The sequence below is a fragment of the Scyliorhinus torazame genome, chromosome 11 (assembly GCF_047496885.1).
Source record: "Scyliorhinus torazame isolate Kashiwa2021f chromosome 11, sScyTor2.1, whole genome shotgun sequence".
NCBI classification, from domain to species: Eukaryota; Metazoa; Chordata; class Chondrichthyes; order Carcharhiniformes; family Scyliorhinidae; genus Scyliorhinus; species Scyliorhinus torazame.
The window spans coordinates 97,456,152-97,528,240 of NC_092717.1; positions in this window are offsets into that span (position 1 = coordinate 97,456,152).

Here is a 72,089-nt window from a genome sequence, read left to right on the forward strand (position 1 = left end):
GAATCACACCCACATGTTCTGGTCATGTCCGGCACTACAGGGGTTTTGGGTGGCGGTGACAAAGGTGCTTTCGAAGGTAGTGGGGGTCCAGGTCGAACCAAGCTGGGGGTTGGCTATATTTGGGGTTGCAGAAGAGCCGGGAGTGCAGGAGGCGAGAGAGGCTGATGTTTTGGCCTTTGCGTCCCTAGTAGCCCGGCGCAGGATACTGTTGATGTGGAAGGAAGCCAAGCCCCCGGGTGTGGAGACCTGGATAAATGACATGGCAGGGTTTATAAAGCTGGAACGGATTAAGTTCGTCCTAAGGGGATCGGCTCAAGGGTTCACCAGGCGGTGGCAACCGTTCGTCGAATACCTCACAGAAAGATAGAGGGAATGGAAAAGAAGAAGACAGCAGCAGCAGCCCAGGGGAGGGGGGGGGGGGGGGGGGAAGGGGTGGGGGGGGGTGGGGAGGAACCAGAGGGATTCTCAGGAATGTTAATATATAAGTATAATATGTATAGCTTGTTGTTATAGATAATTGTATATTGGACTGTTAAAACATATTTGTGGAGAATATTTATCTGGGACAAGGCAGTTGCCATTTAGTTTTGTTTTTGTTTTTGTTTATATATTATTTATTTCTTGTTTATAAAACTGGCCATTGTTATTTATATTGTTATATTACTGTGTAAAGGATACACAATGTACTGTGATGGTTGGCCAAAAATTTTCAATAAAATATTTTTTTAAAAAAGGATACAGCTATCATGCACGTTCGCTGGGACATATGCATCATCCGGAGCTGGTGGTCGCAAACGAGCTGAACATTTAGGGAGTGGAACCCTTTCCTGTGAATGAAGGGCACTCCCCGATGCCCTGGTCCATGCGAGCTGACATACGTGCCATCAGTTACTCTCGGGACCTGGGGCATCCCGGCGATAGCAGAGAATCCTGCAGCCCGGGTATCTTCATGGGCTTCATCCAGCTCAATTTTGTTATAGTCAGCGTCCCGGGCATTCAGGGCATCTGTGACCTCACGGATTAACTTGTGGGTTGTAGCTTGCCCAAAGTCTCCACTCGAGCCTTGGAATTAACAGGTGGCATAGATGTTCAGTGCTGTGGTGACCTTCACGGCCACTGGGAGTGTGCCCACCTCCTCCACAGGGTGCTAGGTCCGCAGGGACGTGGCACAAGTGCTGTGCTGCACTGTCTCTTTGTTGAGGTCCCCAGAGGCCCATGCTGTCCGTCATCTCTTTGAAAGGCCAACGACACCATGTCCCCCTCTGGGTTCTTCCTCGGCCTGATGGGCGGCTGGTTCTTCAGGGTGTGCGGTGGCCCCCCGCGCTTTGGCCACCACCTCCAGCCTGCGTCAATGTTGCTGTCTTCTCCGACGTCTGTCTGCCTGGGCTGCCACCAGTACTGGGAGGGCATCTTCTTCAGGACTGAAACCACAATCCATTTTGTGTTTTGTTGAGAATTGGAGAATGAGAGAGACCGACAATCAGTTAGAGCTTCCACCCCGGGATCCTCAAATCTCCCAAGCCTCCCCCACTCTACCTGTCCCGCCTTCTCTCAGAGTGCCATCCAATGAGCCTGTTATGCTGGAGAACCTCGCTCTGCACACTCACCCCAGCCACATCAGGAGCTCGCAGATCCCAAACCCCTGCCAGGAACATTGGGGAGACTATGCTTAGATACTCCCCCCTGGTCCACACAGTCTCCCTTAGGTGGCGAGGATATTCCCAGCTCTTGACTGTTTATTGGCTGCTGCCTCTATGGTGCTGATACTTCTAGAGTTCAGGAAAAGTAATCAGGCTTCAAAGTTTGATTGAAATGCGATGCAATAATCATCGTCTGAGACATGGCACGTGTACCCACGAGAAGCCACTTGAGAATATTTTATTCCACCAGGCGGAAGTGACGATGGTGAGGGTCGCTTGTGGTATATAAAAATGGGGACTGGGCACCAAAGTTGTCGAGGGAGGTGCAAATGTGCAATCGTGGGCTGACTGTGCGGCTAGCTGGGGTGCATCTGCAAGGGTCAGGGGTGTAGTGTGGGGTGCCCCGGAGAAGGGCCGTGGAGTTGGGGTGTCAGACTGCATACTCGAGTGACTGCCCACCGTGTCCAGTGAATGTGCAGAGCACCACTGGCCAAATAGGTGGCCCCCGACCCTCCATCAACGCGACATGCGTGGCCCAGCATAGCCAGTAGTCCACCAGGTGTTGGCACCCTCATTGTACCCATCCGTGGCACTGCCCCACTGAAGGGGATGCAGCGGGATTGGGGGGGTGCCAAGCACACCCCGAACAGCGGTCCCATGCACCGTGACCCTTGCTACTCCCCATGGCACAGGGTGCCCTACCAGTGGCACGACCAGTCAGCCATCCCGCAGGAACACGGGATCACCAAGTTCCACCTGCGCATTGCCCCCTTGCTCCCATCCACCTTCTGGGAGGTGGACCACACCCTCCAGACAAAGGGCAGCGGCAGTTGGCAATGTCGGTGCACAGGCGTTTATTTGTGATGGTGCTGTGCACAATGATTGTGCCCTAACCCCGAACGCTATCCTATGTGCTTCACTCGTGCCAACTTAACTGGTGTCTAACATTCTAGCTTTATGGTCCCGAATGCTCCATCAAGGTGTGTCTGGCCTCATCGGGAGGTGACCCTGCAAGACAATCAATAAGACGAATGGTTAGATCACGGGTGGGTGTGCTGTGGGGGGAAGGGGTGACTCACATAGGGGCATTGCAATGCAGTGGTGCTCAATTTCATGTCCCATGCTAACTTCTGCTTCGGCGACTGTCCACTCTCCCACCCTGCCGAGTGGGTCGAACATCCTCTGCTCTGCGACAGTGAGGGGGCTGCGAGGACCCCCCCCCCCCCACCCCCCTCCGCCCACACACCCCCTCCACCCCACCCTGGTCACTTCCCACTTCCTGTGGTTGTGGGATGCCTTCTCCTGGGGGGACAGATAATGCACAGTGTGAGATACTCAGACGCGGGCATCGCAGGAGGTCCGCAGCTAGTGGCATGTGTGTATAGAACAACCAGCCATGGCAGGCGGTATGGGTGTTGGAATATGGTGCATGTTGGGGTGAAAGGGGGCTGCCGGGGGGTGGGGTGCTGTCGCCCTCTGCGGAGGTTGCGAGTGCGCGGTGTCGGGCGGGCGTATTTGGGACGGGGCTGTTGCCAGGGGCACGGAGGTGGTGGATTAACACATCTGGCCTGGAAGTTGCCCATCCAGGGCCAGCACTGCCTACAGGTCTGCCTGCTGGGGGTCGCATGTGGGTGGGTGTGAGGGGTGTGGGGTGGCATGTGGGACAGGGGTGATGCCAGGGCCACGGAGGTGGTGGCTCACCCTGACTGCCTTGAGGAGTTTGTGCAACGTCTACCGGCACTGCTGGCCGGTCCTGGCGGTGCAGCCCACAGTGCCCAAGGCCTCTGCCATCTGCGCCCAGGCCTGGTTAACATCAACGGGTGGCAGCCTCCATCCCATCCCGGGGAGCAGGTTTTCCCACCTCTCCTCCATGGCATCCAGCAATGTCTCCAGCTCTGCATCTGTGAATCACGGGGCTGTTCTCCGTGGTGGCATCTTCTTGGCTGGAATGAGAGTGTGTGGGGAGTGGAGTGCTTACATGCAGATCCAGATGGTTAGGCTCTGCAGTGCCAATCCCAACAGCGGCGAATCTGACACCGGCGTCTGTTGGAATTACACTCGTTCCCCGTGTGCTGAACTGCTCCGTTAGTCGCGCCCCGGAGAAGCCCCGCGATTCAGTCCCAGCGTCAGCGCTTAGTCTCTTAAACGGAGAACCCAGCCCATTCTCTCTCTCTTTTCCACCTAGCGGAAGACTTTGCCTAGCGTGGTGATTATTGCACGTGCTAAAAAAAATAATAACTCCCCATAATATGTTGAGAATAATCCTGCCACTCATCTGCTGAACTTCAACAGAAAAACAGCTGACACCCCAGAAAAATGGAAAAAGATACTTTATCCCAGAGTTTCTTCAACTCTTCTATTAAAGTTAGGGCAGTGAGTGGGATTACATGATGCCATACAGCTATAATGTTGGGAATGTGTCCGGTGCAAAGGTGTAAGATCCACAGTATTAAGGAGCAAAGGAGACAATTGTGATGAATGGCCTATAATGTTATTTCATTATGAAATTATGGCAGCCGAGTGGGAGAATTCATGTCAAAATCCACCCCAACTCTGTTAACAGATGAGATTTTATCATTTGAAAAGTAAAAGAAAACCCCCCCCAGACAAACACCGGGAACTGGAAATTCAAATCAGCTTTTTTCTTATGCTTCCACCAGTCGTCTGTCGAAATTATGGTGGAGCGTTTGCGAGAACTGCTATGGAATTTCAGGGCCTGAACCTTTAAGGACCATGGGTGAAATTCTCCGTTATCGGCGGAAAGTCCGCCGATCGGCGCAAAAAACGGCGCAAATCCCACTTGCATCACGTCATAAAAATGGGCCGATAGTCTCCGGCCCGAAATGGGCTAGCAGCGACGTGACGGGATCCGCGCTTGCGCAATGGTTCACGCCGTGCAGCGTCATACGCGCTGCACGGCGTGACGGCTCATAAGGCCGCGGAGCTCCCCCCCACCCGACCGGAACACCCGACCGCAACACCCGACTGGATGGCTAGCCGTCGCTCAGCCCCGAGGTTCGAGTCACGCGATGTGGAGGCGCTCCTGGACGCGGTGGAGCAGAGGAGGGACGCCCTGTATCCCTGGCACGGCCGCAGAGTTGCCCCACGCCACAGCCGGCGTCTGTGGAGGGAAGTGGCAGAGGCCGTCACCGCTGTGGCCCTAACACCACGGACAGGCACCCAGTGCCACAAGAAGGTGAACAACCTCATCAGAGCAGGCAGGGTGAGCCTCCCCCATATCCCCCCACCCCCATATCCCCCCCTCCCCCATATCCCCCCTCCCCCATATCCCCCCTCCCCCATATCACCCCTCCCGCATATCCCCCCTCCCCCATATCCCCCATATCCCCCCTCCCCCATATCCCCCCCTCCCCCATATCCCCATATCCCCCCTCCCCCATATCCCCCTATCCCCCCTCCCCCATATCCCCCCTCCCCCATACCCCCCCTAACCCATATCCCCCCTCCCCATATCCCCCCCTCCCCCATATCCCCCCTCCCCCATACCCCCCCTCCCCCATATGCCCCCCTCCCCCATATACCCCCCTCGCCCATATCCCCCTTCCCCCATACCCCCCTCCCCCATATCCCCCATATACCCCCTCCCCCATATCCCCCCTCCCCCATATCCCCCCTCCCCCATACCCCCCTCCCCCATATCCCCCCTCCCCCATATCCCCCCTCCCCCATATCCCCCCTCCCCCATATCCCCCTCCACCATATCCCCCCTCCCCATATCCCCCCTCCCCCATATCCCCCATATCCCCCCTCCCCCATATCCCCCTCCCCATATCCCCCCTCCCCATATCCCCCCTCCCCATATCCCCCCTCCCCCATATCCCCCCTCCCCCATATCCCCCTCCCCCATATCCCCCCTCCCCCATATCCCCCCTCCCCCATATCCCCTTCCCCCATATCCCCCCTCCCCCATACCCCCCTCCCCCATATCCCCTCTCCCCCATATCCCCCCTCCCCCATATCCCCCTCCCCATATCCCCCCTCCCCATATACCCCCCTCCCCCATATCCCCCCTCCCCAATATCCCCCATACCCCCTCCCCCATGTCCCCCATATCCCCCCTCCCATATCCCCCCTCCCCATATCCCCCCTCCCCCATATCCCCCCCTCCCCATATCCCCCCTCCCCCATATCCCCCATATCCCCCCTCCCCCATATCCCCCCCTCCCCATATCCCCCATATCCCCAAGTGAATCCAGCCCGAACCTTAACCTCTGCAATGCACGCGCAACCGATGGCGTGCATTCATATACCTGCCTAACACTGTTGCCTTTTACCCCTGCCACCACCCCCCCCCCCACAGGAGAAGCGCGCACACAACAATAGGGAGCATGTGAGGACTGGAGGAGGGCCCGCTGATGAGAGGCCACTGACCGTACACGAGGAAAGGGCCCTGGAACTGGCTGGCGGACCTGAGGACCGGGAGGTTGCTGATGCAGAGGTCGGGGCCCCACGAGCAAGTGAGCCACCAACAGCCCGTCCCCATATCCCCCCTCCCCTATATCCCCCTCCCCCGTATCACCTGATCACTGCCTGATTTCTACCCATGCATGCTTCATTGTGTATCGCAGGACCAAACGTCCAGGCACCCATCCCCGCAGATGCACACCGCCCGCAGGATGCCCCTCGCACACCACGGGAGACGGAGAGACCCGCACCCTCCAGCATGCGACGCCCGCAGGATGCCCCTCGCAAACCACGGGAGACGGAGAGACCCGGACCTCCAGCATGCGACGCCCGCAGGATGCCCCTCGGAGACCACGGGAGACGGAGAGACCCGGACCCTCCAGCATGCGACACCCGCAGGATGCCCCTCGCACACCACGGGAGACGGAGAGACCCGGACCCTCCAGCATGCGACGCCTGCAGGATGCCCCTCGCACACCACGGGAGACGGAGAGACCTGGAGCAACAGGGAGATGACACCCCCGTCACGTGCGGGAGCGAACACCCAGCGATGAGGGGGGCAGCCACAGGCCCCCGTCACATCTGAGCCAGGACACCACTACCCAGGACACCACTATCCAGGACACCCCTACCCGGGACACCACTACCCAGGACACCCCTACCCGGGACAGCACTACCCGGGACAGCACTACCCGGGACAGCACTACCCGGGACAGCACAACCCAGGACACCCCTACCCGGGAAGACGAAATACCGGACAGTGACTCAGAGTGGATGGGTGGAGACGAACCCCCACCCCAAAGTGCCATGGACTCAGAGTGGGACGAAGAGCACGACACAACGCCACTGCTGTCACCAACACCCTCCACCATCGCAGAAACACTCACCACGGTTGGGCACTTTAGTGATGAGGCGTCTGGTACACTCACTGGTGCGCACAACACAGCCGTCCCGGTACAGCAGGTGGAGGTAGGAGCAGCAGAGGGACCGGGCGGTCGGAGGGCAGCCCAGGCCAAGCGAACATCTGCCGCCCAGATGGATCCCGGGTTCCTGGAGTTACCACACCCACACATAGATCCGATGCAACCACCGACACGGAGACGAGCGAATAGGGTGACGGGTGGCTTGCGGCGGCTGCGGTCGCAGGTGGAGGAGCTGGGAGTGGTCCCGGTCATGCGTGCCACCCAGGCTGACACCGCACGGGTGGCGTCCGCGGTGGAGGCAATGGGTGCGACGGTGTCAGACATGGGGAACGGTTTGCGAGGCCTGGGGCCTTCCGTGCAGGCGGCGTCTGTGGCCCAGGAAATGGCTGCCCTCTCACAGGAGGCCATGAGCCAGTGCCAGCGCCAGATGGCAGAGGCGCTCAACGCCATAGCCCAGTCTCAGCAGGCCATGGCCCAGTCTCAGCAGGCCATCGCTGAGGGCATCGGCGCCAGTGGCCATGTGCGAGCCGGCGTCGCACTGTCACAGACAGGGTTCGACAACCCCCTGGGCTCCATGGCTGCAAACTTGCAGACCCCTGTCGATACCAGCACGGGCCTCCAGGACTGGCAGCGCCAGATGTCGGGGGCGCGTTGGATGGCCAGTCCGTTCGCATCCCCCACCCATGTAGAGGCCTGGGGGCCATCGGGCACCCCAAGGGAGGAGGAGGTGGTGTGGTCCGTCCCGGCTCCCTCTGTAGGGAGGTCCCGGTACACCGCGACACCTCGGACTCCCCCCCTTCCGTCCCAGGTGCATCGGGTGGGCAACGGGCAGGACAGGCTGGCAGCTCGCCATCCCAGTCGCCCGGGACGCAGCCTGGCCCATCTAGGCCAGGACGCCCCAGTAAACGGCCGCCAAAGGGATCCAGTGTCAGAGAGCAGGAATCACAGGAGTCCACCTCCAGTTCTGCTGTACCGTCTGGGGAACCACGTAGACGTAGTCAAAGGGCCCGTAAGGCCAAACAATTAGACACTGAGTAAGTTGGCACGGGTGCAGGGCACAGATGAGTTTTAGGGGCTAGGGCATGTGCATGAACTCCTTTGGTTATTAAAGTCAATGTTACACCTACCGAAGCTGCCTTTTTGCTCTGTCCAAAGTGTGCGGGCGTGTCATGTACGTTGAGCGCAAGTGTGTGTGTGACGGGTGGTCTTACCTCAGCCCCAGGTGAGTCTGCCCCCTTCCCCCTGGGCCGCCATCAACATCCCCCGGGCAGAGGACGGGACCGTGCGCTGCAGTGTCACAACCGCATGCAGGGATGGTCCGGGTGGATGGTGGTACTGTGGCCATGGGTCAGACATAGTCCAACGATGTAGAGCCAGGAGCTCATCGGAGGCGGGTTGTCATCATCCTCCATGGCCTGCGATAGACACGCGTCCACCCGCAACTGGGTGAGCCCGGCCCGTTGTGCCGCCGGTGGATCGGCAATTGGGGGGGGGTGGTGTGCATGCGGGTGGGGTGTGTGGGGTTGGGGAGGGGGGTGAGGGTGCTGGGTGGGTGGATGGGTGGGGGGTGTGGGTGGTCGGCTGTTGTCATGGTGTGCGGTCTGTGGCCATACTACCCGATTCCCACGCCCATCTAGTCAGTGAAGCGGGCGTCTATCAGTCTGTCCCGTGCCTGCTGGGCCAGCCGGTAACGGTGGACAGCCACCCGCCTGTGTCTACCCCGTCTGCCCTGACCATTGCCCCCATCCCCCTCATCTGGGCAGGACTGGGCCTCTTCCTGCTCCTCCACTCCGCCCTCCTCTGCCTGCGGCACATCGCCCCTCTGCTGGGCTATGTTGTGCAGGACGCAGGACGCAGCACACCACAATGATGCGGCCGACCCTATCTGACCGATACTGGAGGGCGCCCCCAGAGAGGTCCAGGCACCTGAAACGCATCTTCAGCTCGCCAAAGCACCTCTCGATCACTCCCCTTGTCGCTACATGGGCATCATTGTAGCGGTTCTCCGCCTCATTGCGTGGCCTCCGTATAGGCGTCATCAGCCACGATCGCAATGGGTAGCCCCTGTCGCCCAGCAACCAGCCCCTCAGCCGGGGATGGCGTCCCTCGTACATGCCGGGGATGGATGACCGCGACAACACGAATGAGTCGTGTACACTGCCTGGGTGACGGGCGCAGACGTGCAGGATCATCATGCGGTGGTCGCAGACCACCTGTACGTTCATTGAATAGGTCCCCTTCCTATTAGTGAACACGGCCCTGTTATCTGCAGGTGGCCGCACGGCGATGTGCATCCCATCGATCGCGCCCTGGACCATGGGGAACCCGGCAACGGCAGAGAACCCCACGGCCCGGGCATCTTGGCTGGCCCGGTCCACGGGGAAGCGGATGTAGCGGTGCGCCATGGCATAAAGGGCATCTGTCACTGCCCGGATGCACCGATGCACCGATGTCTGCGATATGCCTGACAGGTCCCCACTCGGTGCCTGGAATGACCCCGTTGCATAAAAGTTCAGGGCCACCGTAACCTTGACGGACACGGGGAGAGGGTGTCCCCCGCCAGTGCCACGCGGTGACAGGTGCGCCAGCAGGTGGCAGATGTGTGCCACGGTTTCCCGGCTCATCCGGAGTCGCCTCCTGCATTCCCGGTCCGTGAGGTCCTGGTATGACTGCCGGGGCCGGTACACACGGGGCGCCCTCGGGTGCCTCCGTTGCCGTGGGGCCGCGACGTCCTCCTCCCCCTCCTCGTCCTGTCGGTCAGGTGTCCCTCCAGCCTGGGCGGCTGCCGCCTGCCCCTCTGCGGCAGCCTGCGCCGCCTCTCTGGCACGCTCCTCCTCCTCCTCCTCCTCCTCCTCCTCATCCAGGGCAACATAGACATGAGCGGCTGCCACCACAGCGGCCAACATCGCTGGATGGTCTGAAAACATGACGGCCTGGTGGGGGGGAGGGGAACGACGACATGTCATCATTGCCCATATCCCCCCCTCCCCCCAGCCAGGTGGCATGGACCGCATGGGTCCAACTGTTGGAGGCTGGCACCTGGCCAGGTGGACCAACTCATTTGCCCTCCCATCACCCACCCCAGCACGGACCCCCTCCCCAACCTCCACCCCAGCACGGACCTCCCCCCAACCTCCACCCCAGCACGGACCCCCCCCCAACCTCCACCCCAGCACGAACCCCCCCAACCCACAACCTCCACCCCAGCACGGACCCCCCCTCCCAACCTCCACCCCAGCACGGACCCCCCCCCAACCTCCACCCCAGCACGGACCACCCCCAACCCCCAACCTCCACCCCAGCATGGACCCCCCCTCCCAACCTCCACCCCAGCACGGACCCCCCCCAACCTCCACCCCAGCACGGCCCCCCCCAACCTCCACCCCGGCACGGACCCCCCCCCAACCTCCACCCCGGCACGGACCCCCCCCCAACCCCCAACCTCCACCCCAGCACGGACCCCCCCAACCCCCAACCTCCACCCCAGCACGGACCCCCCCTCCCAACCTCCACCCCAGCATGGACCCCCCCCCAACCTCCACCCCAGCACGGACCCCCCCAACCCCCAACCTCCACCCCAGCACGGACCCCCCCTCCCAACCTCCACCCCAGCACGGACCCCCCCCAACCTCCACCCCAGCACGGACCCCCCCCCAACCTCCACCCCGGCACGGACCCCCCCCCCCCCAACCTCCACCCCAGCACGGACCCCCCCCAACCCCCAACCTCCATCCCAGCACGGACCTCCCCCCCAACCTCCACCCCAGCACGGACCCCCCCCCAACCTCCACCCCGGCACGGACCCCCCCCCCAACCTCCACCCCGGCACGGACCCCCTCCCCAACCTCCACCCCAGCACGGACCCCCCCCCAACCCCCAACCTCCACCCCAGCACGGACCCCCCCCCAACCCCCAACCTCCACCCCGGCACGGACCCCCTCCCGGCACTCCCCCGGAGCCCAGCCTACTCTAACCCCCCCCCCCCCGCCGCGCACACACACGAGCCGAGACACACCTCTCCTCACGCAATCCGTCTGCGGCCACGCCATTTCCTGCCCAGAGCCAACCCCCCAGGCCGTCACTCACCTCCTCGCTGGTCGGCGTGAGCCTGGAGCACCGGGTCACGCCGATGAAAAGGAGGTTTGATTGACGTCGACGTGAACGGTCATCACGTCGACGGGACTTCGGCCCATCCGGAAGGGAGAATATCGGCAGGCCCAAAATCGGCTGCCTTGCGCAGACCCGTGACATTCTCCGCGGCAGCGGCGCCATTAACGCCCCGTCGACTTTTCTCCCTTCGGAGACTTCGGCGGGGGCGGGGGCGGGATTCACGGCGGCCAACGGCCATTCTCCGACCCGGCGGGGGGTCGGAGAATGACTTCCCATGTGTCACATTAACAAATTACATTTGAACTCACTCTGTTACAGGCTGGTGGGATGCGGATGCAATTATCCACATAAATGAAATGAAAATCACTTATTGTCACAAGTAGGCTTCAATGAAGTTACTGAGAAAAGCCCCTAGTCGCCACATTCCGGCGCCTGTTCGGGGAGACTGTTATGGGAATTGAACCGTGCTGCTGGCCTGCCTTGGTCTGCTTTCAAAGCCAGCGATTTAGCCCTGTGCTAAACAGCCCCATGATGAGTTCTTAATCATTGCCAGTAGCCAAACGAAGTGGCAAGCCACAATTGAAGGTCATCATTCCACACTTGGTGACGGCTAAGGTGTGTCAACATGTGTCTTTCTGGGGAAGATTATTTTATGGAACTGAGGGGACTAAGGACAGGGCAGAAGTGAAAATAACATAGACCGTTTAAAATAAATGTCCTGCGACATCTGAAAAGGAGTTTGATTATATTATATTAAAACCTGCCTCTTTCAACAGCTTTTGTTCAGCAGCTCTCATCTCTCCTTTTGTGGCTCATTGCCACATTATAGTTGATAATACTCCTGTGAAGAACCTTGGGATATTTGCCCACATTCAAAGCGCTACGTAAATGCAAGCTATAGTTGTTTATGGTATTAACTGAAAACACCCTGAAGGCATTGTATTCAATATTACATCTGAAGTTCATTCTTTAAAAAACTCTTTCAACACTACTTCACTTTGAAGGGTAATTGCTTACAATTTTGTTTTATGATTGAGATATGTTCTAAATTAAAGTTTATTTATTGATTTTGTTTATTTTAATTCACTGAGGGAACTTTGTCTCTTCCTGTTATCTTCCATAATCTGCTTCTCACTCCACACCTGAAATGGTAGCAGGAGTCAAATATTAAATTCACCAAACCATCTTGTCCCCAAAGGCTATTTTTTTCATTGGTATGCCTTGTCTGCACGAACTTGACAAACGCACATACATTTTTTAAAAATCAGCATGTGTCATAATTAAAGCAAAGCCTTTATTACCACCTCAGCTTCCATTGCTACCATAGACATACAAGGCCAAAATATATAACTACAATCATAAAGTGCCTCAATACAGGTAGAAGAAGAATCAAGTGTATTTTTAGTAGCTGAGTGTTTTATCTATTGGATAAATATTGAACGTAATGGGATAATGTGCAAACTGTGGAAATATGATTCTCCCAGATGACTAAAGTTTTATAAGTGGACTTACTTCTTTGATTCTGAAGCTTCCAAATCACTGGTTTGTTTATGAATTAAAAGTCCTCGATAGTATATAAGAACAGAAGAACATAAGAACTAGGAGCAGGAGTAGGCCATCTGGCCCCTCGAGCCTGCTCCACCATTCAATGAGGTCATGGCTGATCTTTTGTGGACTCAGCTCCACTTTCCGGCCCGAACACCATAACCCTTAATCCCTTTATTCTTCAAAAAACTATCTATCTTTATCTTAAAAACATTTAATGAAGGAGCCTCTACTGCTTCACTGGGCAAGGAATTCCATAGATTCACAACCCTTTGGGTGAAGAAGTTCCTCCTAAACTCAGTCCTAAATCTACTTCCCCTTATTTTGAGGCTATGCCCCCTAGTTCTGCTTTCACCCGCCAGTGGAAACAACCTGCCCGCATCTATCCTATCTATTCCCTTCATAATCTTATATGTTTCTATAAGATCCCCCCTCATCCTTCTAAATTCCAACGAGTACAGTCCCAGTCTACTCAACCTCTCCTCGTAATCCAACACCTTCAGCTCTGGGATTAACCTAGTGAATCTCCTCTGCACACCCTCCAGTGCCAGTACGTCCTTTCTCAAGTAAGGAGACCAAAACTGAACACAATACTCCAGGTGTGGTCTCACTAACACCTTACACAATTGCAGCAGAACCGCCCTAGTCTTAAACTCCATCCCTCTAGCAATGAAGGACAAAATTCCATTTGCCTTCTTAATCACCTGTTGCACCTGAAAACCAACTTTTTGCAACTCATGCACTAGCACACCCAGGTCTCTCTGCACAGCAGCATGTTTTAATATTTTATCATTTAAATAACAATCCCTTTTGCTGTTATTCCTACCAAAATGGATAACCTCACATTTGTCAACATTGTATTCCATCTGCCAGACCCTAGCCCATTCACTTAGCCTATCCAAATCCCTTTGCAGACTTCCAGTATCCTCTACACTTTTTGCTTTACCACTTATCTTAGTGTCGTCTGCAAACTTGGACACATTGCCCTTGGTTCCCAACTCCAAATCATCTATGTAAATTGTGAACAGTTGTGGGCCCAACACTGATCCCTGAGGGACACCACTAGCTACTGATTGCCAACCAGAGAAACACCCATTAATCCCCACTCTTTGCTTTCTATTAATTAACCAATCCTCTATCCATGCTACTACTTTCCCCTTAATGCCATGCATCTTTATCTCATGCAACAACCTTTTGTGTGGCACCTTGTCAAAGGCTTTCTGGAAATCCAGATATACCACATCCATTGGCTCCCCGTTATCTACCGCACTATTAATGTCCTCAAAAAATTCCACTAAATTAGTTAGGCACGACCTGCCCTTTATGAACCCATGCTGCGTCTGCCCAATGGGACAATTTCCATCCAGATGCCTCGCTATTTCTTCCTTGATGATAGATGCCAGCATCTTCCCTACTACCGAAGTTAAGCTCACTGGCCTATAATTACCCGCTTTCTGCCTACCTCCTTTTTTAAACAGTGGTGTCACGTTTGCTAATTTCCAATCCACCGGGACCACCCCAGAGTCTAGTGAATTTTGGTAAATTATCACTAGTGCATTTGCAATTTCCCTAGCCATCTCTTTTAGCACTCTGGGATGCATTCCATCAGGTCCAGGAGACTTGTCTACCTTTAGCACCATTAGCTTGCCCATCACTACCTCCTTGGTGATAACAATCCTCTCAAGGTCCTCACCTGTCATAGCCTCATTTCCATCAGTCACAGGCATGTTATTTGTGTCTTCCACTGTGAAGACCCACCCAAAAAACCTGTTCAGTTCCTCAGCCATTTCCTCATCTCCCATTATTAAATCTCCCTTCTCATCCTCTAAAGGACCAATATTTACCTTAGCCACTCTTTTTTGTTTTATGTATTTGTAGAAAATAGCTATCATGTCGCAAGTGTGTCTCACTCAAGAGAGTAGGGGGACATAATATTAAGCAGAAAAAGGAGACAAATGTATTGCAGGGCCCAGAGTATAAGGTTAAATGTATTATTTTAAGATTAGTACTTTGGAGGTTATGGCAGGTGGGTAGATGAATTCCTGCAAATACTCCCCTGCACTCTGTTTATACCTGGTGTGCTATCATTTGAACACCAAAAATAATATCCACTAAGGTTCAGAAAGTAATCAAATCTCTCCAGTGCAGAAGAAGGCCATTCGTCCCATTGGGTCTGCACCAGTCCACCAAAAGAGCACCCTAAGTAGAGCCACTCCCACACCCTATCACTGTAACCCCACCTAACCTACACATCTGTGGGAGGAAACAGGAGCACCCAGAGAAAACCAACGTAGACACGGGAGAACATGCAAACTCCACACAGATAGTCACCTAAGCCCGGAATCAAGCCGGTTGCCTGGCGCTCTGAGGCAGCAGTGCTAACTGCTGTGCCACCATGACACCAAGAGGATTCTCTCCACCATTGGTCAGTGGAGTTCAATTTTGATTTGATTTATTGTCACATGTACCGAAGTGCAGTAAAATGTATTTTTCTGCGGCCTGTTATGGGCCAGGGTTTAGAGAACCCCAAAGTGTATCATGGAGTTCACCTGACCCACAACGTTTACTAGATTGTGGTATGGGGAGCACGCAGCCCACTCTACAGGTGTGGTACAGCAGAAATGGAAAAGTATTTTTTAGAGCTAAACAATGTTTACTCTATGAACTCAAGTTAACCTTTTTAAAACATACAGTGAACATCTTAGCAACCATTAATTCAAATACAACCCCCAAAGAATACAACACTAAGTAATCCTTAATAACTTCCCAAACAACATCCAGAAGACAGAAGAAACACCTTTTAACAGAAGCACATCAGGTTTAAATTCGCTACTGAAAACAGTTATAATTCTGAATTCACCAAATGATCAAGAGATAGTCTTTTCACGGCAGAGAGAAGAGTAATACACCTGCTTTGTCTGGCTTCAGCTCCAACACTAAAACAAAACCAAAAAAACACAGACACACCCAAGCTTTCTCAAAGTGGAACAAAAAAGCAGAGCCAGAGCTCAGCTCCACCCACACTCTGACATCACTGCAGTAACATGAGCAGCCAAACATTTCTTAAAGTAACATTCTCATGACAGGCCGAGGAACGTACACAGTACGTACATAGTAGACACAAGAATAATCAACAGGGAACATTGACAAATGGTACATCGACAAAACAGTGATTGGTTACAGTGTGGAACAAGGGGCCAAACAAAGCAAACAAAGCAAATACATGAGCAAGAGCAGCATAGGGCGTCGTGAATAGTGTTCTTACAGGGAACAGATCAGTTCGAGGGGGAGTAGTTGAGGAGTCTTGTAGCTGTAGGGAAGAAGCTGTTCCGATGTCTGAATATGCGAGTCTTCAGGCTTCTGTACCTTCTGCCTGATGGAAGGGTCTGAAAGAAGGCAATGCCTGGGTGGGAGGGGTCTAACCTTACATTTAATTGCATTTTGGGGTTAATTCTGACTGAACTAAGCCTTCAGCCAGGATGGAAATAAATGATTCTGTAATTAATTTTGAAAATTATGTTAAGGAAGACTTACAAAGATGGGATAGTCTGCCCCTATGGTTTGCGGGCCGATTGCAAGTGAATGTTCTACCACGGTTTTTGTTTTTATTTCAGCATCTCCTGGTCTTTTTATCGAAAGCATTTTTTGCGGGGGTGGAACAATTGATCTCTTGCTGTGGTCCCTAGTATTAGTAAATCGCTGCTTCAGAGAGGGCGATAATTGGGCGGCCTAGTCTTACCGAATCTTAAGCACTATTACTATGCGGTGAATGCCGAGATGGTTCAGTGCTGGGTTAGGGAACTGGATATGGTGTGGGGGCAGATGGAGGAAGGGGCAAGTAAAGGGTCGGGGCTATGGGCGCTAGCTACAGCACCACTCCAGTTGACCCCGCGGAAATACTCGAAGAGTCCGGTTGTGGTGTCAACGCTGAAGATATGGAAGCAGTTTCTCAAACACTTTAAATTAGGGGCAGGGTTGAAACTGTGCCAGTCCAAGAAAGCCATCTGTTTGAGCCAGCAAAAATAGATCAGGTTACGAGACTGGGAGGGAAAAGGTGCGATCATGTTGAAAGACTTGTTTCTGGAAGGCCGTTTGGCAACATTTGAAGAATTGAGGGAGAAATACGAGCTCCCAAGGTGGGAAACCTTTAGATATACACAGATACGGGCTTTCATAAAGGAGATCTTCCATATGTTCCCCGTGTTATGCCCTTCTCCTTTGCTGGAAGAGGTGTTGATTGTGTTGGAAGTAGAGGCAGAGTTACCTCTGCTCTTTATGGAAAAATTGTGGAAGAGGATCAGAATCCCTGCATGAGGTGAAGGCCAAATGGGAGGAGGAATTGGGGGAGACATTGGAGGAAGGGCTGTGGTGCGAAATTTTAAGGAGGGTAAATGCATGGACCTCCTACACAAAGTTGACACTCATACAATTGAAGGTAGTTCACATTTGACGAGGTTGAGGTTCAAAAGTTTTTTTTTAAATTTAGAGTACCCAATTATCTTTTTCCAATCAAGGGGCAATTTAGCATGGCCAATCCACCTACTCTCCACATCTTTGGGTTATGGGGATGATGTGCAAACTCCACATGGACAGTGACCAGGGGCTGGGTCAAACCGGGGCCCTCAGCGCCGTGAGGCAGCAGTGCTAACTACTGCGTCACCGTGCCACTGTGTTCGAAGGGTTGAGGACATTTGGGAAGGTGCGAGTGGGGACTGGTTAATCATGTGCACATGTTTTGGTCGTGTCAAAAACTGAGGATGTTCTGGAGCACCTTCTTTAGCACCATGTCGACAGTGTTACAGTTGGGGGCCATATTCGGGGTATCGGACTTGCCAGAGCTTCAGGCAGATGTCTTAGCATTCGCCTCACTGGTGGCGAGGAGGCGGAAGCTCTTGGGTTGGAGGTCAGTTGCTCCACCCTGTGCCTCAGTATGGCTCGGAGATTTAATGGAGTTTCTGAGCCTAGAAAAGGTTAAATTTAGCTGACGAGGGAATGAGGAGGGGTTTCACACGAGATTGCACCTGTTCATATCTCACTTCAAGGAATTAGCCTCAGTCGGCAGCTAAAAAGGAGGGGGTAGTTAGTTAATTGATGAATTATTTTTAATAATAATAATCTTTATTGTCATAAGTAGGCTTACTTTAACACTGCAATGAAGTTACTGTGCAAATCCCACATTTCAGCCACATTCCAGCGCCTGTTTGGGTACACAGAGGGAGAATTCAGAATGTTCAAATTACCTAACAGCACGTCATTCGGGATTTGTGGGAGGAAACCGGAGCCTCTGGATGAAACCCACGCAGACACGGGGAGAATGTGCAGACTCCACACAGACAGTGACCCAAGCCGGGAATCGAACTTGGGACCCTGGAGCTGTGAAGCAACAGTGCTAACCACTGTGCCACCATGCCGCTGGGGAGGGATAGTTAAATGTGTGGAATGGAAATTATGTTAAAAAATTTGAAAAAGATGATAAAAATATTAATTTTTAAAATGAATATTATTGCAGACAATCTGAATATGGTTTGGCAGCATAAATTTATAGGAGTGTCCAAAACAAAATTACAACATGTTGCTGGACATCTATGTTTGCCAATTTAAAATCATTACAAATAGAGTTGATTTGGCTATCACTCAAATGATGACAGGGAAAGAAATTAATTCTAGTTTTATATTATACACAGTGTATGATAAATTTGGCTTGCTCTTTGTAAATAAATTAGTATTGTATTTGTTAATTTATGATTAACGGACTTGTCCTCTATTCACCTACATGTAGAGTATGTGAACAGTATCAATAAATAGTTGGGCTGCAGGAAGCTTGTTCAGTTCACTGAGTGCTGAAAAATCCATGGGATAAAAAAAAATTGGTTAAGGCCTGAACGTGAGCACGTGGACTGTGATGTGTGATTAACCCACGCCTGCTCTCAAACTTCATGCTGCCTGTTAATTTAAATGATAGCAGCATGTAACCCTGTGCTAAACCTACTGCTGAGCGGCTACATGCCTCAGCAGGGGCCCATGTTTACGTGCAAGACTAACACTATTTGAAACTTGCCTGGAACTCTTAAAGGGACACTACACTGTGGCTGCAGCTGGTGATGGAATCTGCTAAGGAAGATATTCTGAGCAGCAACAAGACTGAAATGGCTCCACAGGAAAGAGAGCATGCTCCAAGGCTCTCCAAAGCAGTACTCTGGAGGCCTTGGTGTAAAGAGAAGGATAGAAGTTGTGTCACCAAAGAGGGCGAGGATGCTCTCCGAACAGACACTGGTCAGGGAATGGGAGTCGACAGCCATCTATTACAAGGAGTCCAGCCCTGAGGACCTTGATGTAATACCAGGAGAAGTTCAATGACCTCACATGAGTGGTCAAGGTAAGAAATACATCGTTGATGCCAAATCGTTACAAAAAAACCACTAGTCTCACACACTGCTGCATTCACTATTTCCTCACTCCCCTACTAACATTCCCTATCAGGTATGACTTATTCCCAATATTTCTTGCCTTATTTCATCATCACACACTTAGCGCTGCTGATGATTCACATCCACAACTCATAATTCGCACACACTACGAGTTATTCAACCGTAGCAATTAAAAGTATTGCACCAGACTCACTGGCACACTTCCCTCCTCTGCAGGATAAGGTACATAACCACAAACTGTAACACTTAACAGGTGGGGGACAGGCACAGCCGCATATCACCATCCCCGATGGAGGAGATGATGCTGGTCAATGTTGGTGTGGCCTCACCCACCATCTCACACAGCATTCCTCCTCGTCCCACTATCTCTTCTAATCTACATTCTGCAGATGATGGAAGCAAGCATCCCTAGCCCAGCCCCCAACCCTGCTCCCCTCACCACAACCCCACTCTTGTGCATTTCTCCTTTTAGATACCCAAGAGCTTTCACCAGGCCAGGCAGTGGCGTGGGAGTATGAGGTTCAAGCGGAGTAAAAGATGATGAAGATGAAACGCTGTCACTTGCTCTATTCGTAGCAAACAGCTCAGACACCGACACTCCGTATTCTTTAGAGCGTAGGATAGAGATTAGACCTACAAATGGTAAGTCACTGGGTACAAGTAGCCTGCAGCCGAGAAAAAGAAAAAGAATCGCACAGATGTTAGTTACCCTGAGGATAAGGGCTCACATCAGTTCTGTTGCAGAGAACTCAGATGAGGACTTCAGTGAGGCCAGGTACTGAAAAAGGCTGATGGACATGAATTCATGTTTGGTGCACTTTCAGGTCCGCCTGAAGGCCCTCCACTGGCCTTTTCTGCTGTCATTGAGTGCACGCTGCACAGTGGCACTAGGACAGGCAAAGACACATAGAAGAGAGACACAAAGGAAAATGTGAAAAGCTGTTTATTTACATGAGAACAAAGAACAAAGAAAAGTACAGCACAGGAACAGGCCCTTCGGCCCGCCAAGCCTGTGTCAATCATGATGCCCTAGCTGAGAAAAAAACCTTCTGCTTTTACTCGGTCCGTATGTTTCGTCACTATTCATGTATCCATACAGATGCCTCTTAAATGTTGCTAATGTGCCTGCTTCCACCACAGCCTCTGGCAGCGCGTTCCAGGCACCCTCCACTCTCTGCATGAAACAGTTACCCCGCACATCTCCCTTAAACTTTCCCCCTCTCACCTTGAACCTGTACTCCCTCGTAATTGATACTTCCACCCTTAGAAACAGCCTCTGACTTTCCAGGCTGTCTATGCCTCTCATAATTTTGTAGCCCTCTATCAGGTCTCTCCTCAGCCTCCGTTTTCCCAGCGAAAACAATCCTAGTTCATTCAACCTCTCCTCATAGCCAACACCCTCGAGACCAGGCAACATCCTGGTGAACCTTCTTTGCACTCTCTCCAAAGCTTCCACATCCTTCTGACAATGCGGTGACCCGAACTGCACGCAATACTCCAACTGCGGCCAAACCAAGTTTTATAGAGCTGCAACATGATTTCCCAACTTCTGTACTCAATGTCCTGGCTGATGAAGACAAGCATGCCATATGCCTTCTTAATCACCTTGGCCGCCTGTGTTGCCACTTTTAGGGAACTGTGGACCTGCACGCCCAGATCCCTCTGTATCCTAAGGGCACTGCCATTTACATGGAGTAGCCCGGGGATATTGGGCACCCTGAGGGAGGAGGAGGCGCTGGGGCCCATGCCAGTGGCTCCTGCAGGGGAGGTGCCGGAACACCGCAACACCTTGGACCTCCCCCTCCTGTCCCTGGAGCATCTGGTGGGCAGCGGGCAGAACATGGTGGCACCATGCCACCTGGGACACCCGAGCAGCGGCCGGGACCATTCAGACTGGGTCGCCCCAGGAGATGTGTGCCAACGGGTACCCTTGTCGCAGGGCAGGAGTCACAGCAGGCCGCCTCCACTCTTGCTATACCGTCTGGAGAACCACCTAGGCATAGTGTTCGGGCCCGTAACGCCAGAAAGGTAGACACAAGTTAAGTTGGCACAGGTGCAGGGCACAGTTGTGTTATGGGGCTAGGGCGCAGACTGTACATATTTCTCCACAACACTGTTGAAATCTGCCTCGGTCTGATGGGTGTGGGGTGGGCCGGTCAGTGCTGGCCGGGGGGAATCGGGGGTGGGGGACCAGTGCAGGCCCCATGGGTGGACCGTCCTCCCCACCCTCCCTCCCACCCCCCACTGCCCCGACCGTCCCCAGCACCCCCACCGCAGGGATCCAACGGGACCATGTGATGGTCTGGTCAGCTCGCATGCAGGGATCACCCAGGTGAAAGGTGCTACTGTGGGCATGAGTCAGACATTGTCATACTATGTGGAGCATCAGAGCTCATCGCAGAGCGGGCTGTCATCATTCTCCATCCCAGGAACCAGACCCACTATCACTGCCAACCCAGGGCCCACAGCTCGTAGCACCGTAGGTATGTATCATGGAGAGGGTGTGCAGGCGAGCGGTTTGATGGTGTGAGAGGTGAGGAGATGTGGGTCTGGGATGTGGTGTCCATGCCCCTGGCCAGCAACACTCCCCCCCCCCCCCCAAACTAGTCGGTGAACCGTGTCACGATGAGGACGTTCCGTTCCTGCTGGTCCTGGCAATGGCGCTCTGCGGCCTCCCACGCCTGCCCAGACCCCATGTCCTGATCAACGTCCCCTTTCCCCGCATCCTCCTCCTCGGAAAAGGCCTGGCCTTGCTCCTCATCCTCCTCCTCCAGCATATCGCCCCTCTTCTGTGCTATATCACGGAGGATGCAACAGGCTACCACGATGCGGGCGACCCTCCTAGCCTCATACTGGAGGGTCCCTCCGAAATGGTCCAGGCACCTGAAGCGCATCTTGAGGATCTTTGAAGCACCTCTCGACTGTCATAATATACATCAGTATATCATGGTGCAGACACACACACACACTGATGGACACACAGTGGGACCAATCAACACACACAACACCGCAGCCAATCACCAGTTAGAGCACACGCACTATAAAGACAGGGGGCATCAGAGTTCCTGCTCATTCGAGCTGCAGCTTCCTAGTAGGACAAAGCTCACAGCCTGCAGCACAGACATTCACCATGTGCTGAGTGCATAGACTGGTTAGGACAAGGCATAGGTCTTTAGTTCAATCTAATATTGTGTTAACCCACAGTGAAAGTATGTTAAACAAATACTGACTTAATAAAATAGTGTTGCACTATTTTAAGTGTTGGTGGCCTGTATGTGTTCCATGGATCCAGAGTGCCCAACACAACATGATACCAGGAGTTGAGGGATATTAGCACTTCTTAGACCTACCTGCAAGTGATCTGCCTTCCGCCAACATACCGTCATCCTGCAACATGGACAACATCTGCCCGCCGCCGCTCCGCATCGCCGGCAACCTCGGGGCCAACTGGAAGATATTCAAACAACGCTTCCAGCTCTTCCTTGAGGCCACAGACAGGGAGGACGCCTCGGATACCAGGAAGATTGCTCTCTTCCTATCCACGGCCGGGGACCATGCCATCCACATTTTCAATTCTCTCATCTTTGCGGATGATGAAGATAAAACAAAGTTCAAGACGGTCCTCCTCAAGTTTGACACTCACTGCAGCGTAGAGGTGAATGAAAGTATTGAGCGCTACGTGTTCCAACAGCGTTTGCATGGTAAGGATGAACCTTTCCAGTCCTTTCTCACTCACCTCTGCATCCTTGAGCAGTCCTGTAGCTATGGGTCCACCTCCGACTCCATGATACGCGACCAGATAGTTTTCAGTGTTCAGTCGGAGCCCCTACGACAGCAGCTCCTCAAGGTAAAGCAGCTCACCCTAGCGACCGCCATCGAGACCTGCGTCCTACATGAAAACGCCATGAGTTGGTATTCACACATCCAAGCGGCTGAAACAGCGCGGCAAGGTCTCCATGAGGCGGAAAGGGTCCAAGCAATCGAGCAACTCCAGGGCCTCAGCCTGGATGAGGGCGGCCATTTTGTGCGCTTTTCGCGGACTCCCGCGCTTGTGCGCACCAAACGAGGGGAAAGCGGCGTCGACGAACGTAATGCGCAGGCGCGCACTACGTACGACCGCACCGCGCATGCGCGGTGGCTCAGCGAACGTGCTGACGCTACGACGTGCGGCAACTGTGGCTCCGCCCATTTAAAACGGCAATGCCCTGCCAAATCTTGCCAATGCCTGAGACGTGGCAAACTTGGCCACTGTGCTGCCTTATGCCGAACAGCTCAGCCTGCCAACTCATATCGCTTCAGCCAGCCTCGCAGGAATGTCCGGGCCATTCATCCCACGGTCACCGAGTCCGATGCGGACCTACCACACAACACTGACACCGAGCACCCGAAGGCGCCTTTTTGAGTCGGTATCGTGACAAAAAACAAGGTGTCCACGAAGCAAAGACTCCAGGCTCTGTCGGTATGCAGCATCGATCCAGACGATGAGTGGTGTGCCACCCTGACAGTCAACCGGTCCCAAATACAATTCCGCCTGGACACTGGTGCCTCCGCCAATCTCATTGCGCGGACTGACCTCCAAAGCCTTTGTGTCAAAGCAGCCATCCTTCCATCAGCCTGCCAGCTATTGGATTACAATGGCAATGCCATTGATGCCAGCGGCTCGTGCCAACTTCTGAAATCGTGGGCTCCTCGAAGGCCTCCCTGCTTGGCGCGCAGGCATGCAAGCTGTTGAACCTAGTTCAGAGAGTTCACTCTCTCTCTCCTGATGGCACATCTGCCTTTCAGGACACCGACATCAGGGCGCAACTCGACGCCATCATCAACCAGCACCACGACATCTTCGAGGGGATGGGCACGCTCCCATACACCAACAAGATCTTATAGAAACAGAATGCCACACCTGTGGTGCACGCACCTCGCAGGGTACCAGCACCCCTTAAGGACCATCTCAAGCAGCAACTGCAGGACCTCCAGGACCAAGGAGTGCTTTCCAGAGTCATGGGACCAACCGACTGGGTCAGTTCCATGGTATGTGTAAAAAAGCCTTCCGGCGAATTGAGAATTTGCATTGATCCCAAGGATCTAAATCGCAATATCATGAGGGAGCTGATGCAACCATCAATTCACTCGAAGACGCGTGGAGAAGTCAACCGTGGTTTTAATCAGCTTAGAACTGAGCCTGCCTGTGACCGGAACAACATTGAAGGCGGCCCTGCAGGTCAGCAGCTCTTATACTTCCTGTAAAGGGGGTGGAGCCATGGGCGGAGCCCGTACATGCCCCAACATATCCCCTGTGGGTGAAAGCCACACAATGGCCCATAGGTAGAGCCCACAGGATTAATAACATAATACAGTGCACTGGTGAATTATCAGTAATTATACATTCACCACATTCACCCCCTGTTTAAAAATGAAGTCCGGCGGGGGCGACGGGCTCATAGATTCAGTCGGTCCGATGCCCGGATCGTACGTTGCGACCGCCGAAGCACTGGTGTTGCAGCCGCTTCTGGTGGCTGTGGAAGTGGGTCTGGTGCGGGCACAGGCGTGGACTCTGGGAGCAGCTCTTCCGGAGCTTCATTCCTGTGGACTGGTGCGGCGGGTGGGAGGGAGCGCGGGAACCATATTGGGGAGGGGGCGCTGAACATGGGAGGTTGGACGGGACATAGTGTGGGGGATGCAGTAGTGGTAGTGGTGTTGGAGCCTGCGTGCGCCAGGTCCCAGAGGGAGACGGTATCTTGCCGGCCATCGGGGTGTTCAACGTACGCATAGTGTAGGTTGGAATGCAGGAGCTGGACCCTCTCTACCAGGGGGTCGGTCTTATGGCTCCGAACATGTTTTCGGAGGAGGACTGGACCCGGTGTCATCAGCCAGGGTGGAAGTGAGGCCCCTGAGGTAGCTCCCCTAGGGAAAAAAAACAAACGGTCATGAGGAGTCTGGTTTGTGGCCGTGCAAAGGAGGGACCTAATAGAATGGAGCGCATCGGGGAGGACCTCCTGCCAGTGAGAAACTGGGAGATTCCTGGACCGCAGGGTCAGTAGGACGGTCTTCCAGACCGTCGCGTTCTCCCTCTCTACCTGCCCGTTTCCCCTGGGGTTATCACTGGTAGTCCTGCTCGAGGCGATGCCCTTACTGAGCAGGTACTGACGCAGTTCGTCGCTCATGAACGACGAGCCCCTGTCACTGTGAACATAACTGGGGAAACCAAACAGGGTGAAGACATTATGCTGGGCTTTAATGACAGTGGGGGCAGTCATGTCGGGGCAGGGCATGGCAAACGGGAAGCGGGAGAACTCATCTATGATGTTAAGGAAGTACGTGTTGCGGTTATTGGAGGGGAGGGGCCCTTTGAAATCGATACTGAGGCGTTCAAAGGGCCGGGATGCCTTTACCAGGTGGGCCTTATCCGGTCGATAGAAGTGCGGTTTACACTCCGCACAGATTTGGCAGTCCCTGGTCATAGCTCTGACCTCCTCGGTGGAGTAGGGCAGGTTGCGGGCAAAGGTCATCGTGGATAGCCCATAGTCGGTCATCTTGCGCGCTCGCGCATGTGCTGTGGGACAGGGCATCTGGGGGCTCGTTGAGCTTCTCAGGACGATGTACTATATCGTAGTTATAGGTGGAGAGTTTGATTCTCCACCTCAAGATCTTATCATTCTTGATCTTGCCCCGCTGCGTATTGTCAAACATGAAGGCAACCGATCGTTGGTCGGTGACGAGGGTAAACCTCCTACCAGCGAGGTAGTGCCTCCAGTGCCACACGTCTTCCAGGATGGCTTGGGCTTCTCTTTCGAACGAGGAGTGTTGAATTTCGGAGGTGGTGAGGGTGCGTGAAAAAAACGCTACCGGTCTGCCTACTTGGTTGAGGGTGGCGGCGAGGGTGACCTCTGAGGCGTCGCTCTCCACCTGGAAGGGGACGGACTCGTCCACCATGCACATTGCAGCTTTGGCGATGTCCGCCTTGCTGCAGTTGAAGGCCTGGGGAGCCTCGGCTGCCAGTGGAAAGAAGATGGCCTTAAATAGTGGGCGGGCTTTGTCCGCATACTGGGAGACCCACTGGGCGCAATAGGATAAAAATCCAAGGCACCTCTTCAGGGCCTTGGCACAGTGAGGGAGAGGGAGTTGTAGGAGGGGGCGCATACGGTCAGGGTCGTGCCCTAGGACGCCGTTTTCCACGACGTAGCCGAGGATGGCTAGCCTGGTTGTGCGGAAAACGCATTTCTCCTTGTTGTAGGTGAGGTTGAGTTTTTGGGCGGTTTGGAGAAATTGGTGGAGGTTGGCGTCGTGGTCCTGCTGATCATGGCTGCAGATGGTGACAGTGTCCAAATACGGAAACGTGGCCCGCAGCCCGTACTGGTCCACCATTCGGTCCATCGCTCGTTGGAACACCGAAACCCCGTTTGTGACGCCAAAGGGGACCCGGAGGAAATGGAAAAGGCGGCCGTCTGCCTCAAATGGCGTGTAGTGGCGGTCCTCCGGGCGGATTGGGAGCTGGTGGTATGCAGACTTCAGATCCACTGTGGAGAACACGCGGTAGTGCGCGATCTGATTTACCAGGTCTGCAATCCGGGGAAGGGGGTACGCATCGAGTTGCGTAAACCGGTTAATGGTCTGGCTGTAATCACCCACCATCCGGAACTTTTCCCCGGTCTTGACGACCACCACCTGAGCTCTCCAGGGGCTATTGCTGTCCTCTATGACCCTCTCCCGCAAGAGACGCTGGACCTTGGACCTAATGAACGTCCTGTCCTGCATGCTATACCGCCTGCTTCTGGTGGCTACTGGCTTGCAATCGGCGGTGAGGTTTGCGAAGAGGGGGGGAGGTTCAATTTTTAGGGTCGCGAGGCTGCATATGGTGAGCGGGGGCAGGGGCCCTCGAACTTAAGAGTTAGGCTCCTGAGGTTGCACTGGAAGTCGAGTCCCAAAAGGAGAGGAGCACAGAGGTCTGGGAGCACATATAGTTGAAAATTAGTGTACTCAGCGCCCTGTATCGCTAGGGTTGCAGTAGTGCACCGTTGGATTTGCATGGGCGAGCGGCCGCGCGGCACAGGCCTGGGGTAGTCTCGGGTCGGGGGCCCACGAGGGGGTCGCGTGATCGGCTGGGAATGCAGTAAGGCTCTGAAAGCGGCCTTCAGAGAGGTAGCCAGTTTTACCGTGTCGTCCAGGTCCTCTTTTTCAAGCAGGCGCTGTCTCACAAAGTTTGATCGGACCCCAGCCACGTAAACGTCTCGGACGGCGAGCTCCATGTGCTGAGTGGCCGTAATGGCCTGGTAGTTACAGTTGCGCGCGAGGGCTTTGAGGTCACGTAGGTAATCATCTAGTGACTCCCCGGGGCGCTGGCGGTGAGTGGTGAAGACGTGTCGCACATTTACCTCGTTCACAGGCCACACATAGAGGCGTTCGAGTAGTGCGAGGGCCTCTGTATAGGAAGCGGCTTCGTCGAGCTGGACAAAAATGCGATGGCTCACCCGTGCGTGGAGGAGGCTCAGCTTCTGTTCATCAGTGATGGGTAGCGCAGACGACGCGGCGAGATAGGCCTTGAAGCATCGAAGCCAATGTGAAAACATTTTTTTCGCCTCCGTGGCCTGTGGATCGAGTTCCAGTCTGTCAGGTTTGAGGGCTGATTCCATAGTAGTACTTTAAGCTGATTAAATTGATGCGACATTCAATTCACTTGAAGACGCGTGGAGAAGTAAACAGTGGTTTTAATCAGCTTAGAACTATGCCTACCTGCGACCCAACAACACTGAAGGCGGCCCGCAGGTCAGCAGCTCTTATACTTTCTGTAAAGGGGGTGGAGCCAGGGGCGGAGCCCGTACATGCCCCAACGTATCCCCTGTGGGTGAAAGCCACACAATGGCCCATAGGTAGAGCCCACAGAGTTAATAACATAACACAGTGCACTGGTGAATTATCAGTAATTATACATTCACCACAGGAGCATTATCCAATTCCCAAGCGCGAAGAGCTCACATGCGAGATGGCTCGCGCCAAGCTCTTCACCAAACTCGACGCCTCAAAAGGATTCTGGCAAATCCAGCTCGACAAATCCAGCAGGAAACTTTGCACATTTAATACCCCCTTTGGCAGATATTGTTACAACAGGATGCCGTTTGGGATCATATCTGCTTCAGAAGTGTTCCATAGGATTATGGAACAAATGATGGAAGGCATTGAAGGTGTTCGCGTCTATGTCGACGACATAATCATTTGGTCCATGCAGGAGCATGTCAGTCGCCTCCAGCGCGTATTCAAACGTATACTTGAGCATGGCCTCCACTTCAACAGGGCCAAATGCTCTTTTGGTCAGACGGAACTCAAGTTCCTCGGGGACCACATCTCCCAGTTGGGTGTGCGGCCGGATGCGGACAAGGTAGCTGCCATCACAGCTATGAAAACGCCAGAGGACAAGAAGGCGGTCCTCCGATTTCTGGGCATGGTCAATTTTTTAGGGAAGTTCATCCCTAACCTCGTCTCTCATACTACGGCTCTCAGGAACCTGGTCAGGAAGACAACAGCCTTCCAATGGCTCCCTGCCCACGAGCGCGAATGGAGAGAACTCAAAACCAAACTCACCACGGCCCCGGTCTTAGCTTTCTTTGATCCAGCAAAAGAGACCAAAATTTCGACCGATGCCAGCCAATCCGGCATTGGGGCAGTGCTTCTTCAACGTGATGAGGCCTCATCATGGGCCTCCGTTGCATATGTGTCACGTGCCATGACCCCCACGGAGCAGCGCTACGCGCAGATAGAAAAGGAGTGCCTGGGCCTTCTGGCCGGTGTTAAGTTTCACGATTATGTGTACGAACTTCCTCAATTCACCATCGAGACCGACCATCGCCCGCTGGTCAATATAATACAGAAAGACTTGAACGACATGACGCCTCGCCTCCAGCATATTCTTCTCAAGCTCCGGCAATATGACTTCCAGCTGGTATATACCCCAGGCAAGGATCTCATCATTGCTGACGCTCTCTCCAGGGCAGTCAACACTCCATGTGACCCAGCGGGGTTTGTCTGCCAGGTTGACGCCCATGTGGCATTCGCGGTCCCCAATCTACCTGCCACGGATGAACATCTCGTCCAGATTCGCTGCGAGACGGCGGCTGACCCTTTACTAAAGCGTGTCATGCGCCACCTAACGGACGGGTGGCTCAAGGGCCAATGCCCTCAGTTCTATAATGTCAGAGATGATCTGGCGGTAGTAGACGGGGTTCTTCTAAAACTGGAACGCATTGTCAGCCCGCATAGCATGCGCCAGCTCGTCCTGGAACAGCTACACGAGGGCCACCTTGGCGTGGAAAAGTGCCGCCGTCAGGCCCGAGAGGCAGTGTACTGGCCCGGCATTAATGAAGACATAGACAACACAGTGCTCAACTGCCCCACTTGTCAGCGCTTCCAGCCGGCCCAACCACGTGAGAACCTGCAGCCCCATGAGTTGGTCACATCACCATGGACCAAGGTGGGCATCGACCTATTCCACGCGTTGGGTAGAGACTATGTCCTGATCATGGATTACTTTTCAAATTACCCGGAGGTGATATGGTTGCACGATATCACCTCGTCTGCAGTCATTCGTGCCTGTAAGGAAACCTTTGCTCATGGTTATGTCGGACAATGGCCCCTGCTTTGCCAGCCAGGAATGGTCCAACTTTGCCAGGTGGTACAATTTTGCCCATGTGACATCCAGTCCTCTGTACCCCCAATCCAACGGCAAAGCGGAGAAGGGGGTACATATAGTCAAACGGCTCGTCTGCAAGGCTGCCGATGTTGGGTCCGATGTCTACCTCGTCGTGCTGGCCTATTGCTCCGCCCCACTGTCCACTGGCCTGTCGCCAGCCCAGTTGCTCATGGGTCGTACACTGAGGACGACGGTGCCGTCCATTCATGTCCCAGACCTCGACCACGTTCCGGTCCTTCGCCGGATGCAGCTGTCTCGTGCACAGCACAAGGCAGCTCATGACTCACGTGCAGCTGATCCCCCTGCTTTGGCTCCAGACGACAACGTACGCATCCATCTTCCGGATGGTGGCTGGTCTGCAACCGCTGTTATCCTTCGGCAGGTTCCTGGTTCGTCTACCGGATGGCTCCATTCTGCGCCGCAATCGATGCGCCCTTCGTCTCGTTCCACGCTCGCTACGTGATCCTCCACTGTTGCCTCGCCCTCCTTCCGATCCTGCCATGGAGATCCCTGTCACTCTGCATCCCCCTGACTCTGACGCAGTCCAGCCCGTTCCTGAACTGGCGGCTCCCGACCCACCCTTGAGGCGGTCAACCAGAATTCGTCACCCACCTCAGAGACTTAATTTATGAACTTTGCGGACTTATAGACTTTCTGAATTGTTTCGTTGCTATGTTTGATCATTTACCTGGTTTGTATATAGTGTTCATCTCGTTATTCTTGTTGCATACTGTTTCTCTGCACCAGGCACCTTTCCATGTAAATAGCTTAGTTCTCATGTACATAGTCCTGTAAATATGTCTCTCGCACCCCACATGTCGTTAGGAACATTCTCACCATACACTATTTATTGCCGCACATATACATTCTTTTATAAAAGGGGGGATGTCATAATATACACCAGTATATCATGGTGCAGACACACACACTGATGGACACACAGCAAGACCAATCAACACACACAACACCGCAGCCAATAACCAGTTAGAGCAGATGCACTATAAAGACAGGGGGCATCAGAGTTCCCGCTCATTCGAGCTGCAGCTTCCTAGAAGGACGGAGCTCACAGCCTTCAGCACAGACATTCACCATGTGCTGAGTGCATAGACTGGTTAGGACAAGGCATAGGTCTTTAGTTGAATCTAATATCATGTTAACCCACAGTGAAAGTATGTTAAACAATTTCTGACTTAATAAAATAGTGTTGCACTATTTTAAGTGTTGGTGGCCTGTATGTGTTCCATGGATCCAGAGCACCCAACACAACATCGACCACACCCCTGGTCGCTGTAAGGACATCATTGTATCAGGTCTCCATGTCCGGATGGGGTGGGGGGTGGGGATGCCCCTCAAACATGTTGGGGATCACTGAGTGTGCCAAGATGAAGGAGTTGAGCACACTGCCGGGGTATCGGGCACAGATGTGCATGATGTGTATCTGTCGATCGCAGACCAGCTGTATGTTCATGGAGTGAAACCCCTTTCTGTTGGTGAACAGTGGCCTGTTATCCGCAGGTGCCCGTAGGGTGACATGCATCGCGTCGATAACCCCCTGGACCTGGGGCATCCTGGCGATGGCAGCGAACCCCGCTGCCCAGGCATCCTGGTGGGCGCGGTCCACATGGAACTGGAAGTATGGTCTGCCTGGGCGTATAGGGTGGGAATGATGGCACGGATGCACCTATTCACCGATGTCTGCGAGATTCCAGACAGGTCCCCACTCGCGCCTGGAATGGCCCCGTCGCATAATGTTCAAGGCGACTATCCCCTGACAGTGACCGGGAGCGGGTGCCCTCCCCATACCCCAGGGGTGCCAGATGTTCCATCATCTGACAGATGAGTCGGACAGTCCCTCTGCTCATCCGCAGCCTCCGTCTGCATGCCCGGTCCGACAGGTCCTCGAACGACATGTGGTGCTGGCACACGCGGAGCCTCATGCGGTGCCTCCAGCGCACCTCCGCCTCCTCGGCCTGTTGGGCGGCCGGCCCTCCGACGTCTGTGGCCGCCACCTGCCCCTCTGCAGCCCATCCTCTGATGCTGCTTACCCCTCCTCTCTGAGCGATCCCCGTACATGTGGCCGCATGGCTGTGGCCATCACCACAGCAGCCAGCATCGTGGGTTTGTGTCCGAATATCATTGTCTGCAGGGCGAGAAAGGCCAACATGTTAGCATGGCACATACTCCTGTGCCCATCCAGGTACCATGGACTACATGGTGGCCCCGGTTTGCACTGCGGGCCCAGCCCACGCATATCCACCCACTCCCACCCCTACACCATCGGTATCTGGCCCAGTCGGTGCCCCCGGTCCTGGCACCCGTCCCTGCTGCCAGGGGCACTATTGGCTGGCACTGCCCTCACTGGGGGCTACCTTGGGTGTGGCCCTGGGTGGTCCCCCGGTGGGTGGCTGCCGGTTGGATGGGGTGTTTGGGGCCAGGGGGGGCTGCACTTTGGCGGGGGGTGAGGTGCGGGGGTGGCCGCACCCATATGGTCGGTGCCACTGGGTAGAACCAGGGCCCAGGGTGGGTGTTCAGCAAGATGGCAGTCAGTGCCTGGGCACCACCCCAGTCCCATGGGGGGGCACCCCAGCTGCTCGGCCCGCCCGCCCCCTCCACCCCAATCCCCGTCCCCTCTCCTGGCCCTGGCAGGGCTCTTCCCTGCTGCAGCTAGCATGGCCAGTGGCCGAGCCGGCAGCCCGCAGTCACTCCACGCCATTTCCTACCTCCTCTCTGTTGCCCAGCAGCCAGGATGCCAGGTTCACGATTTTTAAAACCACAAGTGAATAACGCCATCGGGAAATTGGCCCATCGGCGGTGATAAATCGCGGAGGCCCTGGAGCATAGGGTGTCAGGTCTGCCTACTCTACTTTCATCCCACGCATTTGTGACATTTTCAGGGTGCCGAAAGACCGGCGCCAATCCCGATTTTGGCGTTGGAAGGTATTCTCCTCCTAATCGCGTTTCGCGATTTCGGCATCGGCAAACGGAGAATCCCTCCCATTATTTCTCACTGAGTTTCTGGTCGGAAAAGCACCAATGTCTCAAGAAGTGGTCATTGCTGAAGTGCTGTTGAGAGGATTACTTCTGGAACAACCACTGTGGATATGGCCTCCAGCTGAGAATGTTTCTCCCTCCTCAACCACACCCCTCCAACTCCACCTTCTAGCAGTTTGTCCTGCCCTGTTGGCCTCTGTTTATTCTCCCGGTCATTCTGTCTTCCAAGCTGAATGTCTACTAGTACATTGTCTGTGAATAAATTGCTTGTGCAGATACCTTGAACCAGCTAAATGTCCTCTAGCACCTTCCACACCACTTACTGGAGACCTTTGAAACATGAAAGGACCATGCAAAGGACCAAACACATGTAGAATCCTAGCAAAAGTCAGAAGAAATCAACCAGTAACTAATCTGAAAGTAGTTGTTGCTTCCTTTAAATAGCACAGGTTGCATAGTGATTGAAATCATTATTTGATTTGACTGTCACAAGTACTGAGGTACGGTGAAAAGTATTGTTCTGCATACAGTCCAAACAGATTATTCCATACATTAAGAAACATAGGACATACATAAATGCACAATGTAAATACATAGGCACAGGCATCGGGTGAGCATACGGAATGTAGTAATACCCAGTAGAGAAGATATGTAAAGAGATCAGTTCAGTCCATAAGGGGGTCATTCAAGAGTCTGGTAACAGCGGGGAAGAAGCTGCTTTTGAACCTGTTTGTGCGTGTTCTCAGACTTTTGTATCTCCTGCCCGATGGGAGAGGTTGGAAGAGAGAAGAACCCGGGTGGGAGGGGTCTTTGATTATGCTTCCTGCTTTCCCAAGGCAGCGGGAGGTGTAGACAGAGTCAATGGACGGGAGACAGTTTTGTGTGATGGACTGGACTGTGTTCACGGCTCTCTGTGTAGTTTCCTATGGTCTTGGGCCGAGCAGTTGTCATACCAGGCTGCAATGCACACAGATAGGGGGCGGGATTCTCTGATCCTGAGGCTAAGTGTTGACGCCATCGTAAACGCCGTCGAGAATGGCCTCAGGAGCAGCGATTCTGACCCCTACAGAGGGCCAGCACGGCACTGGAGCGACCTACGCCACTCCAGCTGCCGATCTCGGCATCAGATGGGCTCCGCGGGTCTGCGTATGCGCAGTGGGACTGGCGCCAATGCGCGGGACCGGCGCGATTGCGCGCATGCGCGGTGGCTCCCTTCTCCGCGCTGGCCCCGACGCAACATGGCATCGGGCTACAAGGGCTGGTGCGGAACAAAAGAGGCCCCCAGCCCGAGAGGCTGGCCCGCCGATCGCGGGTCAGGCCACAGCGGAGGCCCTCCCCAGGGTCGGACCTCCCTCCCCCCCCCCACCAGGTCGCCCCCAGACGGATGCACACTGAGGTCCCGCCGCGTAAGAGCACACATGGACGGCACATGGACGTGTAGAGCAGCCCCCGACCGTCGCTGTGCCAACCACTCCGGCGCGAATGGCGCCGATTCTCCGCTCTCCGGAGAATCGGCGGATCGGCGTGGGGGCGGCGTTGCGCGCCTTGCGCCCGTCCTGGCGATTCTCCGGCCCGGCCTGGGCCGACAGAACCCCGCCCAGGATGTTTTCTGTGGCGCATCTGTAAAAATTGGGAAGAGTCAATGTGGACATGTCGAATTTCCTTAGTTTCCTGAGGAAGTATAGGTGCTGTTGTGCTTTCTTGGTGGTAGCGTCGACGTGGGTGGACCAGGACTGATTGTTGGTGATGTGCACACATAGGAGTTTGAAGCTGTCAACCATGTCCACCTCAGCACCATTGATGCAGACAGGGGTGTGTGTGATACTTTGCTTCCTGAAGTCAATGACCAGCTCCTTAGTTTTGTTGTTGTTACACCACAGCACTAGGTTCTCGATCTCCCTCCTGTACTCTGACGCATCGCTGTTCGAAATCTGACAACTACAGCCGTGTCATTCGCAAACTTGTAGATGAAGTTGGAACCAAATTTTACCACACAATCGTGTGTTTATAGGGAATATAGTAGGCGGCTAAGTATGCAACCTTGAGGGGCCCCGGTATCGAGGATTATCATCGAGGAGGTGTTGTTGGTTTATCCTTATTGATTGTGGTCTATGGGTCAGGAAGTCTCTCTGCTCTACATACTTCATCTTGATGTTGGCTGCATATGTATTCATTCCCTCACCAAACAGTCACCCAGTACAATTCGCAGATGAAATGTGCGTGCACATACATGGATCACCATTTTGGTTCTCGAATGGTATCTGTAGCACTCAAGCAATGATGCTACCGAGCACAATTTTAGATCCATAAATATTTTCACATGCAGCCTTTACTGAATATTTGTAGAAATGCTCCTGATGAAAACATTATTTGTATGTGCGCAGATTCACCAATAGGTGCTTTCGGTCTCTGTGGAATAAGATTAGCATGGCACTAGATACAAAACATTTTATTAGTACATGTGGCATGGTTTCCTTTGAGGGTTAGATGAGTAATAACCAGGGATTCATCAAAGTCTATTGCAAAGGGGTACACTTGCTGGGCTGTAGCTGGCTAAATTAAAAATCCACTTTAACCTCCTACAGCTCACCAGTGTTCCTCCTTCCACCAATCACCAGAATGGCTTCATTGTGCCAATAGGATGTGAATGTTTGTACAATAGAAATAGTTCTGTTCATTTCTCTCCCTCGTAATTGTTGTGAAATGCTCAATCTCACAGATTGGCTTCGAGATAGTGAAACCCCCGTGCTGAGGGAAGCATGACAGATTGACTGGTGTTTGAGCATAAGCCTCCTAGCAATGAGACTCGCAGCACACTGCCACCAGAGCTATGGGACGTCCATTTCCCCTAATTCATAATGCAAACAAAACATTTTATCGGTGAATGTGTCACTCTGCGATGACTTTACATTTCCAAAAATCTTTTTCTCTTCTGCAGATAAGATGACTAATATCCACAGTTGGTCTAGTGATACTTATAGGGGATCCACCATTTCTAGCTTTCCCCCTCCGGGACCTGGGATCTCTGGCCTTCCTTCCTCCCCCCTCCCCCACCCCCACACTGAGATTTCCCCCCTCCTGACCCCCCCCCCCCCCCCGCAAGGGCATCCCCTACTCTCTCCCATAACTGGGACCCCTGGTACGTATCTGAAGTGCGGTCCCAAGACATAGGCTCAGGCATTGCTTTGCAATATCTCTTCTGCCGTGCCCACTCGAGGGTCTGGATTAGCTGATTAGCTGACAGCTCTTCACGGTAGGAATTCTGTCCAAGGGTGGAAGGAAGACCTGCCTCCTGTCAATCAATGTGCAATTGAGCGTAAAATGGCTGTGGACCTGTCATTCCCCACCGACTCGCAGGATGGCAGGCGCTGGTCGCTCGTCTTCCTGAAAATGCAGGCCACAGCAAAGTTTATTTGTTTTTTATTCAAAACCTATGGAATCATAGAATCTCTACAGTGCATAAGGAGGCCATTCAGCCCATCGGGCCTGCACCGATCCTCCGAAAGAGCACCCTACCTAGGCCCAAACCCCGCCCTATCCCCGTGACCCCATCTAACTTCTGAACACTAAGAGGCAATTTATCATGGCCAATCCACCTAACCTACACATCCTTCGACTGTGGGAGGAAACCAGAGCCCCCGGAGGAAACTCACGCAGACACGGGGAGCACGTGCAGACTCCACACAGACAGTGACCCAAGGCTGGAATTGAACCCGGGTCCTGATGCTGTGAGGCAGCAGTGCTCACCACTCTGCCACCGTGCTGCCCCATTAAGCAGGCTGCTAAGATGGCTGTCAAGGTGACTTTTGCATTGCCTATCTTGAGCCTCTGGAAAATTCTTTATTGAATAACCATGGGGCGGAAGTGGGGGGCATGGTAGGAGGGGACTTCCACCTTGAATGGGCATTCCAAAGTGAAACCTATCTGTGGGATTTATACCTGCTACTGTTTGTGTTTGACCTGAAAATCAAAATCTGTAGACTCCTAGGCCCACTGACTCTAAGTTCAATATTTAACAAAAGAGAGCAGCAAATAGGTGTGAGTGGCCAGCACCTATCTCCCTTTATCGAGCACCAGCTTAGGACTTCCAAATTATTCAAGGTGGACAACAGCAGTTGACCGTGTGAGAATAACAGACTTCTGGGGCGAGATTCTCTGACCCCCCGCCGGGTCGGAGAATTGCCGGGGGCTGGCATGAATCCTGCCCCCGCCGGTTGCGGAATTCTCCGGCACCGGAGATTCGGCGGGGGCGGGAATCGCGCCGCGCCAGTTGCCGGGCCCCCCCGCTCGATTCTCCGGCCCGAATGGGCCGAAGTCCCGCAGCTAGAATGCCTGTCCCACCGGCGTGGATTAAACCACCTCTCTTACCGGCGGGACAAGGCAGCGTGGGCGGGCTCCGGGGTCCTGGGGTGACGCGGGGCGATCTGACCCCGGGGGGTGCCCCCACGGTGGCCTGGCCCGCGAACGGGGCCCAACAATCCGCGGGCGGGTCTGTGCCGTGGGGGCACTCTTTTCCTTCCGCCTTCGCCACGGTCTCCACCATGGCGGAGGCGGAAGAGACTCCCTCCACAGCGCATGCGTGGGGATGCCATGAGCGGCCGCTAACGCTCCCGCGCATACGCCGCCCGGCAATGTCATTTCCGCGCCAGCTGGCGGGGCACCAAAGGCCTTTCCCGCCAGCTGGCGGGGCGGAAATCAGTCCGGCGCGGGCCTAGCCCCTCAAGGTTAGGGCTCGGCCCCCCAAGATGCGGAGGATTACGCACCTTTGGGGCGGTGCGATGCCGGACTGATTTGCGCCGTTTTTGGCGCCGGTCGGCGGACATTGCGCCGACACCGGAGAATTTCGCCCCAGATCACAAACTCTTTTATCCCAAGAATCAGATAGAAACTGGTCAACCTGCAAAAAACACAGCAAGAGACAGCAGCTGAAGACAAAGGCAGTAAGATCTATGCCTTTTAAAAGAATGTGGAGACTGTAATCTCATTAGAAGTCCACCAGTACAGAAAGCTGATCTCTTGGTAAGAAAATCTACCAATGAAAAATTCTCAAACTGCTGAACATCCAGCTCTTCGACAGAATCCTGAAATAATCCTGATTTATGACTCCAGCTGTTTTAATTACCTAGAATACCCTTAAGGAGTGGAAATACCTTGTTCAACAGGCCCATAATAACTGCTTTTCCTACGATGAACCAAAAATATGAATAATGGACTATTATTTTGCTTTTAACTTGTAAAAGTGCACTCTTACCTTGAAATGTATCTTCTTGAGTGTGTGTGTGAGTGACGTAGTATTTGGACTTCTGGGGTGAATGTGTGAATAAATAATCCTCTTTATTTAAACATACAAAAGCTTGCTGCTGACTCAGCAGCCGAGAAACATACACTTTACTTTCCAAGATAAAACTGATTATGGACAGTAAGTAGCACAAAGCTTTCAGTTCTCTCCATAAAAGAATTGGGAGCCACATTTTGGGTCTCAACTAATAGGATTAAAATTAGATGAATGTGACATTGAAAGCGGAAATTGGAAAGAAAAAGGAAAGGTGAATAGCTGAAATTGTCTGTTTATTAATAAAAAAGGACTGCAGTAGCTGGCTTCAAATATAAAATAAGGGGTGGAATTCTCTGGTGTTGGGATTCTCTTTTCCCATCTGTAGTGAACCCCTCCCACAGGTTTCTCAGCGGCGAGGCGTGGCTCCGATGGGAAATCCCACTGACAGGCAGTGGGAGTGGGGAATTCCGCCGCCAGCGAGCGGTGCGCCGCTGAAAATTACACGGCTGGGGAGTGGGAGAATTCGCCCCCAAGGTGTCTTATTTTAATCATTCATAGAATAGGATTAAACTTGGCAAAAATTAACCATTGAACCGCTCAGAGCAATAACTGACCAGGTGGAAGGTACTAGAACATAGAACATACAGTGCAGAAGGAGGCCATTCGGCCATCGGGTCTGACCCTACCCACTCAAGCCCTCACTTCTATCCTATCCCCGTAACCCAATAACCCCTCCTAACCTTTTTGGTCACGAAGGGCAATTTATCACGGCCAATTACACCTAAATTGCACATCTTTGGACTGTGGGAAGAAACCGGAGCACCCGGAGGAAACCCACGCAGACATGGGGAGAACGTGCAGACTCCGCACAGACAGTGACCCAGCGGGGAATCGAACCTGGAACCCTGGTGCTGTGAAGCCACAGTGCTATCCACTTGTACAACAGTGCTTCCCTAATGTGAGAACATGGCACGAAGATGGTGCTAAATATTCTGGCTGAGCAAAGAGCTGGGAAGACCAAGATGCTGATGAGGAGGGGCCAAATCCATGAAGACATTTAGTGTGACCAAACATCTACGGAAGATCCAATTGGCATATGGAGATGAGCGAAAGACTGTGACATAGACGCCTTTGCTTGTCTAGGGATGTGGCAGCTCATGTTTGCCACATTCTCCGTGGGGAACAGATGCCACATAGACTTTGAGGGCATCCGATGCCCGTTAATCTGTAGGTTACCCTGTTGCACTGAACTTTATTTGCTTACAAACCCTTCCAGGGCTCTGCTGGGTACCTTTGTGGTATCTCACAATTAATGACACATAAATGCATAAAGGAGGTAACAGATGCCCTTTTTAATAACGTTCACCATTATGTGCAGTTCTGCATGGATGAACCAAGCATGGCTGCCAGAGTTGTGGGATTCGTTGCATTCTTAGGTTATCTGCAACTGAAGGGCGCCACTGACTGCAGACATGTGACGTTGAGAACTTCCCGGCAGCAGACTGCGAGATTATTGAAAAGGATTTCACCCTCTGAATGTCCAGCTAATTTGTTATCACAAAAAGCAGATTGTGCATGTTTGTGCTAAGTACTCAGGGAGTTCATATGACTTGTACCCCCTGAAGACATGGCTGATGACAGCCATTCATTATCCACAGACCGTGTCTGAGGAGAGATGCATTGCTGCACATTCAGTGCCAAGGTCCTTAATAGAGCAGATAATTGGCCTCTTATAGATGATTTTCAGATGTTTGGACCAATCATGCTTGGATCTCCAATCCTCACCACAGAATGTCCTGCATCATCATTGTTTTATGCACCCAGCACGTATTGCTAATTTCCACTGCAAAGGGAGATGTTTTGCCAGTAAGACATGGAGGAGCTAGACATCTCCTCAGATGTAGAGAACGTTAAAGGGGTTTAATCTGAAGAGGACCAGGATGCAGACAAGCCACAGGAGATGTCATTGCATGGGCACAATGCAGCAGGAATGCCTGCGACAACCTCTTAGCTACAAGATTCCAGGAAGAATAAGGTGAAAACCAGTTGCTATGAACGCAGTTCTCTTCATTTTGATGCAGAGGACACAACAACACCTTCACTTTCATATTCAATATGTCGTGAAATGTCAACAATCTCACAATGTTCACTGAGGAATCATAAGTCACCGTCAACCCTAATCATGTGGTCATCCTTGCAAAGTGCAATAGCCAAGGGACCGTGTGGCCACCTGTGGAATATGCTTAACACTCCACAAGCACACATCCTTTCAACATGGCACCAACAAATCAGTGACCAAGGCATCCTATGTGTGTAATGCTATTACACACATAGATGCACTCATGCCTACATGACAGAAGCTTAACAATGTGGGTCCAAGAGGAAAAACATTTTTTGATAGTTAGCACTGGACTGTTTCAAGAGGGAGTCACATCTGGACAGCATCATTTCTTCAAATGCAGGCTCTCAAGTACAATTAATGCAGAGGCTGCATCTTGAAACCGGGCATCAAGATGCCATCGGACATCAGGACGCATTGTTCTGTTACACAATATCATGTACCCAAAGTGAGGAGTTAAGTTAGCATTGTCCACATAGAGAGTGATTCAGCAGGACCATCGTGTGCTAAACACTCATAACCCTGCTTTTGTTGGAAGCCTGCCACTTTTACGTCCTGCATTCCCTTGGCACTTGGTTCAGCCAGTTTTCACACAGTAGTCAATGATAACTTATTCCCTTCCTCAATGCTGCTGAGCAAACAGGAGATGTGCCGGAGCATCATTTTCATACATTTCAGATCTCCAAATTGTCCATCGCACGAAGGCCAATCATATCTAGGAGCACTAAGTCAATAAATGCATGGTTATGCCATGAATTACATGTCGATTTGTGTTCTGTGATCTCAGAGGGATTCTGTGAAGCGCCACTCGGCAGCCACCAAGGAGCAAACTATAATCTTCACAACTAGGTGGCCTGGTTCATCAAGATGAGCACACAATTCTGACAGCCGCACACTCATCCCCTTCTAATGCAGACTTTCAAATGTCATTGAGTGGAACCAACTGTCATGGCTCAGTATCACACAGGGGGAGAGGGTCCTGGGCATCTCCTGCTCTGGGTGCACTCTCCTCAGCATGACTTACTGGAGTTAATGGGGTCACAGGCATCGGGGATTTGGAGTGGCAGGTCACCTTTGGAGTGTCCTGGATGGATGCCCCCATGGTGTCTGGCTGGTTCTCTTCCTCCCTTTGGATGCCTGAGGGCTCCTCCCTGACTCCTTGAAGAGAAGCTGCACATGGAGGGAGGTTGTGGTGCCCTAGCTACTGCTGGAACACACGCATGGCTAGAGCAGTGGTGTAAAGGTCTGAGTGAAAGTTCGGCAGAAACTACTGGACCTGGATCTCCAAGGCAGCTGCCACGCTTCACATGGGGACTTTGAAGCACTTGGATGCTGGAGACAGAACGTGGATAGACTTAAGAAGCTTGACGCCATTCAGAACAATGCGGCCACTTGATTGATATCCCATCCACAAATACTCACACGCTCCACCACCAACGCACAATTGCAGCAGTGTGTACCATCTGCTAGCTGCATTGCAGGAACTCACCAAGGCTCCCTGGATAGCATCTTCCAAACCCATGACCACTGACATTTAGAAGGACAAGGACAGTAGATACATGGGAACACCACAACCTGGAAGTTCCCCTTCAAGCCACTCACCATCCTGAATAGGAAATATATCGCTGTTCCTTATCTGTTGCTGGGTCAAAATCCTGGAACTCCCTCCCTAACAACACTATGGGTATACCTACACCAGATGACTGCAACGGTTCAAAAAGACAGCTCACCACCACATTCTCCGAGGCAATTAGGGGTGGGTAATGAATGCTGGCCAACCAGCAATGCCCACATCCCATGAATATGTATTTTTAAACTCTTCCAACTTTCATCCCATGGTAACAGCTTCTGATAACCTAGCCTGATGGTCGTCTGTCTATCTTTGCATCTCCAACATTTCTCTCAGGGACGATTGCAAAGGCTCACCATCTGACTTGGACTCTGCAAGGACCAGGCCTCCAGCAGTCCTCTGTGGGTCAGAGAACCTGCTGTCACTGCCTCCAATAGCTGTGCACCTGTGTCTGTGAGGTGATCACCAGATTGTGACCCTGAGCCTAAACTAGAACCAGGACCCACCGAGGAGTATGCATCTGTGCTGGTGGAGGGTGCAGGTAAATGCCATGATGGGTCTTCTTCAGATGCTTTCCTCTGCCTCCTTATCTGAGGTTCTCTAGGGGCTGGGGCTGAGGAGGATGTTGGAACTCCTCCTCCACCATTTTTGCTTGTGGCTGGATTTAAGGGAAGATATAATTAGTGATTGACTAGGCAGTCACTTACAGTATAGGTCGCTCACAGTCAGTGTCCACATTTGGCCACATGGAGCCTCACTAGCTTGTTGGGGGAGGCTGATCTCATCTTCCATGCAGAAGCGATCCTTATCCTCTCCAGCGAGCTCTGCTGCTTGCTCCTTATGGGCGGAGAGTGTCCTGAGTTCTGGGAAGTCCTGACCGCTCCATTCTTAGCTCTCTCCCATTGACTGTGAACAATCTTTTCCTGCATAATGACATTTGGATCATCTGTGAGCACTATGGATGAAAGAGCATTTCAGAAGCATGCATGCCTGTTATGTCTGCTGAGCCCTCCCCAGCAAGAGATTAGATGTTATTCTAACATAAAATGGTGATCTTAAAGTGGCTGGCGGACTTCCAGTGCTGTTGAGCCATCTGGTCATGTGTGACATTTCTGTGGGTTCCAAACATCAGGGCTGGGGTTCTCCGAGCCCGCGCCGGGTCGGAGGGTTGGAGAATCGCCGGGGGCGACGTGAGAATCCCGCCACGACGCTCCAACGCCGGCCGCCGATTTTCCGGCAACCGGAGAATCGGCGCCAATCGGCACAAATCGTGCCCGTGCGGTCGCCAATTCTCCGCACTCGATGGGCCGAGTCCCACCGGCGTGGTTTACATATGGTCCCACCCGACGGGATCTCGGCGTTCTGGCTGCGGCGGCGGGGAGGGGGGGAATCCGACTCCGGGAGGGGCCTCCATGGTGGCCAGGCCCGCGATCGGGGGCTACCGATCGGCGGACTTGCTCATTCCGCGGGGGGGGCCTATGTTCCTCCGCGCCGGGCCCCTGTAGGGCTGCGCCATGTTGCCCGGGGGCCGGTGCGGAGACGGCAACCACATGCATGCGCTGGTGCGGAGACAGCCGTGGCGTGCATGCGCGAACCCGTGCCTGCCGTGTAGGGCCGGCTTTCGGTGCCGGAGCAGCGCACTCCGGCGGCATTCTAGCCCCCGAGGAAGAGGAGAAAGACTGGGCCTGGAGGCCCTTTGACGCCGGCATCGTTCGCGCCGGTTTTGACGCCGGCGTCAACACTTGGCCGGGATTTCGGAGAATCCCGGCCCAGATTACCTGATACCCTTATGAGAGGTTGAGTTTGGAGTGAGTAAATTTTTACTTACTCCGAACAAGGGCATCCAATCATTCATTCATTTCCTGCACTGCATGGATGTCAGTTTTTGGGTGCCGTGGGTACTGACCGACCTGGCAATTTTCTCCCTGGCTGGCAACCAGGGAAGAGAACCTCACACTTTCCTTGAGCCAAGTCTCTGTTATAGCCACAACATCACATGTCAATTTGCACCTGTAACTCACCAATCTTATTAACCACACTCCATGTTTCATACATTTGCACAGTAACCCTGATTTAGACTTTATTTCTTTCTTCCTTACTCTGACCCCACTTATTAACTTACTCGCTATTCTAATGCTATCTCTCAGCATGTTGTGCACCTTGGCATTCCTCTCTGATACTACCACTTGGTTCTTTAGTTTAAATCCTCCCCAATAGTACTGGCATATCCACCCCACAAGGAATTCAGTCCTGGCTCTATTTATGTGCAATCCACCTGGCCTCTGCAGGTCTCATCTACCCAGAGCCAGACCCAGTGCCCCAATAATCTAATGCCCTCCCTCCTGCAGCATCTTTCAAGCCATCCCTTCATCTGCTTAATATTCCTATTTCGATATTGGAGCTTCCTAAAGTTCTCACATAGCAGGGGATAAATACTCTCAAGGTTAGAGCAGCCCTGCCATCTCTTTATTTTTAGTAACTGATAATCTTGTTACTGCTCATACGATTTACTACTAGTAAAAAACTTTACAAATACTAATATTATCTAGTGCCAGGTTGGGCAATAGTCACTGTAATGGACTTGTTCACTCAATTCCCACAGGACATCCCCCTCACGAAAATCACAACCAAAGCAGTGATTGAGCCAGTTTTGTACCCACTATGACTAGCCAAAACAGATCCACTCAGATCAGGGAATGTAGTTTATATCTTGGGTGTCTCAGGAGGTTGTCCACAGCCTGGGTATAGTATAGATGAAGTTCTCAGCTTACCACCCACAGACACAGGGAGCATTAGAGTGGCATCATCAGACCCTCAAAACCATGATCTGAACATACAAATATCCTCAGGATTGCAATAAGGAATTAGATTCCTGTTGTTTTCCATGAGTGATTTACCTCCTGAGTCCACAGGCTTCAACCTGTTTGAATTAATTTATGGACATGAGGTGCCAGGCCCCGAAAGTTATTAAATACAACTTTCCAAAACCAAAGGAGGAGATCTCACTATTGGAATAATCAACCACATTCTGGGAACCTATCTTTAACTCCTCTGCTGTGGTCAAAGGGCACTTAGAAAATCATGAAAAAGCAGGCCGACAGGCACACTGAGGTTCAAACTCTCCAGCCAGAAGATCAGGACTTAGTCCAGTTGCCATTACCAAGTGATCCCTATAGACCATATTAAGTGGCCCATACAGTGTGACCAAAAGGATCACGAGGTAAATTATCCGATTCACAACCCTGACTGGAGAAACATCAGTCATGCCACCTTAACATGTTAAGATATTAAAGCTGAGAGCTCAACCAACCAGTGTTTGCCGGAAGGTACAGATAGAAGAGGACAGCAGTTTTAACAAGGAAGAGATAGATGAGGAAGCGGAACTGGAAAACTCACAGTGCGGATCTCTGACTGTAAGACTGTCAAGCACTGAGATTGGAGGACTTAAATACTATGCCGACCCATCTAACGGCCATCCCGCACCCGCCCTCCCCCACCCCCCTCCCCACAGACATTGTGCCAATTCCAAAACCAAATGGCTCTAAGAGTGTTTGCATTGACTATCGGAAAGTGAACGCAGTGACCTGAAACTGACATATGTCCAATCCCTCGCAATGTGGATTGCCTTGACCGGGTAACTCTGGCTATACCAGCAAAATTACCTTTTAAAAGGGTAGTGGCAAGTTCCTATAAAAATAACAGATTATTGTCACAAGTAAGCTTCAATGAAGTTACTGTGAAAAGTCCCTAGTCGCCACATTCTGGCACCTGTTCGGGAGGCCAGTATGGGAATTGAACCTGTGCTGCTGCCTTGTTTTGCATTACAAGTCAGCTGTTTAGCCCACTGTGCTAAACCAACCCCTGATCCCAGATTGAGAGACAGCTCAGTTTCCATTGCCCCGGATGGCTTATACCAGTACAACGTAATGCCATTTGGTCTCAAAGCAATGTCTAGCAACCTTCTAAAGACTGAACAATCAGTTGGTAGCTGGATTAAACAACTGTGCAGTGTACCAGGATGCCCTGCTGGCTTACAGTGACACTCCTGGGAAGACCACTTAGACCCACTGGAGACAATGTTCAAAGGCCTACGGAGAGCTAACCTAGTAATGAACATAGCCAAGAGTGAATTTGCCAAAGCCAAAGTCACTTATTTAGGGCATGTGACTGGTCAGGATTGAGTTTTACCCAGGGTATGCGCCCTAGTCGGCCTCCCCATTCCCAAAATAAAGAAGGAGATGATGAGATTTCTGGGAATGTGCAGGTTCTATCGGAAATTTGTCTAAAACTCCAGCACTCTAGCCACTCCGTTAAGCGAGTTGCTTCAAAAAACTATTAAGGTAGCGTTGACAGGGATGTGCCAAAATGCTTTTTGAAACATTAAAGGCCAGTCTGACCAATGAACCTTCGTTGGTCTGCCCTTTACCATTGGAGCTAGCTGTTGACGAGAATGAATGACATGGAAGCAGGAACCATTTTACTCCAGGTCAGTTCAGGAATTGAATGCGCAATTGGCTATTTTACAAAAAAAACTAAACAGGCATCAGAAATAGTAGTTTGGAATCGTGTAAACGGCACTCCTTTTAAAAGATATTAGTTGGAACAAATTTTATATTGCATATTCAATTTTAATACCAGTCTAATTTTAGCAGAGATTCTTCAGTCCACCAGCTGTGTGTTTTTCGGTGGTGAGTCGTTCGCTAGCGGCAATATTCTATATTCCCACCGCTTGTTAATTGGATCTCTCATTGAAGCCACCCCACGATGCCAGGAAACCCGTGAGCAGGGGCTCGCTGCCAGCGGGAAAAGTGATTTGCAACAGCCGGAGAGTTTCAGCCAGTATGTGTGATAATAATAATAATCTTTATTAGTGTCACAAGTAGCTTACATTAACACTGCAATGAAGTTACTGTGAAAATCCACTGGTCACCACATTCCGGTGCCTGTTCGGGTACACAGAGGGAGAATTCAAAATGTCCAATTCACTTAACAGCTCGTCTTTCGGGACTTCTGGGAGAATGTAACACAGCTAATCTGCAGTCTGATTTAAAACTCTCCTGATTTTGATTTCCAGTTATCTTAATTTTCTATTCGCTGTGACCTGTGTACAAAGTCAAAAATTATTTCGAAGAATGTAGAGTTAAACTAGCTTGCTCCCGACAATTATCATAGAATTTACAGTGCAGAAGGAGGCCATTCGGCCCATCGAGTCTGCACCGGCTCTTGGAAAGAGCACCCTACCCAAGGTCAACACCTCCACCCTATCCCCATAACCCAGTAACCCCACCCAACACTAAGGGCAATTTTGGACACTAAGGGCAATTTATCATGGCCAATCCACCTAACCTGCACGTCTTTGGGCTGTGGGAGGAAACCGGAGCACCCGGAGGAAACCCACGCACACACGGGGAGGGTGTGCAGACTCCACACAGACAGTGACCCAAGCCAGAATTGAACCTGGGACCCTGGAGCTGTGAAGCAATTGTGCTATCCACAATGCTACCGTGCTGCCCTCTGACAAGCCCCTATCAGACAAAGCAAAGCTCTTCCCATTCCAGCCTAAAAGTACTCACACAGCTTTCCTCAACAGCCTGTCATTTACTTTAATAATATTAAAACTTTGACATTGAACTTTAATGTTGTTTCGTGGATTGCTTAAAAAGTTTCAAAATCAAACTTTTCAGCAATTGCATAGACTTCAGCTGGAGCATAACCAAAAGCAGGCGAGACTCCTCCCCACCCATCACCACCTCCCGCCTCCTCCATAAATCCTCACTTACCCCAACCAATCCCGGGCAGTTTTTCCACAAATTCCATTTGGTCCTCATTCAGAATGAGAAAAGCGGAGTTAAATTTTGCTTCAAGAATTGCTTCTTGCAATTTCGCATCAATCTGAGATGAAGAGTGTAAATGCTTCTTGGGGGGAAAAAAATTGCTTTGAGTTTAATTTTTGCTCTGTTGGTAGGCTAGCTCAGTTGGTAGCACTCTCAGCGCTGAATGAGAAAACAATGGTTTCAGCCTCACTCCAGAGTTCGAGTATATTGGGAAGAATTTTTACATGTTGGGAATGGGTATGGGTGCAGGATTAAGCCTTGGAAAAATGTGAGAGCATTGAGAAGCCTGCTCCAACTTGCCAACTCCCACATTTAACTCCTTTAGGCTGAATGTGTGCAACCCCTTCCTGAAAGACAGTTGTCAATTTTAATATCTTAATCAGTCATTTATAGTAATATTAACGTAGGTTTTCCAATTTAAATGTGGCTTCATTGGTTTCCTGGCCTTCCTGGAAACTCAGCAATGAAAGCAAGACGAGAACACAGTGGCAATTGAGGCATGACAGGGAACTATGCCAATAAGAGCTGAAAGCTCACAGCTGATTGCTTGTAAACGTGTGTAGAAGGAAGCAGCAGCAACACGATCAAAAGCAGGACCAACCCCAGCACCATCTGGAACAGCAACAGGCTGCAAATCACAGATCTGAAACTTCACAGGAGAGAGAGGATGAACAGAGAGGGTGAGGCGGCAGGAGGCCATACCTGGCACACAGGGTCTATGGGTTGAGGATGAGTGTCTTCAACATGTCAGAGCAGCAGTCAGTCAGGAGGCTTCTGGTGTCGTGTCAGGTGGTGGCAGATACGTGCAACCTGCTGGGACAAGACCTCCTGCCAAGTAGATCTGGGTGGCCACGCTTTACCAGTGGTTGTCAAAGTAACCACTGCCCCTCAATATTTATCCTCTTGATCTTCCAGGGATTTGCTGAAGACACTTAAAGGATCTCTTAGTCAGAGACCCACAAATGCATTAAACAGGTGACTGGTGTCTGTTTGTCAGGAGCAGTAATTATGTCAACTTTGCCACCGATGCTGCCAGTCAGAATGTGCAGGCATTTGGGTTGATAATTTTAACCCGCTCCCCACAGATATAGGGCATTTTCCACTGCACACATGTGGCAATTAGGGCACTTATATATCATCCAGCAGTATTCATCAAGCTTCCACTCCATCAATGTGCAGCTGCTGTGCAACTACAGAAAGCTCTTTATGCAGCACTGTGTAAGATTCCCAAGCTGCTGACAAGATGCTTTTGCACTGCAGCAGTTCACCCTCCCTGATCTCTTCACAACTTGAAGCAGAGTTAGGGGCGGGCTGCTCGGAGATGAGAGATACTCACTTAAAATATGGCCAATGACAGCTGTGAGGAACCCAACCAATGAGGCCCAGCAATTGATAGGGTGACACAGTGGCACAGTGCTTTGCACTGCAGCTTCACAGCGCCAGGGACCCAGGTTCGATTCTGGCCTTGGGTGACTGTCTGTGTGGAGTTTGCACATTCTCCCCGTGTCTGCGTGGGTTTTCTGCAGGTGCTTTGGTTTCCTCCAACAGCCCAACAATGTGCAGGTTAGGTGAATTGCCATGCCAAATTGTTCCTTAGCATTGAAGGATGTACAGGTTATGGAGTTAGGGGCATAGAGTGGGGGCATGGGCCTCGGTATGGTGCTCTTTTGGAGTGTCAGTGCAGACTCGATTGCCCGAATGATCTCGTTCTGCACTGTAGGAATCCCATGATATGACAATCAAATAATGTGTCGCTGAGTAAGTGGTTGACATGTTGAAGATCTGCTTCAGATACCTGGACAGATCTGGAGACACCCTTCAGTATCCCCAACCAGTCTCTCCAGAATGGTCATAGTGAGTTGCACAACATTACACAGCAAAAGGTCATCCTCCTGTAGGAGGAACAAGGCACAGAGTCTTTTCACACAACTTAACCAGACTTGCATGGGTCACCCGTGCCTCCTGAAAGCTGCCCACAAACCCTGTTGGTTTGGTAGTGGCCTACCAGGGAGGACCCTCGTTGACAGGTCCTGATGCTCTTATTGAGCAACCTGGCATTGGGAAGGCTGGTGGGGGGAGGGTGCGGGCCAATGTAACCTGCTGAAAGACAACATTCTCTGGATTTCAAAGTCCATTGGGGCCTTGCCAAAGATTACCCCACTATTACCTGTGCAGGGGCAGAGTACTATCAGGCCACACGGCAGCATGTGGGATATCCATTGGAGTGGATGAGAGAACTTGGGTGAGAAGGGAAAGCATATTCTCACTTTCATGTCTCTTTTCACCACTATGCCTCTCATGATCCAGCCACATTTCTCTGCTAGCAATGCACTGGAGTTTATTTAAGGTGGCATTCTTAATATGTAAGCCATCGTTGAGGGCGTGCATGCACTTGCTAGATTACTGCGTTTGATGGTTCAAGCAGGTAGCCTCTCTTTCCATTGACAAATGCTTCAACACTAAAGGCAGCGCCACTCTGGAGACACCCAACAACACCACTCATTCTTGAGGTGGACTCCATCTCTCTGAAAGCCTGTAAAGTGCAGATGAAACACCTGCCAGTGCACCACACTTTCTCTGCTGCTGCTTCTGAAGGATCCGATTCATCAATGGTCCCTCAGGTACATCACATCCCACCAGCTGACCAGAGCTTGGAGCGTCCTGTGGTCTCCACTGTCGACTCTCCATTGCTTATCTTGTCTTCACGATTTGCACTTTATCTCCTGTGGTGTAGGAGTCTTCAGTGAAAACCCAAGTATCTTCCTTACCGGACCCCTGGAGGTGAGCTGATCTGAATGAGTCTTGTGATGCTGCACCCTCAGAGGAAGTGACCTCCTCTGAGGTGGCATTGTCATCCTCCTGGACTATCTCCTGTTGAACGAATGATGGTTCTGTGTGAAATTAAAATATGAATTAGTCCTGTTAAGGTAAGAATATTTTAAGTGATAATTATGATCACATTTCACTTACTGCTTTCATCAAGTCAACATGAGTGAGTGTTGACTGTCAATACGAGGACGACAGGCAGGAAAGTAAGTGCAACTCGTTAATGAGCACATTGAAGGCTCCCCCAAAGTCTGGCCCTCGGACTGGCAGCTTTCTAGCACCTCCCACTCCCCTCCATCCCCTTACACCTAAATACATTGTAGGGCCCTCCTAACCTGGCCTTGTCAAAATTTCTCCCCAGCTTAGTTTCCATCTCCGTTTGGCTCCAGCGAAGATTTCTGTCGTGAACTGGTTGTAGTCCCTGAAGTGGCCACTGCTCCAGAGGTGCTGCTGGGATCAGAGAATTGTTGGCCATCTGTTTGGTTGGCAGCACATGGGGACAGAGGTCTCCCCCGGAGTCACTTAATGCTCCTCTGAGCGGGGCTGGATTTTTCAGTATAAAATACTGCCCAGAGAGTGGCTGGGTTAAAAGGCCACTGACTGACATGCTTCTGGGTTTCCAGGGCACTACAGGACCCTCCTCCCCAGCCCCCCACCAGACCATCAACCCCCCCCCCCCACACACACACACCTCCCCCCCCCCCCCCCCCCCCGCCACACACACACACACACTTGTTTCAGGTTGATAAAACATCCCATGGCATTATTTGAAGAGAAGTAGGGTTTTTTTTTGTTTCACTTTTTATCAATACCAATGACAAAAATATTAAATAGCCATTTATCGCATTTGCTGTTTTGGGGACCTTACTGTGTGCAATTTAGCTGCTACATCTGCTTACATAACAACAGTGAAACATTGACTACACTTCAAAAACAGTCATTCACTGGATGTGAAATGCTTTGAAATGTTGAAATGTCCTGAGGATATGATAAGATGCTAAAAATGGAAATGCTTTCTTTCAATTAGCCTATTTTACAAGGTTACATAATCTGATGTTGATTATTATTCTGTTATTCAATCTAAAGCATTCATTATATTTTTCACAGACTGCTAATTCATTAGTACCATGCAGTCATAATGTATTATTAAAATTTTCGACCATCAAACTCCAAGAAACTAAGCAGTCATCAAGTTTGACTTAAATTATATCACAAAGTTGAAGAAGTTTGTTAAGTTTAATTAAATCACTTCCCAGTGCTTGAAACCATGTAATCCCCCACCACCACCTGTCATATGGGAGGCTAAGTGATGAATTCACTTAATTATTCACCAGTCAAATTCAACATGGTTGCATTAAACACTTGGTGATGAAGACATACACAGCAGCAGATTTAACTTTTTCTGCAGGTATTTAAAATTTGTTTACTTATAATCGCAATTCACAGAATAGACAAAATAATTTGCAATCAACAGGAATCACGGTGCATATTTGACATTCTTGAACCACATGGCCAGTGACTAGAGAAAGATAGTCTTGTTGGTTCATCGCACCACAACATTTCTGTTCATCCAACATTGGAAGATGGACAACAAAATTATGCCAAATCAGAGACAGTGAAGTGATACAAATAGGTTAGATTGGCCATTTGGACATTGCCCTTTTCAAAATAACCAACAAAGGATTTTCCTCACAATGCATTTCAATGCATTACAATTTCAAAGCAAAGACCTCCAAAGTTTTACTGAGCTTTTTGAACTTTCATTCAGTTGAACAATACTTCCAGTTATGGAGGATGGTTGATCTACATAATAGTAGATACCTGAATATGTAACTCTTGTGCACTGTAGAATATCCAAATCATATAAGATGTGAAAAAAAGAGGAAACAGGGGAAAGATCATGGGCGGGATTCTCCATCCTTCCGCACGAGAATCCCGACAGTACAGAATCCAGCCCCATATTATTTATTGGCTCCATGCCTTGATCTTTAATTTTAACTGTTTTTTAAAGTACGATAATGCTGATTGCTAAAGTATAGATTTGTGAGCAATGGCAGTCAGATTTTGCACGGACGTAGTGATGACACATACAAAGTCCTAATGGTGTCCATGGAAAAAAATAGCACTGACAAAAATGAAATAACCTGCCACGCACCTTCACATTTGGTATCAATGATAGTAAAGGTGATGAAAGTATTGTGCACATTTCACTTGCTATAAGATGATTAACTTGTTCAGTTGAAACAAAGAATACTGCTGCATATATGTACATAAAACATATGAACTGTCTGTGTGGAGTTTGCAGATTCTCCCCGTGTCTGCGTGGGTTTCCTCCGGGTGCTTTGGTTTCCTCCCACAGCCCAAAGATGTGCAGGTTAGGTGGATTGGCCATGCTTGGGGTTACGGGGATAGGGCGGGGGAGTGGACCTGGATGGAGTGCTCTTTCGGAGGGTCAGTGCAGACTCAATGTGTCTCCTTTGCACAGTATTCTAAGAATAGAGTAAGTTTAACTGTGTCCAGAATAATCTGAGTTTATAATTAAAAACACAAGTCCTAACTTTTTTTTGGTCTTTCTTGCTCTCCATTTTTCAGGATGTTAATATTGCGAATAATTCCCCTTTTAAAGCCAAAGCCATACTGTCAACCACAGCCTTAATCTACTTTTGAAGATTTCACCAGTTTCCATCTTGTTACGGACGCCTGATCAGCCCTCAATAATGGCCAAGATACTGAACCAGATGTGTAACGTTTTTAAGTTTTAAGCCTGTGCAGAAAGATTGATTTGTTGCAGGAGAGATAATATAAGAAATAGAGCTTGGTTACTTTATAAACAAACTTTATTCAAACAAAACAAAATTAAACAATATTTAAACGTTTACTTCAGCTCCAACATTAACAGGTTACATGCAGTTTCTTAACCTTAACACTTCCGTTCCCATTACACGTCACTTAATATAAACATGCAGCTCTAATTCCACTTTACACAAACAGGCAAAGGCAATACTTGCATTTACAAAACACTTTTCTTCTGTTAGGGGCTTTTGTTCAGAATCTTTTTCCAAAGTCGGCCTTGGTGGCAAGTTTCATGACCTCCCTGGTCAATTTCCGCAGCCTTCTGCCTGTAACTGTTCAAAATAACATTTCATGTCTCTCACTCTCTGAGCTCCGCCCAGCCCCTCAACCAAAGGTTCTCCCCTGAGATGGCTAGACTTGAATCCATTATTGTTATCTTGGCTGAGTACCCACTCCCATTTATACAAAAGAACTGAGCTATGCCATTCATATGCAACTAACCTTCCATTGATGGGCAAATAGGTCATCAGACTCTGTGATGGGCTGATGCCTGGTCAAACAAGGTTGTCCTGAATGACAATAGATCTTGAGTGGATCATCCTGGCTGAACCGGGGCATCCTGTGTATTTCCACGAACAAGGTTAAGTCTGAATGGGACAAGGTAACTCAAGTTGTGGGTGTATTCCTCTGATGCTACTGCTAATAGTCTCTTCCTTTAGTTTGTTTAACCCTTAAATTGCCTGCTACATCTTGGACCTCATTTCTGGATCCAAGTTCCGAATATCCCCTTATCATGACAATCTTAATTAGTGTTAGGAAGCCATAAGGCAGATGGGATTTGATGCAGTTTGCATCTGGAAATTGTGGGTCACCATGATTCACAAACAGATTAGATACAGTGCAAAATCCAAGTCAGCACTGAGCAGAAATCCCACAATCCCATTTGAAACAATCATTTGACATACTGTTTGCAACTTTTACCTGCTTGCATCGTTCTTGGTCAGTCAGAAGCATCTTGCTTCATTTAATTCTACTTTGCTGTTTCAGGAATGGGGAACCATCTTATAATTTACTGTCCATATGCTACATTTTTGATTTAAGAGATAATTTGTTACTTTTCTACATGATTGTCTTCTTTGTTCTATTTTAATAAAAAGTTGGGATTTATTTTTTTCTTAGTAGTCAAAAGATGAAATTGCATATAAATTGCGATACACAACAATTACATCGATTCCTTGTCAATCAGCTCTGAAACTAATTTTCAAATGCGTTAATGCAGAATCGGAGCAAAACAATTTTTTGGGTGTCAAATATAGCTGTTAATCTTTGCTGAATTTAGTTTTAGATTAAGGGCAAAATTTGAGGCTGATATAGATGATCAGAAACATCACTATTCTGAATGAGACATAGAGCATGGCATCAGTCCTTTCTTTTTCCCTGCAATGGACAATGGTGATTCAACATCTTAAAACCTAATCACTGGTGCCTATTAAATTTCATATATTGCTGGAGGTAGAACTGATTATCATAGTGAATGAAATACTTGTTTGCCTCAATCCCAAGGGGTAAAAAGTCATTCTTCAAGGTGATACATCTCATTTGAGGAATACATTAACAATTGAAGGGAGTTAAAAATACATGTGAACTCCCAGTGAGGCAGAACCAAGTTTGCCCATGTACATTTACAATAACAGGGACTGACTCTTGCCTTATCTATGTAACGTAAACACTGCAATGGATGACTGCTTTTTGCAATGCATGAACCTTCATTTACAACTCTGATGTGGCAGGTAGATCATAGCTGCTTAGCAAGTATTTAGGATTCAGTGCACTAGATAGGATTTTACTGCGATTGTGTCGTGCCATGGTGAAGAGGAGCATGGAAGAAAGATAAGCTTTGCTACACTAAAGGTCAAGTTTGCAATTAAAATTAACTTCTCGCTTCAATATCTAATCATTGGCAAAAAAGTTGGATAAATATTTAGAGACACAGCCACATTTGAGGAGAGTGAAACGTATAATGTGATGAAAGGCAGTTTGGTAAGTGTGCATCAGTACTATAAACACAAGTACACAATGAAATGATTATCTTATCAGAAGATACATTGAAAAGACAGAGTATGCAAAACAATCTGTTTTCATATCATTGCCAGTCTACATAGAACTGTCCCACAAATATTACTGGGCTATTATTCCCATATCAGACTAACAACATTTTCTGCTGTATTAAGATTATTCCATGCATTAATCTTCATTTCATATCATTGCAAAACTTAGCAAAATTGCTGAATGTCCATATGAGACTGAACCTGACTTCACTGTAAATATGTTGAAAATAAGCATGCGTTCCCTGTACACCGTCCTTGTGCAGTTTGAGTATTTATATAGATTATGAGTTAACTTGATGAAATTCAACATTTGGATGAAATAAGTAAAATAGTCTCTTTTTTTTCCTGTGATTTTTTTGAAGTGCAATAAGAAAATAAGAAAATATATAATATATATAATATGATATAAGAAAATTGATTTTTGTTTTTAGAAATACCATAGCCAGAACTCCGAATTATCTACAAAGCAAATGCTCACTAGTTTGAGAAGCACAAGCAATGTTTTACCATGATAGCCAGTGAGATTTTATCTATCACAGCATATTTTTTCTATTCTTCCCTTTTCAGGTGTAAACCATTCCAAGGTGAGATTAAATTTAAATAGGAATCCATTTTGAATGTGGTTTCAAGCAGATTGTCCATCATGGAAAGGGGAGCTTAAGCTTTGCTGTTGTCGTATAGCAGGAAGAAGATGGCTACTTGACTGTTAAAAGTTATGTTTGGTCAGCATTAAGGTCAGTTTGTGAATTTTGACAATGTTTAATACAGAAGTAAATGCTTGGTGCTGGTTGTGAAAACACCAGTTCTGCCAATTCTTGGGACGGACTCCATAAATAGGAGAGCATGCTGTGGAAAGTGAAATTCTAAGTTGTATTTGAACTAATCATTAGCCTCTACTGGAAAAGTTAAAAGTTAGTATAATTGAAATGACATTATAAAATCATTTGGAATGTATATCAGTGAGAAGAAGTATGCATATTGTTTTAATGCATGTGGAAGCTTGATGAATCAATACCATGCTATCTGCTGCAATAGGTGGAACAAACACTCTTCGCATGAAATCACTTTGGTTCAAAATGACTGATGGCACACATTGGGCAGAATCTTCCAGGTACTGCAGAGGCTGGTTTAAAGGTGGGGTCAGGATATCAGGTTGGCAGACTGACTTGTTCCCACCAATGGGCAACCATGACAGAGGTGGGAGCGTGATAAAAGTGATTATCCATTTGGCAGTTTTGGGTAGGCATTATTTAGCAATCAAAAGGCTAATGAAGGGTATAGGGAGGACTCTGCTACGATCTTCTCAGCTCCAGGCCCCAATGATAGGGCTACAAGCAGGAAAGGTCATGCCTGCACCCAAAACAATTCCAATGGAGAGGTTTCTCGATTCTGTGGGGCCTACTGGCTTTGGCCCTCATTATTCTTGAAATTCTGCACACCTCCAACGACACCTCCATGTTGAGGTATCCTTCCACTCTCTTTGCTGCCTGGGCAACACCCATCTATCTCAGAGGGGCTGCCAGTCTTCCAAAGCTGCATGCCTCCTGATTGAGATTGCCGCCTCAGGAACCCACCGGCCATCCTTAATTGGTCAGGGCTCACACAGACAGTCTCTTAATTGGCTGCGCTACGAAGATTGTGCAAGTGGGTGGGACTCACAGACCATTGGGTATGAGACCCATATTTGTCCTGGGTGGAATATTTTCAAATGCAGTAAGATTCTGCTCATTATTCGCGAATAAAAGCAAAATATATGCTGTTAGAAAAGAAGCAGCCAGGTTAAACTATGTCAACAGGATCTATAGGTTGAAAATATTTCATGTGATTAGCTTTTGAGGAAGAGGCACAGCCATGAGGAAGAACAGCCAAAATACTGCAGAGTCAACTATTAATTAGGATCAAAAGATTGGCATTGAGGAAAAGAAGAACTCTGAAGAAAAAAATAGAAAATATCTTTTAGGATTCAGAAAAGTATTGCAGTTAATGCCTTATATTTTAAAATTAATATGTCAAGAATTATTTTTATCTCCACTACAATCTGAGGCAATAACTTTAATTGACTGGATTATAAATATGAAACAAATTGTGTAATATCTACAATATGACAGTCATTCTGAACAATATAAGTTCAATAGATGCAAATATGAACAGTGGAGGAAATGCAGCAATATTGCCATGTCAATGTCCATTATAGATCTGCACAATCATTTTATTAAACATGTTTCTATTTCTATTTTCAGATTTGTGAACAATTAGCTACTGAGCGTTAGGAAAGTCAACCCATTGGAGGATGCTCAAGAGGGCGGTACACACAGAAATGGATGTTCACTGAAGAATATCAGTGATAAGGGGCTGGATTCTCCGCTTTGGAGACTAAGTCCCCACGCCAGCGTGAAAATGGTGGTGTTTAACGCCAGGAAAACTGGCGTCAAAAGGCCACCGATTCCCTGTTTGGCTGGGGGCTAGCAGTGAGCCGGCGTAGAGCTCACAGCTCTACCTGCTGATACGACCCCCATCACTTCTGGTTCAGAGGCCGCTCATGCGTATGGCGGCGGCCTGCAGCAGTCGCGCCGTGCTCCATGGCTGACTCAGCCTGGGGACCTGGACGGCCAAGGTGGTGCCCCCCTCCGACTGCTTGCGCACCCCGGACCACCCTCCCACATTACCCCCAGCCCCGACTGAAGACCCCCTCCTGCCCGCCGATCGGCCCTCCCCCGACTGTGGCGGCGCTGGACATGAGTCTGAGCCGCCATGCGAGGATCCCGGATGGTGTGAGCACACGTAACCAACGCCTTCGGGAATTCGGCCGGTCGCCAACGGAGCAGCGCAGGGCGGGCCTCACGCAATGGCCTGAGGCGGTAGATACTCGGTGCGGCGTACTCCTCGAGTACGTCGATTTTCAGGGGACGGAGAATTAAGAAACCGTCGCTGCTCCTGATTTTGGCGCCAAAACGGTTCTCCGCCTCTTCGCCAAACGTGATTTTGGTGTCGGGTAGCGGAGAATCCAGCCCAAGGTCTTGAGAGAGCCTGGGCAGCTCCAGGTATGTGGCTTAGCAACATGGGAGGAACATTATCAATTTTTGCAGCAGCATTTGGGCAAATTGACTAAAAAAAGTATCTGATTTACCTACTGTGACCTGCTCAATTACATAATACAATCCCATCACTTCAGACTAGCCATGCTTATTATGGACAACTGCCTAAATCAGGCAAATGGTACAGCTGCTTACCAGTACCATGAGCATCAATTACAAAGACACTGCTGATAACATAGCATGCTAACTATGCTGGGCAGACTTTACACTAAACATTTACTGTTTACCAATGGGCAATGTTCAGTTTTTATCCACAATGAGGATTGTAGGAGGAGGCTGCAAATAGGGTTTTGACTTTCGCTTGTGGAGCAAAGAAGAGCAGGAGCACTCTTCAGGGCATCACAAGGGAAGTTTAGGTCGACTCTGCACCATCCTTGTCACCTCACCGCCTTCAAGGCCCCTGCACACACCACCCCATGACCTCCAGATTCCCCTAACCCATATAAACACCCTTGCACTGCCAAACACTGTCTGATTTTCTGCAGGTCAGCAGTTTCTTCTTGTTTATGCTGAGTGAAAGGTGAAACAGGGGGCTCAGTGGGATAGACAGCTGGTTTGTGATGCAGAACAAGGCCAGCAGCACAGGTTCAATTCCCGTAGCAACTGAGAATTCTGAATTCTCCCTCTGTGTACCCAAACAGGTGCCGGAATGTGGAGACTAGGGGCTTTTCACAGAAACTTCATTGCAGTGCTAATGTAAGCCTACTTGTGACAATAAAGATTATTTATTGTAATAAGACCTTGTTGATTAACATTGCTGTGGCCTTATTTCTGCTTTAGGCAGGAGGAAATCTGGCTGAAACCAGTATTATGCAGCCCAAAGTTATCGGATTGTTATAATCCCCCCTTTGTAATTTTTCAAGTTCTTTTCAGACTGGTTTTATATTTATGATAAATATTTTTATGATATTAATTCTGATTTATCATAACTTAATTATTCTGAAAAATCACAGTATACTCAATTTCTTGGACACCATCTTGGAGTCGGAGACTGAATTTCTCATTAACAAGTTGACTTCCCACATATCACAGAAGATCCTTCAAATGAAAACATCATCCCCTCTTCTGAAAGTATTCTCAAATAATAAATTACACTGTATAAGTTTAAAACAGATAACTCAGCGAAACAAAATCTTGTGGGTTAAAATCAAAGCTAGAGTATCACTTGTAATGACTTCTCTCCCCCCCCCCCCCCCCCCCCCCCCCGCCCCCTACTATGCCATTACCTCTGTTATCCCCTGTCACAGTTGTATCAGGTGTCTGTAAAACGTATTCGGAAGATGACCACTTTAGCCTTTAAAGACAGCTTGGAATAATAATAGAATTAACAGTGCAGAAGGAGACCATTCGACCCATCGAATCTGCACCAGCAATTGGAAAGAACACCCTACTTAAGCCCACACTGCCACCATATCCCCGTAACCCAGTACCCCACCTAAACTTTTTGGACACTTAAGGACAGTTTAGCACGGCCAATCCACCTAACGTGCACATCTGTGGAATGTGGGAGGAAACCGGAGCACCTGGAGGAAACCCACGCAGACATGGGGAGAATGTGTAGACTCTGCAGAGGCAGTGACCGAAGCCGGGAATTGAACCTGGAACCCAGGAGCTGTGAAGCAACAGTGCTAACCACTGTGCTACCCTGCCGCCCATCCACTGTGCTACCATTGCCATAATGGGCAATTAACTTGACAAAATGGTCTCCAGGTGGTCAGGTAACTAATTACAGACAAGGATTAACTCATGTCTGAACATGCCTCTGGAAAGTCAGTGAAATATAAATGTCTTGTGGAGGACCGTTAATTGAAGAGATATCATCATTGAAGAGATACAAGATGACTGGAGGACTTTATAGTTCTATTGTTTGGATATTTAAGGAATCTCAAATAAAATGGTTACCCCAGATTTGGTATCCACAAGCATGAAATCTAACAAAGAGTTGTGAAGGAACCATTTTATCACCAGCAGAGACAAATTTTGTCATTAATTTCTCATTGTGTGACAATTACATTTGCCGTTGACCCATTGTGGTGATAGTTGAAATCATTGATTGTGTTATCACATGACAGAAATGAGCTTGAGATAGAAACTGGCTTGAGATAGAAAATATCTTATTTATTCAACACGATTTTCAGAACATTTTCTGGCAGCGGCTGCACTTTGAAAATGCCCAGAAAAGTGCAACATTTGGAAACCGTCATGATTTCAAATCAAAGGCCTTCTCAAGAGCTCTTGGAAGTCCACAAGGGCTTTCAATGCCAATTTTGACGGGGTTTTCGAACTTCAGCGCGGCACAGAGGCTCAGTGGTTGCTGACTCACAGCGCCAGGGAACTGGGTTCAATTTCGACCTTGGGTGACTGTGTGGAGTTTGCATGATCTCCCCATGTCTGTGTGGGTTTCCTCCAGATGCTTTGGCTTCCTCCCACAGTCCAAGGTTGTACAGTTTAGGTACAGATAAAATTGCAGCTTTGTGTCCAAATATTTGTAGCTTATCTGGGGATAGGGTGGGGGAGTGGGTTTAAGTAGACTGCTCTTTCAGAGGGTCGGTGCAGATTTTCTGGGCCAAATGGCCTCCTTCTGCACTGTAGGAATTCTATGGTTCAACATTCTCGAGTAACTCATCCAGGACAATGGGTTGAGAGAGAATACATCTTGCCCTAAGAAGAAAAATAAACTTGCATCAAAAAAGTAATCTCAGGCAGAGAAGTAAATCTTGTCTTGTACCTATGCATTATCATTTCAACTCCAGGGGCTCAACTATTGCTTTTAACTGGAAAGTACAGAAACTTACTATTTTTTGCAAACCATTGTGAATTCATCACCGGAAACTCCGATCTTCATTTTTCTTCTTCAGTGAATTTCAGTGAAATTCCAGTGGAATTTCTTGCAACTCTTTTGACAACCCGTACCAGCCACCCCGAACAGGCGCCGGAATGTGGGGACTAGGGGCTTTTCACAGTAACTTCATTTGAAGCCTACTTGTGACAATAAGCGATTTTCATTTCATTTCATTTCATTTTCAACCTTTTTGGAGAAACAGAGCAATATTAACTTTCTGGATTCAAAGTAATTTCAGTGCATGCCACATTTTTGGAAATCTTTCTTGTGTGTCTGTGAATGAGGTGTGCATGCTCATTGTGTTTTCAGGTGTTGATGAGAAATAAACATGTACTTAAACTTTCTCGACATCTTGGGTGGGATCCTTCCAGCCCTGGGCCGGGCCGGAGAATCCCCGCGACCGGGCAACGCCGGCCTGCAATCCTCCACAGAGTGGAGAATCGGCGGCATTGGCGCCGGCGTGGTTGGTGCGGCGCCAGTCGCGGGCCGCTCTACGCGGCCGGCCGATTTTCCGGCCCAGATGGGCCGAGCAGCCGAGAAAAAAAACCGAGTCCCACCGACGCTGTCCACACCTGCTCGCTGCCGGCGGGAACTCTGCTTGCAAGGGTCGGGTGACGGCTTGTTGGGGGGGGCCTCCGACCCCGGGGGGGGGGCCTCCGATGCGGCCTGGCCAGCGATCGGGGCCCACCGATCGGCGTGCCTGCCTCTCTGTGCCCCGGCCTCTTTTCCTACACGCCGGCCCCTATAGCCCTGCGCCATGTTGCGTCGGGGCCGGCGCATTGAAGGAGGCCACTGCGCATGCACGGATCCCGCGCTGCCCAGTTCGTGCCGGGATCGGCAGCTGGGGCGGCGTTAACCGCTCCAGTGCTGTGCTGGGCCACCGTAGGGGCCAGAATTACTCCTGGCAACGGCCTGTTCACGCCGTGGTAAAACGCTACGCCGTTTACGACTGCGTGGACACTCTGCCGCGAGATGGGAGAATCCCTGCCCTTGGGTGGGATTCTCTGGCGGCTGACACCGGATTGGGCGGAGCATCGGTTTTAACACCAAAATCACGGCGGGTGACGGTTTCACAGCAAATCGCAATTCTCTGGTGCCTCAATAGCGGCGTCAATGCATTCAACACTGCACGTACAATAAACGCCGTTTGCTTATCATTAGCGGACCTGACCGGTTATTCTTCAGGGCCTCCACAATTCTCCGCCTTCACCGGGGCAAGTTCCCAATGGCACGGTTCACTTGTGCTTTTAAAAAGTGAGAAAGGTGGGGAATGCTGGTGAGGGAGAGAGAGGAGGGAGGACAGGGAGAGAGAGGAGGTAGGGCAGGGTGAGAGAGGAGGTAGGACAGGGAGAGAGAGGAGGTAGGACAGGGAGAGAGAGGAGGGAGGACAGGGAGAGAGAGGAGGTAGGACAGGGAGAGAGAGGAGGTAGGACAGGGAGAGAGAGGAGGTAGGACAGGGAGAGAGAGGAGGTAGGACAGGGTGAGAGAGGAGGTAGGACAGGGAGAGAGAGGAGGTAGGACAGGGAGAGAGAGGAGGGAGGACAGGGAGAGAGAGGAGGTAGGACAGGGAGAGAGAGGAGGTAGGACAGGGAGAGAGAGGAGGTAGGACAGGGTGAGAGAGGAGGTAGGACAGGGGGAGAGAGGAGGTAGGACAGGGGGAGAGAGGAGGTAGGACAGGGAGAGAGAGGAGGTAGGACAGGGAGAGAGAGGAGGTAGGACAGGGAGAGAGAGGAGGTAGGACAGGGAGAGAGAGGAGGTAGGACAGGGAGAGAGAGGAGGTAGGACAGGGAGAGAGAGGAGGTAGGACAGGGAGAGAGAGGAGGTAGTACAGGGAGAGAGAGGAGGTAGGAGAGAGAGGAGGTAGGATAGGGAGAGAGAGGAGGTAGGACAGGGAGAGAGAGGAGGTAGGACAAGGGGGAGAGAGGAGGTAGGACAGGGAGAGAGAGGAGGTAGGACAGGGAGAGAGAGGAGGTAGGACAGGGAGAGAGAGGAGGTAGGACAGGGGGAGAGAAAAGGTGGGACAGGGAGAGAGAGGAGGTAGGACATGGGGAGAGAGGAGGTAGGACAGGGAGAGAGAGGAGGTAGGATAGGGAGAGAGAGGAGGTAGGACAGGGAGAGAGAGGAGGTAGGATAGGGAGAGAGAGGAGGTAGGACAGGGAGAGAGAGGAGGTAGGATAGGGAGAGAGAGGAGGTAGGACAGGGAGAGAGAGGAGGTAGGACAGGGAGAGAGAGGAGGTAGGACAGGGAGAGGCGCGACCGTGGAATGCCGGTCCTGACACTGGCCGGGCTGTTTGGGGTGGGGGCTGGTGATGGGCCGTGGGGCCAGGATAACCCCCCATGGGACTGGCCACTACCATTGCCGCGGCCTGCAAGGCAGCCATCTTGCTGCGCACTCCGCTGACCACCCACCTTGGACCCTGATTTGGCAATGTGCCACCGGCCGCACCCTCGCACCCCAGCTTCCACTCGTACACCCCAACACCCCCTGCACCCCAGCCCCCTTGCTCCACCCCACCATCCCCCACACCCCAACCCCCACCCTCCACCCCACCACCCCTCACACCCTACCAGCCAGCAGGGCATCACGAGACCCACCCAAGGGCAAGACACACAGTAGATCCTACCGGGGAGCGACGGACAGGGCTGCAGAGCGTAACGCTGAAAAGGGCCTCCAGCCGACAGTATCCCTGGCAGCAGGGACGGTTGCCTGGCCCATAAGTGCCAGCAGTATCTGGCACCAATGGGACCATGGATGCAGGGATGGGAGAGGGGGCGTGCTGTGGCAAGCAGGGTCGCCGTGTAGCCCGTTGAACCTGGTTGGGCACGGGGTTTGCACCATGCTAACATGTCGGCCTTTCACCCCCTACGGACAATGGATATTGGAATTCAACCAACAACGGTTGCCTTCCTGCTAGTCGCTAGGCCCTGGGAGATGCCCTGCGTCTGTACGAGCTGAAGCTGCTCGAGGAGAAGGAAGCTGTAGCAGCGGACAGGGACAGGAGGCAGCCACTAAGGATGGAGAGCCGGCCGCCCAACAGGCCGAAGAGCAGGAGGAGGTGCAAACGAGGCGCCACGTGAGGCCTCGTGTGTCCCGGCAGCGCCTGTCATTCAAAGGCCTGCGGGACCGGGCATGCCGTCAAAGCAGTGGGACAGTGTGACATATCTTCCAGACCATGACGCAGCTGACACCACGCGGGAATGGAGAAGGACAATCGCTCCCAGTGGCCGTCAAGGTGACGGTTGGCATGAACTTCTATGCCACGGAGTCCTTCCAGGCACCGAGTGGGGACTTGTCCGGGGTTTCACAGAACCCGGTGCACAGGTGCCATCACGAAGGACTATATGCCTGATTGCCACAGTATATCCACTTCAATGTGGACAGAGCCCACCAGAATGCACGGGCAGCCGGGTTCACTGCCATTGTCGAGATGCCCCAGGTCCAGGAGGTGGTAGACGGGATTCGTGTCGTCCTACGAGCACCAATAGGTGACAGGCAGCTCTACACCAACAGAAAGGGGTTCCACTCAATGAATGTGCAGCTGGTGCATGACCATCAGATGCACATCATGCAGGTTTGCGCCCGATACTCGGGCAGTGTGCATGACGCCTGGCACACTCGATGATTCCTGGCCTCTTTGAGGTGCACCCCCGGCTGGGGGGGTTGGCTCCTGGGTGACAGGCGTTACCCACTGTGGTCATGGTGGATGACGCCTATTCAGAGGCCACACCATCATGGAGACCCTCTACAATGACGCCCATGCAGCGACCAGGGGCGTGATCGAGCTGTCCTTCCAACTCCTGAAGATGCGGTTCAGGTGCATGGACTGCTCTGGAGGGGTCCTCTATGCTGGGAGGGTCGCCCGCTTCGTGGCAGTCCGCTGTGTCCTACACAACATCGTGCAGAAGAGTTGGCGACGTGCTGGAGGAGGATGATGAACTCCGATGAGGTGTTAGCGAGGTGTGCCAGGGTCAAAATGCACGGGACGGGCGGCACAGTGGTGCAGTGGTTAGCACTGCTGCCTTACACCGCTGAGGACCTAGACTCGATCCTGTCGACACGTCACTGTCCGTGTGGAGTTTGCACATTCTCCCCGTGTTTGCGTGAGTCTCACCCTCATAACCCAATGATGCGCAGGGTAGGTGAATTGGCCCCGCTAAATTGCCCCTTAATTGGAAAAAAACAACAATTGGGTATTGTGAATAGTTTTTAAAAATGCGCGGGATGCTCTAATTGCCTCCACGTTCAATGACTATGGGGGGACTGACCAGGAGCACCGCGCTGCACCCCAGAACCCCCCCCCCCCAGAACCCCCCCCCCCCCCCGCACCACCACCAGCTATCCCCCGCATGCAACCCCCTCCGTGATACATACCTGGCGCACCACGGGGTGTCGCCCCTGGGTTGGCAGCAACAGCCGGTCTGGTCCATGGGATGGAGGATGATGACAACCCTCTCTGCGATGAGCCTTGGTGCTCCACATCGTTTGACAATGTCTTATTCCTGCCCACGGTAGCACTTTCCACCGTCCACCTGGGTGATCCCTGCATGTGAGCTGGCTGCCCTATTTTACGGTGCCATCGAATCCCTGAGGTGGCAGTGGTGGAGAAGGTTGGGGGGGAGGGGGGGGGGTGGCGGTGGATGGGACACCGGAGCGGTGAGAACTGGCTGAACTGTGGTCCCTGAGCCAAGCCCACCCACAACGTCTGCCCATACCCCTTCCCCCACTTCTGCGGCCAGCCCAGACAAACCCACCCCTCACACACTTCTAACAGAGTACGGAGGCAGGTAGTAACATGGTGCTCGGGTGTTTAATGTGGAAAAATATAAACAGATAAGTGTCCTAGCCGCTATCACTAAACTGTGGCCTGCACCTGTTCCAGCTTAACTGGTGTCTACTTTTCTGGTCTTACGGGCCCTAAAGCTGCGTCTAGGGAATCCCCAGATGGCACATCAGGAGTCGAGGTGGCCTGCCTTGATTCCTGCCCTACGACCGGAGTCCCCTTTGGCGGCCATCTTCTGGGGCGACTGGGCCTGGATGGGCCCGGCTGCTGCTTGGGTGCCCCAGATGGCATGGTGCTGCCCGCTACCCGAGTTGAGTGTCTCTGGGATGGGGAACGTGTTGGAGACAGCTGTGACGGGAAATCCGTGTCATCCTCAGACTCGAGCTCTGGGGTTTTCTGGGTCTCAGGTATATAGCTCCCCTCCGTGTCGGTATCATCCTTGTCGCTGTTCGGCACCTGGGGCTCCGGCTCTGGCTGTGGCTGGGGCGGGGGACACCAGGTGGACCTGCACCATCACCAGCAGATCCAACAAGACACAAGAAAGGGGGCATGATTAGACCGCATGTCGGGGTGGGGAGTGGAAGTGGTAGGAGTGTGGAGGTGATATGGGGTGAGGATGGTGTGGGGGTGAGGGTGGTGTGGGGGTGAGGGTGATGTGGGGGTGAGGATGATGTGAGGGTGCGTGAGGGTGAGTGAGGTGTGGGGGTGAGGGTGGTGTGGGTTGAGCGTGATGTGGGGGTGTGGGTGATGTGGGGGTGAGGGTGGTGTGACGTTGAGGGTGGTGTCGGTTTGAGGGTGGTGTGGGGGTGAGGGTGATGTGGGGGTGAGGGTGATGTGGGGGTGAGGGTGCATGAGGGTGAGGGTGGTGTGGGGGTGAGGGTGGTGTGGGTTTGAGGATGGTGGGGGGTGAGGGTGGTGTGGTGGTGAGGATGATGTGAGGGTGCGTGAGGGTGAGTGAGGTGTGGGGGTGAGGGTGGTGTGGGTTGAGCGTGATGTGGGGGTGTGGGTGATATGGGGTTGAGGGTGGTGTGGGGGTGAGGGTGGTGTGACGTTGAGGGTGGTGTGGGTTTGAGGGTGGTGTGGGGGTGAGGGTGATGTGGGGGTGAGGGTGCATGAGGGTGAGGGTTGTGTGGTGGTGAGGGTGGTGTGGGGGTGAGGGTGGTGTGGGTTTGAGGATGGTGGGGGGGTGAGGGTGGTGTGGTGGTGAGGATGATGTGAGGGTGCGTGAGGGTGAGTGAGGTGTGGGGGTGAGGGTGGTGTGGGTTGAGCGTGATGTGGGGGTGTGGGTGATATGGGGTTGAGGGTGGTGTGGGGTTGAGGGTGGTGTGGGGTTGAGGGTGGTGTGGGGTTGAGGGTGGTGCGGGGTTGAGGGAGGTGTGGGGGTGAGGGTGGTGTGGGGGTGAGGGAGGTGTGGTGGTGAGGGTGGTGTGGGGGTGAGAGTGGTGTAGGGTTGAGGGTGGTGTGGGGTTGAGGGTGGTGTGGGGTTGAGTGTAGCGTGGGGTTGAGGGAGATGTGGTTGTGTGGGATCTTACTTCCTCGCCCAAGGCCGATCTCCACCCTGCCGACTGCCCTTGCCTCGGGCCTGCCGACCGCATCCACAACCGCTGCTCTGCCGCGGTGAGGGGTGATAGGTCTGGCGGTCCACCTCTAGACTTCTCCCGCTCCAGTGGTTATGGCTGGCCTTACCCCGTGTGTGTGCGTGTGTGTGTGGTGGGGGGGGGGCGCGGAGAACATAAAACGCATAGTGTTAGACACTCCAACCCATGCAGCCCAGGTGGCTTTAGTGGCCAGGGTACCGACCATGGCGGCCGATATGTTTGCTGCCATGTGGTGCAGGGTGGGGGTTCAGATGTCCTTTGGGTGGGAGGGGGTAGTGTTACGGGTGTGTGGGATGGGGGTTGGTACCACAGGCACAGTGCTGCCTACTCACCCAAGTCGTCCTGAGGAGGTCATGCAGTTTCTTACAGTCCAAATGTTGTTGTTTATGGTGCTTAAGGCCTCTGCCACCTGCGCCCAGGCCCGGTGAGCGATGGTGGCTGGCATCCTCCTTTCCGGACTGGGGTACAGGGTGACCAGTCTGTCCTCCACGGCGTCCAGGACGGTTTCAAGCTTGGCGTCAGTGAATCTCGGGACAACTCTCCTCGCTGCCATCTTGGTTGGGATGGTGTTTGTGGGGAATGAAGTGTGTATATGCGGCTGCAGCTTGTCAGCCTCCTGAGAGTTGATTGTTCCAGGAGAAGGAGAAGATTCTGAGGTGGGCGATGTCAACATGAGAATGTAGCTGGGAGGGGAATCAGATCCGTATTTACTAGAACATTGGGGCTGACCTGGCCAAACAGCGGTTGGGTTTTAACCAGGGCAAGGCGGTGCTCTTTCGGAACAAAGTTTGGTTTGGGGTGTTGTATCCGGCCAAACACTGGGTGACTTTCAAGGGCAAAGAACATAATTTTACGATTCTGCAGGAGGCAAATTACTTTGTCAAGGAACAAGGATTGGGGGTGGGTTAATGGTGGGAACTTTTTTGTTTTTTATTGACTCGGTATGTGTATACAGGTTTTGTAAGTGCAATATTTTTTGCACATGTTGGTTTTGCTTTTGCTTTGGTCAAAGTTTTGGATTTCTTTCTCGTGCTGGATTAAAGGGGGAGTGGGTTCTGTTGGGGGGGGGGACCTGGGAAGGTACTTTTCGATGAAGGAATGTGGGAGAAACAGAGTGGGAGGAGGGGTAATTTGAGCAGTTTGGGTGGGGTCCTTTGTGTCGATCTCCAGGTGAGAGCTGTCACGCCAGCAGTAGATGCTAGTAAATGGAAGCAGTGTGGGGGAGGGGGCTGTGGCGGGTAGCCAGGTGGGAGGGGAGCAGTTAAGTAGTAAGGGGTGGGGGTGGGTGAGTTGGAGGGGTGGGGTTGGGGGGGGGGGGGTGGAGTTTGGGGGGTAGGGCAGGGGGCCCCCCTGGGGGAAGTGAATGTGCTGGTGACGTAGATGTCTTTTATTTGGGTTCAGGAGAAGATGGAGGGGGTGGCCATTTTGGATGAGTCCCGATTAGAGGGGAGCATGGATGCAGGGAGAGATCGAGTTCGGTGTGGATAGCGGGCCTTAATAGAGGGGCGGGTTCAGAGACCCCCGGTGTCGATAGTGATGTGGAACGTGTGGAGACTGAACAGACTGGTTTTGTGTGGTAAACCACTGTGTTCTTATATTAAGGGTTGTACGGTAGAACCTGCACTATAGGTTCACCTGGGCCCCTGCATGCTAGCTCCGCCCAGGAGCTGGGTTATAAATATGCGTGGCCTTCAGCTCGCAGCCATTTTGTCAGCTGCTGTAGGAGGTCACACTTCAGATACTAATAAAGCCTCAGTTTGAATTCAACTTCGTCTCCAGCCAAATTGATTGTGCCTCAATTTATTAGTCTCTGATTCAGAAGATGGACCTCCGGATTAAACCAGATCGACTGCAGCTGGATCCACACGCAAGCGACGCCAGAAAGGACTTTCAGCACTGGCTAGCTTGTTTTGAAGCGTATATCAACGCAGCGCCGACCCCTGTTCCAGAGGCTCAGAAGTTTCAAATCTTGTACTCCAGACTCAGCTCTAAAATCTTCCCGCTGATCCAGGATGCGCCCAATTACACTGATGCTATGACTCGACTCAAAGAAAATTATGAGCAGAAGCCGAACACGCTCTTCGCCAGACACGCGCTCGCAACACGTACTCAACTACCTGGTGAGTCAATCGAGGACTTCTGGAGGGCCCTGATCCCACTAGTTCGGGACTGTGATTGCCAGGATGTTACAGCTAAGGAGCACTCAGATTTCCTTATGAGGGATGCTTTTGTAACTGGGACTGGGTCCGATGTTATCAGGCGGCGGCTCCTAGAAGGGGCCACGCGCGACCTCGCAGCGACTAAAACACTAGCGCTTTCCATGACGGTCGCCCGGCGCAATGTACAGTCCTACGCCCCCAACCACGTGGCCCACTCCTCTTGGGCCCCACAGGCAGCCGCCCCAGCGGGGGCGCTACCCACCCAATATGCCAGCCAGTGATCTCCGGGGGGGCTCCGATGCTATTTTTGCGGCCAACAAAGAAACCCCCGCCAATGCTGCCGGCCCGCGCTGCCCTTTGTAAGGCCTGCGGGAAGAAGGGCCACTACGCAGCGGTGTGCCAGGCCCGCTCAGCAGCAGCGGTCGCCCCCAGTCCCCCCGGTCATGGACAATGGGCGCTGCTATCCTCCCCTCCTCCCAGGTCATGAGCGAGCAATGGGCACCACCATCTTCTCCCCTGCACAACACGTGTGTTTCATGGGTGCTGCCATCTTGCTCCACGCCCGCAACGTGCGTTCCATGGGCGCCGCCATTTTGTGACGCCCAGGACCTCCGGGCGCCACCATCTTGTCCACCCCACAGCACATGGAGACCAACGGCGTTTCAGGACCCCGACTCAGTGGCCGCCTCACTACCCGACGATCAACCGCGACTCGCATCCATGGTAATCGACCAGTCCAGACCACACACTCTGACCAACGCATCCACCAGCGTGAAAGTCAACGGCCACGTGACCTCCTGCCTACTGGACTCCGGGAGCACCGAGAGCTTTGTACATCCAAATACGGTAAGGCGCTGCTCCCTTAAAGTACACCCTACCAATCAAAGTATCTCCCTGGCCTTCGGATCCCATTGCGTCGCAATCCGGGGGTACTGCACGGTCACGCTCACAGTCCAAGGCGTAGAGTTCCACGGTTTTCGCCTCTGCGTCCTCCCTAACCTCTGCGCTGCACTTATCCTTGACCTGGATTTTCAGTGCAACCTCCAGAGCCGGACCCTTAAATTCGGCGGACCCTTACCACCCCTCACTGTGTGCGGCCTTGTGACCCTAAAGGTCGATCCTCCTTCCCTCTTTGTCAATCTAACTCCAGATTGTAAACCCGTCGCCACCAGGAGCAGATGGTACAGCACCCAGGATAAGGCCTTCATCAGGTCTGCGTTCCAGCGGTTGCTTCAGGAGGGAGTCATAGTTGCCAGCAACAGCCCCTGGAGTGCTCAAGTGGTAGTGGTTAAGTCTGGGAAGAAAAACCGAATGGTTGTGGACTACAGCCAGACCATAAACAGGTACACGCAGCTCGACGCGTACCCCCTCCCACGCATATCTGACATGGTTAACCAGATTGCACAGTACCGGGTCTTCTCAACGGTGGACCTGAAATCCGCTTAACACCAGCTCCCCATCCGTAAATCGGACCGGCCATACACCGCCTTCGAGGCAGACAGGCGACTATATCGCTTCCTTAGGGTCCCCTTCGGCGTCACCAATGGGGTTTCGGTCTTCCAAAGGGAGATGGACCGAATGGTCGACCGGTACGGCTTGCGGGCCACGTTTCCATACCTAGACAATGTGACCATCTGCGGCCATGATCAGCAGGACCACGACGCCAACCTCGCTAAATTTCTCCGCACCTCCACTCTCCTCAACCTCACATATAACACGGAGAAGTGTGTGTTCCGTACAAACCACTTAGCTATCCTCGGCTACGTGGTCCAGATCCCGACCGCATGCGCCCCCTCATGGAGGTTCCCCTCCCCCACTGCCCCAAGGCCCTCAAACACTGCCTGGGGTTCTTCTCGTATTACGCTCAGTGGGTCCCAAACTACGCAGACAAGGCCCGCCCACTCATACAGTCCACTCATTTCCCCCTGACGGCCGAGGCACAACAGGCTTCCGCCCGTATCACAGCTGATATTGCCAAAGCTGGAATGCACGCTGTAGACAAAACACTTCCTTTCCAAGTAGAGAGCGACGCATTGGACGTCGCCCTTGCTGCCACCCTCAACCAGGCAGGCAGGCCCGTGGCATTCTTTTCCCGCACCCTCCATGCCTCCGAAATTCGGCAATCATCCGTCGAAAAGGAGGCCCAGGCTATCGTTGAGGCTGTGCGACATTGGAGGCATTACCTGGCCAGCAGGAGATTCACTCTCCTCACTGACCAACAGTCGGTAGCCTTCATGTTCAACAACACACAGCGGGGCAAGATCAAAAATGACAAAATCTTGCGGTGAAGAATCGAGCTCTCAACCTATCACTACGAGATTAAGTATCGCCCTGGCAAACTCAACGAGC